General features: G+C 41.4%; 2 protein-coding genes and 1 long non-coding RNA gene across 4 annotated transcripts in view; 2 read left to right on the forward strand and 1 right to left on the reverse strand.

Moving 5' to 3' along the window:
- The window catches only part of TppII (Tripeptidyl-peptidase II), an 82,274-nt gene extending 82,081 nt beyond the window's left edge, over positions 1-193 (reverse strand). For both annotated transcript variants that reach the window (XM_070080155.1, XM_070080154.1), the window contains exon 1: positions 91-193. In XM_070080155.1, coding sequence (XP_069936256.1) covers positions 91-146 — 56 coding nt within the window. In that variant the 5' untranslated portion in view covers positions 147-193. The remainder of the gene's footprint in view (positions 1-90) is intronic.
- A 6,355-nt stretch (positions 194-6,548) lies between these two features.
- On the forward strand, positions 6,549-45,323 carry ric8a (ric8 guanine nucleotide exchange factor A). Its single transcript, XM_053794524.2, has 11 exons — positions 6,549-6,774; positions 11,777-11,913; positions 14,175-14,299; positions 16,756-16,954; positions 17,211-17,343; positions 18,744-18,922; positions 23,643-23,913; positions 31,525-31,768; positions 35,450-35,600; positions 41,559-41,678; positions 44,905-45,323. Exons 1-11 carry the CDS (start codon positions 6,694-6,696, stop codon positions 45,032-45,034), a joined length of 1,770 nt encoding a protein of 589 aa, XP_053650499.1. The 5' UTR covers positions 6,549-6,693; the 3' UTR covers positions 45,035-45,323.
- A 9,330-nt stretch (positions 45,324-54,653) lies between these two features.
- Positions 54,654-60,622, forward strand: LOC138851246 (uncharacterized). The gene is made up of 2 exons (XR_011391087.1): positions 54,654-57,177; positions 57,223-60,622. It is a non-coding gene; the product is annotated as an uncharacterized lncRNA (long non-coding RNA).
- Positions 60,623-63,071: the final 2,449 nt, after the last annotated feature.

The raw sequence follows: 63,071 nt of genomic DNA on the forward strand, positions 1-63,071 counted from the left end.
CCAGCAGCGACAAATACCCACTCCAAGGGCACTTGCCCTCCCCAGCTGACCTCACTAACGACGTGAGAGGTAGTTAAGTCAGGTAATTACCGTGGCAGGAGGCCAGAACAAGGAAACTCTCCCAGTGACTCGCTCCTCGACGCCATCTTTGTTGTTGTTCTAAATTTTCACTGCTTGACGGAAAAAATATTTTTTTTTTTTTGATCTTGAAGTCGCTGCTGGGTTTTTTTAATTCGTTATTTTGTTTTTATGGGTGGTGGAAAAATTAGTTAAGGGGTTTATTTGGGGTTTTTTTGGTTGATATTTTGGAAAAATGAGCGTTCGGATTTATGTGGCTTCGGAAATATTATTTTTTTTATTTTTTTTTATTATGAAGTCGCTTCTGGGGTTGTTTAAATCGTTATTTTTTTTTGATAGGGGTAAAATTAGTAGAGGGGGTTTAATTGTTTTTTTTAGCTTGATATTTTGGAAAAATGAGCGTTCGGATTTATGTGGCTTCGGAAATATTATTTTTTTTATTTTTTTTTTATTATGAAGTCGCTTCTGGGGTTGTTTAACTCGTTATTGTTTTTTTGATAGGGGTAAAATTAGTAGAGGGGGTTTAATTGGGTTTTTTTAGCTTGATATTTTGGAAAAATGTGCTTTCGGATTTATATGGCTTCCAAAATATGTTTTTTTTATTTTTTTTTATCGTGAACTCGCCTTTTTGGTTGTCAAAATCGTTATATGCTGTTTTTAAATGGTGGAAACATTAATATAATCGTGTTTAATTGGAATTTACAGTTTGATACTTTTGGAAAAATATGCGTTTTGATTAAATTTTTGTTCATTTTTTTAACATTAAACTCACTTCCGTCATAATCAAAATCATTATATGTTTTTCTGGATAGTGAAAAAATTAGTAGAAGGCAATTTAATGGGGATTTATACTTTGCTATTTTGGGTAAACATGCGTTCGGATGTAATTTATTAAAACGCTGTTTACAAAATGGTATTTGTTTATCTATAACCTTATAAATACTTATACACTCACCAGTAACCTTATATATATTTTTAACATATGCCAGAAGGCTTTTTTTTAATAATATACACTGTATTAATTTTTTTGATGTGCGTTCGAGTATAAAAAAAAATTATCTAAAATACTTCTATATATATTTATATTTTACATAAACTATAGAAAAAATACATATTTTCGTAATATAAAAAAAATTTCATTTTGATTGTTCACGTATTATTATACTTCCCTATATGTGATTGAAGTTTTATTTATTTATTTATTTATTAACAATTTTTTTTGTACGGGGTTACATTGCCAGCCTTGCTAAATACGAGAGCTAATTTATTTATTTATTTATTTATTTATTTATTAACAATTTGAGCACACATACAGAGGTACAAAAAAATACAGATAAGAGCAGCATGCCAAAGCCACTTATACTATGCATAGCATTACGGGCTGGCTTAAAATTAACTTAAGATTAACTAAGCAATGATGAAATCAGTGATAAAACATTAATGTAAACAGATAACTATAAAGCACAAGTGAGTATTATAAAGACAGGTCATATAATAATAATAATAATAATAATAATAATAATAATAATCTTTATTTACTACCAGTACATGTACAAGGTATACAGTCCTAGCTGACATCAATGACATACTACTATATAGAAAGCCGCTTGTTATGCTCTGCATTTCGGGCAAATTAGGTCAGTGTCCCAGGATGCGACCCACACCAGTCGACTAACACCCAGGTACCCATTTTACTGATGGGGAACATAGACAACAGGTGGAAAGAAACACGTCCCAATGGAAATAAGTCACTCTGTCTGACTTTTTTGGGTTATCCCAGGTTCTCTACACATATGCTGCTATGTATGATAATTCTATGTAACTGTATTGTGTATACCTGAATAAATTTACTTACTTACTTACTTACTTATTCTACTCTGGCTGGGAATCGAACCCAGGCCCTCACCGTGTGAAGCCAGAGCGTTAACCACCAGAGCCCCATATGGTTGCTTACATTGCTGTACATTCAGTCGTATGGAGTATTCTGTTAGGTAGTGTATTTAAAAAATAATAAAGTTAGATTGGGTTTTAGGTTTAACATTTATGTGATATAATTGTGAGAAACATTTAAGATATACAATTTATAAGGTTCAGTTATTCAGTATTTATTTGGTTTTGGGTGAGTAAGTGATCTTTGAGAAGAGACTTGAATTTATAAACAGGTAGTGTTTCTTTTATATTTACAGGTAATGAATTCCAGATTTTAGGGCCTTTTATGTGCATTGAGTTTTTGCATAGTGTGAGATGGACACGAGGAACATCAAAGAGTGATCTGTGCCTTGTGTTATGGTCATGTGTTCTGTTGAGGTTGGCAAGGAGATGTTTGAGGGGAGGGTTAATATCAGAGTTAAGTGTTCTATGTATGTAATAGGTGCAGTAATAAGTATGGATGTTTTGTATGGTGAGTAGGTTTAGTGTATTGAATATTGGTGGAGTGTGCTGCCTGTAGTGAGAATTTGTTATCATTCTAACTGCAGCCTTTTGTTGGGTAATTAGTGGTCTGAGATGGTTAATTGTTGTTGAGCCCCATGCACAAATTCCATAGGTGAGATACCTGGAGTTTACCTGGAGAGAGTTCCGGGGGTCAACGCCCCCGCGGCCCGGTCTGTGACCAGGCCTCCTGGTGGATCAGAGCCTGATCAACCAGGCTGTTGCTGCTGGCTGCACGCAAACCAACGTACGAGCCACAGCCCGGCTGGTCAGGAACCGACTTTAGGTGCTTGTCCAGTGCCAGCTTGAAGACTGCCAGGGGTCTGTTGGTAATCCCCCTTATGTATGCTGGGAGGCAGGTGAACAGTCTCGGGGCCCTGACACTTATTGTATGGTCTCTTAACGTGCTAGTGACACCCCTGCTTTTCATTGGGGGGATGTTGCATCGTCTGCCAAGTCTTTTGCTTTCGTAGTGAGTGATTTTCGTGTGCAAATTCGGTACTAGTCCCTCTAGGATTTTCCAGGTGTATATAATCATGTATCTCTCCCTCCTACGTTCCAGGGAATACAGGTTTAGGAACCTCAAGCGCTCCCAGTAATTGAGGTGTTTTATCTCCGTTATGCGCGCCGTGAAGGTTCTCTGTACATTTTCTAGGTCAGCAATTTCACCTGCCTTGAAAGGTGGTGTTAGTGTGCAGCAATATTCCAGCCTAGATAGAACAAGTGACCTGAAGAGTGTCATCATGGGCTTGGCCTCCCTAGTTTTGAAGGTTCTCATTATCCATCCTGTCATTTTTCTAGCAGATGCGATTGATACAATGTTATGGTCCTTGAAGGTGAGATCCTCCGACATGATCACTCCCAGGTCTTTGACGTTGGTGTTTCGCTCTATTTTGTGGCCAGAATTTGTTTTGTACTCTGATGAAGATTTAATTTCCTCGTGTTTACTATATCTGAGTAATTGAAATTTCTCATCGTTGAACTTCATATTGTTTTCTGCAGCCCACTGAAAGATTTGGTTGATGTCCGCCTGGAGCCTTGCAGTGTCTGCAATGGAAGACACTGTCATGCAGATTCGGGTGTCATCTGCAAAGGAAGACACGGTGCTGTGGCTGACATCCTTGTCTATGTCGGATATGAGGATGAGGAACAAGATGGGAGCGAGTACTGTGCCTTGTGGAACAGAGCTTTTCACCGTAGCTGCCTCGGACTTTACTCTGTTGACGACTACTCTCTGTGTTCTGTTGGTGAGGAAATTATAGATCCATCGACCGACTTTTCCTGTTATTCCTTTAGCACTGTGATGAACCAGACTGTTACTAGTACTTTGATGAACCAGACTGTTACTAGTACTTTGATGAACCAGACTGTTACTAGTACTTTGATGAACCAGACTGGTACCAGTACTTTGATGAACCAGACTGGTACCAGTACTTTGATGAACCAGACTGGTACCAGTACTTTGATGAACCAGACTGGTACCAGTACTTTGATGAACCAGACTGGTACCAGTACTTTGATGAACCAGACTGGTACCAGTACTTTGATGAACCAGACTGGTACCAGTACTGTGATGAACCAGACTGGTACCAGTACTTTGATGAACCAGACTGGTACCAGTACTTTGATGAACCAGACTGGTACCAGTACTTTGATGAACCAGACTGGTACTAGTACTGTGATGAACCAGACTGGTACTAGTACTGTGATGAACCAGACTGGTACCAGTACTGTGATGAACCAAACTGGTACCAGTACTGTGATGAACCAGACTGGTACCAGTACTGTGATGAACCAAACTGGTACCAGTACTGTGATGAACCAGACTAGTACCAGTACTGTGAAGAGAACCAGACTAGTACCAGTACTGTGAGAAGAACCAGTTTACAAGGAACTGAACCAGGAGATACATGATCACTACATACACGATAACCAGCAGGGCTTCAGGAATGGGAAACCCTGCGTCACAAACCCGCAGGAGTTCAGTAACAAGGTGGCAGAGGTGAGAGGGATTGGTAGACCGCATCTTGTTGGGCTGTAATATGGTTTTCGACACTGTTCCAGACAAGACACTGGCCCAAGAGCTAGAGGAGAAGGCTCCGTGTATGTCAGGCAGTGTACACTGTGTACGTCAGGCCCATATTAGAGTATGCAGCACCAGTTTGGAACCCACACCTGGTCAAGTATGTCATAAAATTAGAGATAGTGCAAAGGTTTGCAACAAGATTTGTCCCGGAGTTAAAGGGAATGTCATACAAGGAGAGGTTAAGGGAACTCAACCTGACGACACTGGAGGACAGGAGGGACCTGATAACGACATATAAAATACTAAGAGGAATCGACTAGGTGGACAGAGACAGGATGTTCCAGAGATGAGACACGGTAACAAGGGGACACAGCAATAAGGGAACAGAGCAACAAGGGAACACAGCAACAAGGGGACACAGCAACAAGGGGACACAGCAACAAGGGGACACAACAACAAGGGGACACAGCAACAAGGGGACACAACAACAAGGGGACACAACAACAAGGGGACACAGCAACAAGGGGACACAGCAACAAGGGGACACAGCAACAAGGGGACACAGCAACAAGGGAACACAGTAACAAGGGGACACAGCAACAAGGGGACACAGCAACAGGGGACACCAATAAGGGGACACAACAACAAGGGGACACAGCAACAAGGGGACACAGCAACAAAGGGACACAGCAACAAGGGGACACAGCAACAAGGAGACACAGCAACAGGGGACACCAATAAGGGGACACAACAACAAGGGGACACAGCAACAAGGGGTCACAACAACAAGGGGACACAGTAACAAGGGGACACAGCAACAAGGGGTCACAGTTGGAAGTTGAAGACTCAGATGAGTCACAGGGATGTTAGGAAGTGGAACAATCTGGAGAGTGATGTAGTGGAGGCAGGATCCATACATAGCTTTAAGAAAAGGTATGATAAAGCTACTCGACCCGGGAGAGAGTGGATCTAGTGTAAATTTGTGTAAATCATCACCGGGCATGTGTCCCGGTGGCCTGGTGGCTAAAGCTCCCGCTTCACACACGGAGGGCCCGGGTTCGATTCCCGGCGGGTGGAAACATTTCGACACGTTTCCTTACACCTGTTGTCCTGTTCACCTAGCAGCAAATAGGTACCTGGGTGTTAGTCGACTGGTGTGGGTCGCATCCTGGGGGACAAGATTAAGGACCACAATGGAAATAAGTTAGACAGTCCTCGATGACGCACTGACTTTCTTGGGTTATCCTGGGTGGCTAACCCTCCGGGGTTAAAAATCCGAACGAAATCTTATCTTAATTGGTGTAAATCAGTGTAAATTGGTGTATATCAGTGTAAATTGGTGTAAATTGGTGTATATCAGTGATAATTGGTGTAAATCAGTGTAAATTGGTGTATATCAGTGATAATTGGTGTAAATCAGTGTAAATTGGTGTAAATCAGTGTAAATTGGTGTAAATCAGTGTAAATTGGTGTAAATCAGTGTAAATTGGTGTAAATCAGTGTAAATTGGTGTAAATCAGTGTAAATTGGTGTAAATCAGTGTAAATTGGTGTAAATCAGTGTAAATCGTTGTAAATCGATCAGTCTTTATGGGTAGATAAAGAATTTCTTTACCTCAAAATAACTCTGAAATTATTTTTTATCCGGTAAATAACTGACAACAACTTTTTTAACTTGCGTTTTATTCCTTGACAACCAATAAAAAAAATATATACGGGCGGTGCAAAAAAAAAAATTGTTTTGATTGCGTTCGATCTTGAAATTTTGTGACGTCACTCGAAAAATTGATGCACGGGAATGTGGTCAGTCGTGAATGCTGTTGTTGACATAGAAAATAGTTCATAAATATACGTTTTTGAACGATTAATGTAGGAAATGTGATTTTAATTCAGAAAAAAATATGAATAACTGATGTTATTGGTAGTTTTGTGAGTTATTTAAGAGTTAATGGAGAAATTAATTGACGCGTGAATGCAGTTTGTTTACAAGCTGTCTGCTGGGAGTGTCAGGGGAAGCCCTAGTGCTGTCAGCCCACTTTTCTGCCATTTTTACCGCTGTCAGCGCTACTTGTGGCTATCAGCTGCCCACCAGGCGGCGAGAAGAGCAGAGGGTAGGCCGGGGTAGCGTGAGAGTAGCGCAGGAGTAGCGTGAGGGCAGCTATGGAGGAGTCAGTGTTGAAGTTACTGGAGTCTGGCACCAGCCACGACGTGGCTCGTCTCCTCAAGGATTTTGTTGACAAGGTAACCCACCACAAGCCAGGGTTTAAGCCAGGTGGGTGGGTTAACCCACCACAAGCCAGGGTTTAAGCCAGGTGGGTGGGTTAACCCACCACAAGCCAGGGTTTAAGCCAGGTGGGTGGGTTAACCCACCACAAGCCAGGGCTTAAGCCAGGTGGGTGGGTTAACCCACCACAAGCCAGGGCTTAAGCCAGGTGGGTGGGTTAACCCACCACAAGCCAGGGCTTAAGCCAGGTGGGTGGGTTAACCCACCACAAGCCAGGGTTTAAGCCAGGTGGGTGGGTTAACCCACCATAAGCCAGGGCTTAAGCCAGGTGGGTGGGTTAACCCACCACAAGCCAGGGCTTAAGCCAGGTGAGTGGGTTAACCCACCATAAGCCAGGGCTTAAGCCAGGTGGGTGGGTTAACCCACCACAAGCCAGGGCTTAAGCCAGGTGGGTGGATTAACCCACCACAAGCCAGGGCTTAAGCCAGGTGGGTGGGTTAACCCACCATAAGCCAGGGCTTAAGCCAGGTGGGTGGGTTAACCCACCACAAGCCAGGGCTTAAGCCAGGTGGGTGGGTTAACCCACCATAAGCCAGGGCTTAAGCCAGGTGGGTGGGTTAACCCACCATAAGCCAGGGCTTAAGCCAGGTGGGTGGGTTAACCCACCATAAGCCAGGGCTTAAGCCAGTGGGGTTATTAACTCAGGATAACCCATTGTTGTTTAGACCAGGTCAGGTGATGGTACAGGTAGAAGACAGGTCAGGTGATGGTACAGGTAGAAGACAGGTCAGGTGATGGTACAGGTAGAAGACAGGTCAGGTGATGGTACAGGTAGAAGACAGGTCAGGTGATGGTACAGGTAGAAGACAGGACAGGTGATGGTACAGGTAGAAGACAGGTCAGGTGATGGTACAGGTAGAAGACAGGACAGGTGATGGTACAGGTAGAAGACAGGTCAGGTGATGGTACAGGTAGAAGACAGGTCAGGTGATGGTACAGGTAGAAGACAGGTCAGGTGATGGTACAGGTAGAAGACAGGTCAGGTGATGGTACAGGTAGAAGACAGGTCAGGTGATGGTACAGGTAGAAGACAGGTCAGGTGATGGTACAGGTAGAAGACAGGTCAGGTGATGGTACAGGTAGAAGACAGGTCAGGTGATGGTACAGGTAGAAGACAGGTCAGGTGATGGTACAGGTAGAAGACAGGTCAGGTGATGGTACAGGTAGAAGACAGGTCAGGTGATGGTACAGGTAGAAGACAGGTCAGGTGATGGTACAGGTAGCAGACAGGTCAGGTGATGGTACAGGTAGAAGACAGGTCAGGTGATGGTACAGGTAGCAGACAGGTCAGGTGATGGTACAGGTAGAAGACAGGTCAGGTGATGGTACAGGTAGAAGACAGGTCAGGTGATGGTACAGGTAGAAGACAGGTCAGGTGATGGTACAGGTAGAAGACAGGTCAGGTGATGGTACAGGTAGAAGACAGGACAGGAGATGGTACAGGTAGAAGACAGGTCAGGTGATGGTACAGGTAGAAGACAGGTCAGGTGATGGTACAGGTAGAAGACAGGTCAGGTGATGGTACAGGTAGAAGACAGGTCAGGTGATGGTACAGGTAGAAGACAGGACAGGTGATGGTACAGGTAGAAGACAGGTCAGGTGATGGTACAGGTAGAAGACAGGTCAGGTGATGGTACAGGTAGAAGACAGGTCAGGTGATGGTACAGGTAGAAGACAGGTCAGGTGATGGTACAGGTAGAAGACAGGTCAGGTGATGGTACAGGTAGAAGACAGGTCAGGTGATGGTACAGGTAGAAGACAGGTCAGGTGATGGTACAGGTAGAAGACAGGTCAGGTGATGGTACAGGTAGAAGACAGGTCAGGTGATGGTACAGGTAGAAGACAGGTCAGGTGATGGTACAGGTAGAAGACAGGTCAGGTGATGGTACAGGTAGAAGACAGGTCAGGTGATGGTACAGGTAGAAGACAGGTCAGGTGATGGTACAGGTAGAAGACAGGTCAGGTGATGGTACAGGTAGAAGACAGGTCAGGTGATGGTACAGGTAGAAGACAGGTCAGGTGATGGTACAGGTAGAAGACAGGTCAGGTGATGGTACAGGTAGAAGACAGGTCAGGTGATGGTACAGGTAGAAGACAGGTCAGGTGATGGTACAGGTAGCAGACAGTCAGGTGATGGTACAGGTAGAAGACAGCTCAGGTGATGGTACAGGTAGAAGACAGGTCAGGTGATGGTACAGGTAGAAGACAGGACAGGTGATGGTACAGGTAGAAGACACAGGTGATGGTACAGATAGCAGACAGGTCAGGTGATGGTACAGGTAGAAGACAGGTCAGGTGATGGTACAGGTAGCAGACAGGTCAGGTGATGGTACAGGTAGAAGACAGGTCAGGTGATGGTACAGGTAGAAGACAGGTCAGGTGATGGTACAGGTAGAAGACAGGTCAGGTGATGGTACAGGTAGAAGACAGGTCAGGTGATGGTACAGGTAGAAGACAGGTCAGGTGATGGTACAGGTAGAAGACAGGTCAGGTGATGGTACAGGTAGAAGACAGGTCAGGTGATGGTACAGGTAGAAGACAGGTCAGGTGATGGTACAGGTAGAAGACAGGTCAGGTGATGGTACAGGTAGAAGACAGGTCAGGTGATGGTACAGGTAGAAGACAGGTCAGGTGATGGTACAGGTAGAAGACAGGTCAGGTGATGGTACAGGTAGCAGACAGGTCAGGTGATGGTACAGGTAGAAGACAGGTCAGGTGATGGTACAGGTAGAAGACAGGTCAGGTGATGGTACAGGTAGTCAGGTGATGGACAGGTAGAAGACAGGACAGGTGATGGTACAGGTAGAAGACAGGTCAGGTGATGGTACAGGTAGCAGACAGGTCAGGTGATGGTACAGGTAGAAGACAGGTCAGGTGATGGTACAGGTAGAAGACAGGTCAGGTGATGGTACAGGTAGAAGACAGGACAGGTGATGGTACAGGTAGAAGACAGGTCAGGTGATGGTACAGGTAGAAGACAGGTCAGGTGATGGTACAGGTAGAAGACAGGTCAGGTGATGGTACAGGTAGAAGACAGGTCAGGTGATGGTACAGGTAGAAGACAGGACAGGAGATGGTACAGGTAGAAGACAGGTCAGGTGATGGTACAGGTAGAAGACAGGTCAGGTGATGGTACAGGTAGAAGACAGGTCAGGTGATGGTACAGGTAGAAGACAGGTCAGGTGATGGTACAGGTAGAAGACAGGTCAGGTGATGGTACAGGTAGAAGACAGGACAGGTGATGGTACAGGTAGAAGACAGGTCAGGTGATGGTACAGGTAGAAGACAGGTCAGGTGATGGTACAGGTAGAAGACAGGTCAGGTGATGGTACAGGTAGAAGACAGGTCAGGTGATGGTACAGGTAGAAGACAGGTCAGGTGATGGTACAGGTAGAAGACAGGTCAGGTGATTGTACAGGTAGAAGACAGGTCAGGTGATGGTACAGGTAGAAGACAGGTCAGGTGATGGTACAGGTAGAAGACAGGTCAGGTGATGGTACAGGTAGCAGACAGGTCAGGTGATGGTACAGGTAGCAGACAGGTCAGGTGATGGTACAGGTAGAAGACAGGTTAGGTGATGGTACAGGTAGAAGACAGGTCAGGTGATGGTACAGGTAGCAGACAGGTCAGGTGATTGTACAGGTAGCAGGCAGGTCAGGTGATGGTACAGGTAGAAGACAGGTCAGGTGATGGTACAGGTAGAAGACAGGTCAGGTGATGGTACAGGTAGAAGACAGGTCAGGTGATGGTACAGGTAGAAGACAGGTCAGGTGATGGTACAGGTAGAAGACAGGACAGGTGATGGTACAGGTAGAAGAGAGGTCAGGTGATGGTACAGGTAGAAGACAGGTCAGGTGATGGTACAGGTACAAGACAGGTCAGGTGATGGTACAGGTAGAAGACAGGTCAGGTGATGGTACAGGTACAAGACAGGTCAGGTGATGGTACAGGTAGAAGACAGGTCAGGTGATGGTACAGGTACAAGACAGGTCAGGTGATGGTACAGGTAGAAGACAGGTCAGGTGATGGTACAGGTAGAAGACAGGTCAGGTGATGGTACAGGTAGAAGACAGGTCAGGTGATGGTACAGGTAGAAGACAGGTCAGGTGATGGTACAGGTAGAAGACAGGACAGGTGATGGTACAGGTAGAAGACAGGTCAGGTGATGGTGCAGGTAGAAGACAGGTCAGGTGATGGTACAGGTAGAAGACAGGTCAGGTGATGGTACAGGTAGAAGACAGGTCAGGTGATGGTACAGGTAGAAGACAGGTCAGGTGATGGTACAGGTAGAAGACAGGTCAGGTGATGGTACAGGTAGAAGACAGGTCAGGTGATGGTACAGGTAGAAGACAGGTCAGGTGATGGTACAGGTAGAAGACAGGTCAGGTGATGGTACAGGTAGAAGACAGGTCAGGTGATGGTACAGGTAGAAGACAGGACAGGTGATGGTACAGGTAGAAGACAGGTCAGGTGATGGTACAGGTAGAAGACAGGACAGGTGATGGTACAGGTAGAAGACAGGTCAGGTGATGGTACAGGTAGAAGACAGGTCAGGTGATGGTACAGGTAGAAGACAGGTCAGGTGATGGTACAGGTAGAAGACAGGTCAGGTGATGGTACAGGTAGAAGACAGGTCAGGTGATGGTACAGGTAGAAGACAGGTCAGGTGATGGTACAGGTAGAAGACAGGTCAGGTGATGGTACAGGTAGAAGACAGGTCAGGTGATGGTACAGGTAGAAGACAGGTCAGGTGATGGTACAGGTAGAAGACAGGTCAGGTGATGGTACAGGTAGAAGACAGGTCAGGTGATGGTACAGGTAGAAGACAGGTCAGGCACTTTTAACACAATAATCATATTTATTGTAATATGATCATATTTCTGTTTTTACAAAGTATTTTAACAATATAAGTCTTTATTTTGATTTCTTGATCATATTTTTGCATTTTTTTACAATTAGTATGAGAAACAGTTCACCCCGGTGGGTCTGGACGCTGACCTGTGTCACCGACTGTGGGACGTGATCCTGGGACGCCTGAGTGACCCAGCGGCCAGCACCACTCACCAGACTTGCCTCTCCGCCATAAGAATTTTAAGGTAGGTTAACAAAAACGATTTTTTGGGGGGTATACAGTGTACAGGCGCTTCTCGACTTACGATGGTTCGACTTACGATGGTTCGACTTACGATGGTTTGACTTACAATGGTTTGACTTATGATGGTTCGACTTACGATGGTTCGACTTACGATGGTTCGACTTACGATGGTTCGACTTACGATGGTTCGACTTACGATGGTTCGACTTACGATGGTTCGACTTACAATGGTTCGACTTACGATGGTTCGACTTTCGATGGTTCGACTTTCGATGGTTCGACTTTCGATGGTTCGACTTTCGATGGTTCGACTTTCGATGGTTCGACTTACGATGGTTCGACTTACGATGGTTCGACTTACGATGGTTCGACTTACGATGGTTCGACTTACGATGGTTCGACTTACGATGGTTCGACTTACGATGGGTCGACTTACGATGGTTCGACTTACGATGGTTCGACTTACGATGGTTCGACTTACGATGGTTCGACTTACGATGGTTCGACTTACGATGGTTCGACTTTCGATGGTTCGACTTACGATGGTTCGACTTACGATGGTTCGACTTTCGATGATTCGACTTACGATGGTTCGACTTACAATATTTTGACTTGACGTTGGTACAAAAGCACGAGACTTGAGATAATTAACCAGCATGAAGGTGGCAGGTCCCTAACTTGTATTCATTTATTTATTTTTATTACTCATATTTAGTTACACCTTTGACTATCTCGCATTAGTATTAATAGAAATTTTGATTAATAAAAAGATAACCACTCTGTCTTGTCTAGACTTAGTTCTTATGTATTAGGATTAGTTTGCCTGAAATGCCCTGACATGATAGTGACTTCGTGTACTTAAATCAAAATTGTAATTACACATTGTAACTGTAAAGAAATAAAATCCTTATTGTAATTTTTTATGTACTTAATGGCATTAGTTATTTATTTACTTATCAATTTAACATATCAGATTCATAAATAACAAAATAAGGCACAATACCATGACTGGAACGATACACAAATAACCCGCACATAAAAGAGAGAAGCTTACGACGACGTTTCGGTCCGACTTTGTAAATGGTCCAAGTTGGACCAAAATGTCGTCGTAAGCTTCTCTCTTTTATGTGCGGGTTATTTGCATATCAGATTCATATTCAACTTATGATATTTTTGACTTGCAACGAGTTCGTCGCAACATAGCCCCATTGTAAGCCGAGGACCACCCATACTTGGAAGAGTAAATTGCCGAAAGGGTCGTGGCAGAGCTAAAAAGGAATACAGTGGACTCCCGGCTTACAATAATATTTTATTCCAGAAGTATGTTCAGGTGCCAGTACTGAACGAATTTGTTCCCATAAGGAATATTGTGAATTAGATTAGTCCATTTCAGACCCCCAAACATACACAAATAACCCGCACATAAAAGACAGAAGCTTACGACGACGTTTCGGTCCGACTTGGACCATTGACAAAGTCACACTAACAGAGGAGGAGCAGGACGGCTATATATAGCCGTCCTGCTCCTCCTCTGTTAGTGTGACTTTGTCAATGGTCCAAGTCGGACCGAAACGTCGTCGTAAGCTTCTGTCTTTTATGTGCGGGTTATTTGTGTATCGTTCCAGTCACGGTATTGTGCCTTTTTGTTATTTACCCCAAACATACACGTACAAACGCACTTACATAAATACACTTACATAATTGGTCGCATTGGGAGGTGATCGTAAAGCGGGGATCCACTGTATAAAACTCCTCTTTGGTTTATATTTACCAAATAAGAGTATAAGATATTTAATTAATGGATATCTGGATACCTAGTGTGAAATACGTACAGTAGTCCCCCTGTATCCACGGGGGAATACTTTCCAGGACCTACTGTGGATACCAGAGACTGCGGATAGTAGCGAATCCTATATATAAGTAGTTTTGAATTTACATACACGCCTATGATGAAGCTTAATTGATAAATTATGCACAAAAAATGGGGAATTAGCACTTTTTCACTGATGGAAAGCACTTCACTGTAATTTTCAGGGGCCACGGCAAACCACGGTTAACTGAAACCGTGGAAACCAAATCCACGGATACTGTGGTCCTACTGTATTTCATTAAGTAAAATGTATTTATGGCCTTTTTAGGAAATTTACAGTAATGTTTCTGTTTTAAGAGAGCTTAATTTTCATTACATTTTGAAAAATTTTCATGTATATTTGTAAAACTTTTTTTTACAATGATGTTTTTACCTTCAAACTTTTTTTTCAGTCGTGATAAATCTTCGTTAAACCGGGTTATTGATAGCAACAGACTAGCGGTGATAGTTCGACTGGCCGGCTTGGTGCCAGAGGAGGAAGCCTTGGAGCGACTTAATCAACAGATTAATTACGATGGTACGGTTAAAGTTATATTAACTTCCTGTGAGAGTGTTCTGCTATATTAACTTCCTGTGAGAATGTTCTGCTATATTAACTTCCTGTGAGAGTGTTCAACTATATTATCTTCCTGTGAGAGTGTTCAACTATATTAACTTCCTGTGAGAGTGTTCAACTATATTAACTTCCTGTGAGAGTGTTCAACTATATTAACTTCCTGTGAGAGTGTTCAACTATATTAACTTCCTGTGAGAGTGTTCAACTATATTAACTTCCTGTGAGAGTGTTCAGCTATAACTTCCTATAAGAATGTTCAACTATAGATTAATTATGATGGTACTGTTTAAGTTAATTTCCTGCGAGTGTTCCACTGTATATTTTGCCATTACAGCAATTAATGTGTAATTATCTATTTGTAGTTAAAGGAGAATAACTATGTTAATAAGCCAGAGAACGGGTGGGGGTTGAACTCATGGAAAGGGAGTCCCTAAACTTGCCTGGTGAGGCACAACCTTTTTATAAATTCATGTTCTCCTTTCGTTTGTGTATCTGCTGGAGAAGACCCAGGCTGAAATATTCAGATCGGTTAATTTTCCGTTTTTGTCTCCATTTTATTTTTGTCAACACACCAGCCATCTTTTTACATTTAGTAATTTATACAGGAGAAGGGGTCACTAGTCCCTTGCTTCTGGCATTTTAGTCGCCTCTTATGACATGCATGACTTACGGAGGAAGGATTCTAACCCACTTCTCATGTGGGTTATTATTGAGTGTTTGCATTATGTTAAGCTCTATATTGCTTGTTCTTTTGTTTGGAAAATAACTTGTATGGCACAACAGGGGAACACTGCATCAACATTTATGATCCCAGATTATTCAACATTTTACCAGAAAATATCAGAAACACTGCTGGAACAAGTGTAGAAGCCTTCAGGAGGAACTGGACAAGTATCTTCACCAGGCACCAAATCAACCAGGCTGTGATGGATATGTGGGGCAGTGGGCCTCCAGCAGCAGCAGCCTGGTTGACCAGGCTAACACCAGACAAGCCTGGCCCATGGCCGGGCTCCGGGAGTAGTAAGCCTCGAAACTCATCAAAGGTATAGATTTTCTGTAAATATCATTACATATACCATCACTGCACATACAGCACCTCTTTTCACTGATGATTAAGACACATGTGCAGCAGTTAGGTATCTTTATTGTTGAAATATTTTGCCAACACAATAGGCTTCTTTCAGTCAGGTACAGAGGCAGCAAGTGTAGTAGTGAAATGAAGATGATGTAATCAGCCCATCAACCTTGGAGAAATAGTATTTAAGGTAGTCAGTCTCAGCCTGGAGAAGAGTTCTGCTTCATGGTCTGGGGGTCCCATGATTTCATTGGCTTTCAATTGAGCCATTGTTCCACCCACTGGTGAACATTGCCGGTGGGTGGAACATAATGAACAATGGCTCAATTTGAAGCCAATGAAAAATGTGGAACACCGAAGAGAGGTGCTGTATATGTGGGTCCCTTTTATATGTTTCTGTATATCCAGGGCCCTTCTGTGAAGTTTTTCTGTATATCCAGGGCCCTTCTGTGAAGTTTTTCTCTATATCCAGGGCCCTTCTGTGAAGTTTTTCTGTATATCCAGGGCCCTTCTGTGAAGTTTTTCTCTATATCCAGGGCCCTTCTGTGAAGTTTTTCTCTATATCCAGGGCCCTTCTGTGAAGTTTTTCTCTATATCCAGGGCCCTTCTGTGAAGTTTTTCTCTATATCCAGGGCCCTTCTGTGAAGTTTTTCTCTATATCCAGGGCCCTTCTGTGAAGTTTTTCTGTATATCCAGGGCCCTTCTGTGAAGTTTTTCTGTATATCCAGGGCCCTTCTGTGAAGTTTTTCTGTATATCCAGGGCCCTTCTGTGAAGTTTTTCTGTATATCCAGGGCCCTTCTGTGAAGTTTTTCTGTATATCCAGGGCCCTTCTAAATACATTTTTTAAAGTTTCTGAAGTGTTGCTTATATTTCTAGTTTTGATTGAGGTACAGAAGTGCCTGAGCAACTTTACATACGAGAGAATAGTTCGTAGATTTTCTGAATAAAGCTCATTACAGTAGTCTTCCCCTGGCACCTGCGGGAAATACATTCCAAGACTTAATGTGATTACCAGAAACCGCAGGTGGTATCGAACCCTATATATAAATAGCTTTTTGTTTACGTACCTTTGATAAAATTTAATTGATAAATTATGCACAATAGTGAAGAATTAGCAGTTTGTCATTGATGGGTAGCATTTCACAGCTTCTCTTAGGCTTTGAAGAGCTGCCACTATTACTATTTTTGTGCTTTGGTGCCATTATTAAGCAAAATTAAGGGCTATTTTCAAGCCACAGTAAACCTTGGATAGCTGAAACTGCGGCAACCAAATCTGTGGATATGGGAGTTCTACCGTATTAAGTTTTTCTAATTTTTGTTAAGTGTTATTTGTATTTCTAGTTGTGATTGAAGCACAGAAGTGCCTGAGCAACTTGGTGTACAATAGCAGTTCCATCCAGCGGATGTGTTGCAACAACAGCTGTGTTCCGGGCCTCATGTGCCGCCTCAAGACCTTCAGGGACCCGGAGCTGCCGCACATCGTCAAATACTTCGACATGAGACTGCTCTTCTTGCTGACAGCTTTCTGCGGTGACATCAGGTAAGGGAAATGGTGCATTTCCTTAGGTCGGAGGTCAGCAAACTTTTTTAGGTGTTACCCAAAAACAAATTTGTATACGGGAAAATTACCCACTTGACTGGAAAGTCTGCCTGAGATGCACTGCATGTTAGTGGCTTTCTTTGTGCTTAACAATATTTTAATACAAGTAAACTTTATTTTGTATACTGCAGAAGGAAATAAAGTTGTTTGTTTCATAGAAATAATGTTTGCATTAATGTAGACAGTGTCTCCACAGACCGCAGCTGAGATCGGAGTACCACGGCCTCACATACTTAATTGAGATTCTGGACTTGTCTCTGAAGACGGCTCAGGAGGAGAGTGAAATCCAGTCCATCAACGGCTATATTCCTTGTCCTGTCATTTTTAATGTAAGTCTATCCTTAGGATAATGTTCATAGAATTACCTACACTGCGTCAGGGGGGTCATTTAAACTGCCATATCTGCACCCCTCTAGCAAGACATTGATGGTGTGAATGATGGTGTAAGTGTTTCTTCTTTTTCAGGTCACTCTGCCTTGGTGGGAAATGGCCAGTGTGCTAATATAAAAATTAATAAATAAAAAAACAAAGTTCTCCATGGGGTAGTGGGATAGAATCTTTCCTGTATAAACCATGCGTGTCCTAAGAGACAACTCAGATGCTGGCAGCAAGGTGCTAGTAATGCCTTCTCATGTATAAATTATTGAATGTAAAAAAAAGAGAAACTTTTTTTTTTTTTTTAGGTGACCCTGTCTTGGTGGGATACAGCTGGTGTGTTTTGAAAAAACCAGGTAGTTGGACTTGAGTCCTGGAGGTGGTAGAGGCAGTGTTTGCACTCTGAAGGAGGGGCAGGGGGTCAGAGGGTGATCCTGTTGTGATGTCAGCGCACTTTGGAAAGATGGCATTTGAATGAACGATGGTGAATGTGTTTTCTTCTTTGAGTCACGCTGCCTTGGAGAGAGATGGCCATTGAATTAAAATAAAATTAATGCAAGAAAACCTGTGAATTTGTAAGGATGACGCCATTTTCATATTTTTTTTTAAAACATGCTGGCTGTTTCCCACTTAGGCAGGGTGACCTGAAAAAGAAACACTTTTACCATCATTCACACTATCACTGTCTTGCCAGAGGTGCACAGATACAACAGTTGATATGTTACTCTAAACAGCAAATATCCCATATCCCATAGTCATACTAATCAGCTATGGAATGTTGACTAGTTATTATGGATTTTTTTTAGGAGGGGTGTTAATGTTGCAGTTTTATAACTGTAGTGTAAGTGCACCTCTGACAAGACAGTGATGGAGTGAATGATGATGAAAGATTTTCTTTTTCGGGCCACCCTGCCTTGGTGGGAGACAGCCGATGTGTTAGTAAAAAAAAAAAATAATTGCAAGTGCAGTCCTAAGCTAGGCTTAAGCTAACCTGAAATACTATGGGTAACATCGTGTCATGTGGAGTAAAAATTATAAGATTAAGATTAAGATTTTATTTTGACAAATTACATGGTTGCACAGAGGAATATAATAGTTGGGTATACATGTATCATTATTATTATAGCTAGACTTGAGTCCTGGAGGTGGGAAGTACAATGCTTCCACTCTGGAAGATGGAGATACATGTATATTGCAGTTTTTGAACTAGTGTAGGCACATCTGTGGCAAGACAGTGATGGAATGAGTGATGAAGAACGTGTTTCTTCTTTTTTGGGGACACCCTGCCTCGGTGGGAAACGACTGACGTGTTAATAAAAAACAAAATATTATTACAGCGTCTTTCTATTTTCAGGATGAGCAGGCCGAACTGGTGAACGAAGTTTTAAAAGTCTTGTACAACCTGGTCCTTCATATTGACAAGAACAGCCCAGACGAAGAAGAGGACAGTCATTGTCTTCGCTTGATCACTATACTCCGCTCTCTCTTGCTGGCGCTCTGTCGATGCCCAGAGAAAACTGATTCCCTGCACAGGTCATTGTTTTTTAAGTTTTCTTTCTGTATACGGCGACCCCAGAACTTACAACCTATGTTGAAAATACAGCCTCTCCTCACTTAACAACGGAGTTCCATTCCTAAGACCACGCCGTTAAATGAATTTGTCGCTAAGTGAGGAGCATACTATAATGGTTGCATGTTTGTGTCAACCATCATTGATATTGTTTTAATGTCACCTTTGCACCATTTATATGATTTCTGGTATATTTTTAAATGTTTATACAGTAGTGTACTGTATATTATAATAAAATATATTATAATAGCTGATTTCCTCTAGGAAATCAGCTATAATATACATTATTTAGGCATGCATACTGGTCAGAGAGCCTGACGTAAGTCCAAGGCATTGGTAAACAAGTATGTTGCTGTGGAAATATAAACACATATGCAGTTTAATGTGATCCTTTATTGACAACGTTTCGCCCACACAGTGGGCTTTTTCAAGTCATAAACAGATCTGAGTATGTCGCTAAGTGAGGAGAGGCTGTAGCATACAGTACCAACGAGGTGCTCTTCGACGTACGATATTTCAACTTTACAATGGTAGAAAAACAATTACTTTGGGGATGAAACTTAAGATAAATATACCGAGCATGAAGGCAGCAAGTCCCTGTCTTATATACATTGTTTTACTTTTCAATACTGGTAGTATAGTGGACCCCCGGTTAACGAACTTTTTTCATTCCAGAAGTATGTTCAGGTGCCAGTACTGACCGAATTTTTTCCCATAAGGAATATTGTGAAGTAGATTAGTCCATTTCAGACCCCCAAACATACACGTACAAACGCACTTATATAAATACACTTACATAATTGGTCGCATTTGGAGGTGATCGTTAAGTGGGGGTCCACTGTATTTAGTTACAGTGATAATTTCTTCATTTACTTATTTAGTAACAGTGTCAATTTAAAGCAAGAACGAGGATTAGTCTGCCCGAAATGCCTAGGCGTACTAGAGGCTTTCCTTGTAATTAATATTTTAATATATGTAAAGCATCTCTGCAAAAACAGTGATTATGTGTGAGTGAGGTGAAAGTGTTGAAGGATGATGAAAGTATTTTCTTTTTTGGGATTTTCTTTCTTTTTGGTCACCCTGCCTCGGTGGGTCACCCTGCCTCGGTGGGTCACCCTGCCTCGGTGGGTCACCCTGCCTCGGTGGGTCACCCTGCCTCGGTGGGTCACCCTGCCTCGGTGGGTCACCCTGCCTCGGTGGGTCACCCTGCCGCGGTGGGTCACCCTGCCTCGGTGGGTCACCCTGCCTCGGTGGGTCACCCTGCCTCGGTGGGTCACCCTGCCTCGGTGGGTCACCCTGCCTCAGTGGGTCACCCTGCCTTGGTGGGTCACCCTGCCTCGGTGGGTCACCCTGCCTCGGTGGGTCACCCTGCCTCAGTGGGTCACCCTGCCTCGGTGGGTCACCCTGCCTCGGTGGGTCACCCTGCCTCAGTGGGTCACCCTGCCTCGGTGGGTCACCCTGCCTCGGTGGGTCACCCTGCCTCAGTGGGTCACCCTGCCTCGGTGGGTCACCCTGCCTCGGTGGGTCACCCTGCCTCAGTGGGTCACCCTGCCTCGGTGGGTCACCCTGCCTCGGTGGGTCACCCTGCCTCAGTGGGTCACCCTGCCTCGGTGGGTCACCCTGCCTCGGTGGGTCACCCTGCCTCAGTGGGTCACCCTGCCTCGGTGGGTCACCCTGCCTCAGTGGGTCACCCTGCCTCGGTGGGTCACCCTGCCTCGGTGGGTCACCCTGCCTTGGTGGGTCACCCTGCCTCGGTGGGTCACCCTGCCTCGGTGGGTCACCCTGCCTCGGTGGGTCACCTTGCCTCGGTGGGAGACGGCCGACTTGTCAAAAAAAAAAAAAAAATGAAAACCACACATTGTAAGCTTTGCAAAGGAATAAACATTTTTATTTTAATTTTCATTTGCCTATTTATTTAGCATATATTTATGTTCGACTTACGATAGTTTCAACTTACGATATTTTCAACTTATGATATTTTTGACTTACAATGGGTTTGTTGGAACATAACCCCATAGTAAGTCGAGGACCACTTGTATGTGTCTTACTCATCAACTTTCAACCTAAAGGACCTCTGAAGAACTGTTGTGAGTCATGCCATTGTGAGTCATGCCATTTTTACTATAGGCACAGTGTTATAACTGAGGAATCTTTCCTCAGAATCATTTGCATAACCTAACGGTTATGCAATTGATTTTAGGGGCTCTTACCAGGAAATAATGGTCGTAAATGCTGGGGAGTGTAAGTCATGGGGACATAAGTCAGCGGAATGTAAGTTTGTGTGTGGGGGTCATGTAATATGTTAAGACTGTGTATGGTACAGATCTTGACCTCAGACAAGACTGGAGAGTATTAAGACCTGGTCATAATACTGACTTTATTTCTTTTATTATTACACATTAGCCACTTCCCACCAAGGCAGGGTGGCCCGAAAAAGAAAAACATTCCTCATTCACTCCACTGTCTTGCCAGAGGCGCGCTTACTTAAAATACAGTGGACCCCCGCATAACGATGGCATCACATAGCGATTTTTCCGCATACCGATTACTTTTATCGCAAAATTTTTGCCGCGCATACCGATTAAAAACCCGCTTACCGATTTTCGTCCGAGACGCGTCCAATGTGCCCTCAGCCAGCCTCACATGTGCCGGCCGTCCCATTGTTTACCAGCCAGCCTCCGCGGTAACATCCAAGCATACACTCGGAATATTTCGTATTATTACAGTGTTTTCGGTGCTGTTTCTGGAAAATAAGTGACCATGGGCCCCAAGAAAGCTTCTAGTGCCAACCCTGTGGTAAAAAGGGTGAGAATTAGTATGGAAATTAAGAAAGATTTTGAAGGGTTTGGGGCTAACCCTGAGAAGCCTATGCCAGTTGTGGAATCCATTGTGCCTACTTCAAAGATTAAGGAAATGTGTGCACAGTGGGTTGAACTGCAAACCTTTATAGATGAAAATCACCCTGACACAGCTGTTGCAAGCCGTGCTGGTGACTATTTCAATGACAATGTTGTGGCCCATTTTAGACAAATCGTAAAGGAACGGGAGGTACAGAGCTCTATGGACAGATTTGTTGTGCGACAGAGGTCCAGTGACTCTCAAGCTGGTCCTAGTGGCATTAAAAGAAGAAGGGAAGTAACCCCGGAAAAGGACTTGCTACCTCAAGTCGTAATGGAAGGGGATTCCCCTTCTAAACAGTAAGAAGATAATGCTCTCCCCTCCTCCCATCCCATCAATCATCACCAGATCTTCAATAAAAGTAAGTGTCATGTAATTGTGCATGCCTTTTTCAGTTTGTGTGTATTAAAATTAACATTTCATGTGGTAAAAAAAAATTTTTTTCATACTTTTGGGCGTCTTGCACGGATTAATTTTATTTCCATTATTTCTTATGGGGAAAATTCATTCGCATAACGATTATTTCGCATAACGATGAGCCCTCTTGCACGGATTAAAATCGTTAACCGGGGGTCCACTGTATACAGTAATTCCATACACAGATAACCCGCACCTGGGAGAATGAAACCCGTGATAATGTTTCGGTCCGACTTTGCCCGTTAACTATTTAATGAACTGAAACGTGGTTGTAAGTTTCATTCTCCTGTGTGCGTTATTTGTGTATTATTCCAGTCACGGTATTGTACCTTTTTATTCTTTACAGTAATTTTGTATTAATGCATACTTAAAATTGTACTATTGTTTATTTAACTACCTCACTTTTGTACATATAAAAAGCTTCTACTCAATAACCTATGTCTAGTTCTAAAGTAATTTGTAAGCATTAAGATCAGTCTGCCTGAAATGCACCAAATGATTCTTTTGTGATTAACCCTTAAATTATCCAAACGTAGATCTGCGTTTGCACCGCTAGCACTCCGAACGTAGATCTACGTATTTTTTATATCTAAGAAATCATGTAAAAAGGTAGATCTACGTTCGGTGCGCTAGCGGTGCAAACGTAGATCTACGTTTAGACAGTTTAACCCGTAAACGGCCCAGGCAGATCTACGTTCACATGCGTAGTGCTCCAAAAGTAGATCTACATTTTTTTTTTACATATTTTCAAATATAACCAAAAAAAGTAGATCAAAGTTTTTTTTACACATTTTCAAATGTAAAAAAACAAAAAGAAGATCTACTTTTTTTACATTCAAATGTTGAAAAAACGTATATATACGTTTGGACCGTTTACGGGTTAAGGGTTAATAATATTATATTACATGTAAACTGCATTACTGTATGCTGCAGAAAATAAGTTGTACAGTAATTCCTCGATTTACAGAGACATTGAGAATATTTTATAGTGTGTATAATATCATTATTAAACACAGTACAGGTCCCCAACATGTTCGGAAGTTGAAAATTTCCTGTATTATGAATTTTTATAATGTAGATCTATGTTTGAACAGTTTAAAGGTTAAAGTGCAGGCATTGTACGTACTTCCCATTTCCAGGACTCAAGTCCGGGTAACCGGTTTCCCTGAATCCCTTCACAAAATATTACCCTGCTCGCACTCCAACAGCTCGTCAGGTCCCAAAAACCATTTGTCTCCATTCACTTGCTGATATACTGTATTTTGAATTTACTCAATTCAGGAGGTCCCCAATGTGTTTATAAGTCGAGGACTTACTGTATTGTATTGTATAAGTTGTATTATATTTCAATTGTTTTTTGCCTTGCAGCAACACTGTTAACTTGTTGCTGGTGATGCCACCGAACATGTATGAGGAGTTGTTACTGAGTATGCCACAGGCTAATGGTGGAGCCTCGTCCCCACCCATGCCAGCGGTAGTGACGACACAACCCACCGCCGGGGCCACGGCGCTGGTCGAGGCTGCGTGCTTCACCGACATTAATAGTCACGAACTGGACGAGCGTTCGTGTGAGTACGATGGGAAAGACATGACCGCCATAATAAAGCTTCTAGATTTTCTCGACTCGAGGCTAAACACGGTAAGTATTTTTCTTTTCCGCAAATAGCCAACTCTTGTGGATTTAGTGCTTAGTTATGATTATAACAATAATTTTTCCAGAATGACCTACAAGTAACAATAGACATGAATACGATGTGCAGTTGAATGGTTCAGAGAACCAATAAATTCACAAATTAGACCCATTTCCAACGCTTGGGTATCTTTATTGTGGCAGAAGAACGGTAAAGATCAGAAGGAGTTTGAGGCAATCAGTCCCTCAGCCTGGAGTCCATGGAAGCAGCCCATGAGTCTTGATAAGAATACAGCACATGGTAGGTAGGTATAATGTTTGTCAGGAAACAGGACAAGTGTTTCCTGAAACGAGTCTTAGTCATACAATGACCCACAGCTAGAGCTTTTGGTCATCTGACTGAGGCCTTCCACTGGCTTACCTCTCTACCTCTTTAAAAATCATGGTTATGATTATAACCATTATAAGCATTAGTAAATCTATTACAGCATATGCTTAGGGAAAGTGGAACAATTCTTCCTCCATACCATGCATGTCGTAAGAGGCAACTAAAATGCCGGGAGCAAGGGGCTAGTGACCCCTTCTCCTGTATACATTACTAATGTTAAAAAGAGAAACTTTTGTTTTTCTTTTTGGGCCATCCTGCCTCGGTGGGATATAGCCGGTGCGTTGAAGAAGCAGCTTAGTAAAGTGGCTTGTATACTGCAGACAGGTGAGGTGAAGCAGTGGTAGGTGGCATCACCTTGGATGAATCCACAGGTGGAAGTAGGTCGTGACTATAAGTGTCAAGATGTTGCTGAGTCTGACAGGAATGTAGATAAATGGACCAGAGCAGGGCCTCCATGAGAAATTTTGCAATGTGGGACAAGACTAATTTGGGACCCCTGGGGGCAGGCTGGGGCCCCCAGTCGAAGTTCACTTTATATGCTGGAAAATACAGTAAATCCCCTTTATGCTGTATTCTTATCAAGATTGATGGACTGTTTACATCAACTTCAGGCTGAGGGACTGATTACCTCAAACTCCTGATCTTCAACCATTCTTCTCTGTATAGGACTGATGAAGCCACTGTGTGGTGAAACATTTCCACAATAGAGATACCAAAATGTTGCATGTGTCTAATTTATCAATGAATGCAGTGTAATGGGACCTTCCATTGACGGTTTCGTGAGTCACGATGGCAGCTGTAAGGTGACTTGAGCTAGAGTACAACACAGCCCTGCTGGTTTGGGATTCATCTGTAAAAAACAGCACTTATGGTCACAGTGGTGGCCCATGCTAACCTCCTTATGGTGTATAGAGATATACAATCATACCTCGCCCTACTTCATTAATTAGTTCCAAGAACCATGACATAACCCAGTTTTTGATGTAAGCTGGACATAATGCCTTAAAAGTGCCTTAAAATGATGACAAACACTGTAAAACTAGCGTAAATAACTCACAGAAGAATACATATAACTATTGCTAAACCTTAAAAAACACTTAACCCGTAAATGGTCCAAACGTATATATACGTTTGGACCCCCAGTTAACGATATTTTTTCATTCCAGAAGTATGTTCAGGTGCCAGTACTGACCGAATTTGTTCCCATAAGGAATATTGTGAAGTAGATTAGTCCATTTCAGACCCCCAAACATACACGTACAAACGCACTTACATAAATACACTTACATAATTGGTCGCATTGGGAGGTGATCGTTATGCGGGGGTCCACTGTACGTTTTTCCAACATTTGAATGTATGTAAAAAAAGTAGATCTTCTTTTTGTTTTTTTTACATTTGAAAATGTGTAAAAGAACTTTGATCTACTTTATTTTTTTTGTTATATTCGAAAATATGTAAAAAAAAAATGTAGATCTACTTTTGTAGCGCTACACATGTGAACGTAGATCTGCTTAGGCCGTTTACGGGTTAAAACACATTTTAGTCATATTTTTTAAAGAATAATAAACGCAAAAATTATGACGTAGGTGACATTGCTGAATGACATAAAGTCTAACGTAATGATGATCGCTGTTCTGAAATTTATTCTAGAAAGGTGGTGTAAAGGCGAGTTTGACGTTGGCCGAAATGACGTAACACAGGGTATGACTGTACTTAGCTGGATGAATCTTATTAGAGGTGGTCAAGTTGTTGACACACTGGTCTGTACTCGCCTATTTGTGGTTACAAGGGTTGATTCATAGCTCCTGGCCCTGCTTCTTCACTGATCGCTATTAGGCCCTCTCCCTGCTCCATGAGCTTTATCATACCTCGTCTTAAAACTATGTATGGTTCCTGCCTCCACTACATCACTGTGACTGAAGAAATATGTACTTCCTAACATCCATCTGACTCACTGTGAGCTGCAGCCCTCACTTGCCGTGGGTTCATACCCCACCCGTTCCGTGGCTTGTTTTTTTTATTGATGTCCAGATCTGTTTGTGTCTTGATTAAGCCATCTGTGTGGGCAAAACATCAGTAATGGCTCATATTATGTTAAATTTGTGTTTCGTTTTTTGTCTCTTGATTGAGCCACCAATGGGAGCAAAACGGCGCATTTGTGTTTCTTTTCCCATTGTGTTCGCATTTTAAGAATGTCTCTCCAAATGACCTACAGTTTGGAAAACTCTTAGACAACATTAAGGACCATGATTAAGTCACGTCATGACTTAATAATGGTCTGGGACCAAACACAACATCTAAAAATGTCCTCGTTAAGTTGTAGGCTAATTGCAAAATGTTTCGGCCTGTTCCTTTATCATTGTCAATTACCATAAAAAAGTTTAATTGAGTTTTCACTTGTTTTTTTTCAATGAACTGGCTCTCTCCCACCAAGGCAAGCTGACTCAAAAAGTTTATAATGCGCAAACTTATGACCACGTTTCGGTCCGACTTGGCGGTGAAATGCAGTTGCACATTTCATTCTCCTCTGTGTGGGGTATTTGAGTATTCTTTCAGTCACGGTATTGTGCCTCTTATACAGTGGACCCCCGCATAACGATTACCTCCGAATGCGACCAATTATGTAAGTGTATTTATGTAAGTGCGTTTGTACGTGTATGTTTGGGGGTCTGAAATGGACTAATCTACTTCACAATATTCCTTATGGGAATAAATTCGGTCAGTACTGGCACCTGAACATACTTACGGAGTGAAAAAATATCGTTAACTGGGGGTCCACTGTATTCTCTTTGAGTTCGTAATAATAATTTTTATTTCAGCAAGATACAATGCTTATACAGAGATGGGTGACATTTAGGCGTGCATGTAGAAAGTATTTCAGACAAACTTAAGCCCAATTTAACCCTTAAACTGTCCAAATGTAGATCTACGTTTACACGCGTAGCGCTCCGACCTTGATTTTCTCCATTTGAAAGCATCCGAACAGAGATCAACGTTCGGAGCGCTACACGAGCGAACGTAGATCTATGTTCGGACAGCTTAAGGGTTAAATAAGGCAATAACTAATTGATTGCTTATTTATACAGTCTCTGAGAGGTTATAGAAAACAAATTTAGGATTTTTTTTTTTTTTTTTTTTTTTTTTTTTTTTTTTTTTTTTTTTTTTTTTTTTTTTTTTTAAAGAACAAACAGTCAGTTGATTACCAGCTTGAACATTCTTCACTAATATCTAATTATTCATTTCTTTGTGATGAACATTTCACTTTTTTATTGTCATGTGGAATACTGTAGGGCCCCATATATATGGCAAGTTAGGTTCCGGGCTATGTGCTATTTCCAGCTCAAATATTCTTCATTATGGCTTATTATTCAGTTGTTCTTGATGAACATTTCACCTGTTCACAAATAACCTGCACATAAAAGAGAGAAGCTTACGACGACGTTTCGGTCCGACTTGGACCATTTGGTCCAAGTCGGACTGAAACGTCGTCATAAGCTTCCCTCTTTTATGTGTGGGTTATTTGTGTATCGTTCCAGTCACGGTATTGTGTCTTTTTTTGTTATTTCACCTGTTCATCGCCACATGGAATGTTCTTACCCGAGATTCACACTTGTTCTTGTTCATTGCTGCTGTAGCCAGAAAATCAGCTCATGACTTGGGCAACATACAAGGTAGCAGACCAGTTTTGTTTCACATAGTGTAAATCCCGCTCTGAAATTGATTTTACGATTGGCATTTTTAGTTCACAGTTGCAGTATATGTATGAATACATGCTAGAGTGAGCTTAAGTTGTAGTGAATGATGCTGTATGACCCTTGTGGGTTTAGTGCTAGGTTCTGATTATAGTAACAATATAATGAGTGACTGGTATTGTATAAACAGAAGAGGAAATGGGGATTTGAACTGTAGGCCCATCAGGACTGTGGTTCAAGTCTCTATTGTTTATGCTGCAGTTTTGTGCTTGTGTCTATATTTTTTGGTCAGAGAAAGCTACCATTATTAGTTTTCACTTTCTGGTTCTATGCTGGACACAGTTTGGCACTCGTGTCCTGTATGTGACACCTCTACTTTTCAGCACTGCAAGGCTCGCCGTGCAGTGCCGAACAACCTTCCTCAAAATTGTAAATACATACTATATTATCATACACAAAGAATTAGACACATGTCCAACATCTGGGTATCTGTATATGTATACATTTTGTCATCCAGTGGTTTTTTCAGTGCAGTACAGTCATACGTCACTTAATGACAGGGATAAGTTCTGAGAAATGTGTTATTAGTGATTTTGTCATGTGAATATCATAGTGTATAAAGCCGCTGCCACCATAACACCCCATACTGTTTTAAAGTAAACTATTTTGTGTAAGTAGAAAGAGTAGATTCTAGAATAACGATAAAAAGTAGAGTATAGTAAATGCACGAACCATCAACATTGTTATTTATCATTATCAAGTATTATGTACTGTAGATAATTATAAGTGTTATACTTTTATGTGACTGGGACCACTGTCATATATGTGACTGGGACCACTGTCATATATGTGACTGGGACCACTGTCATATATGTGACTGGGACCACTGTCATATATGTGACTGGGACCACTGTCATATATGTGACTGGGACCACTGTCATATATGTGACTGGGACCACTGTCATATATGTGACTGGGACCACTGTCATATATGTGACTGGGACCACTGTCATATATGTGACTGGGACCACTGTCATATATGTGACTGGGACCACTGTCATATATGTGACTGGGACCACTGTCATATATGTGACTGGGACCACTGTCATATATGTGACTGGGACCACTGTCATATATGTGACTGGGACCACTGTCATATATGTGACACTGTCATATATGTGACTGGGAGCACTGTCATATATGTGACTGGGACCACTGTCATATATGTGACTGGGACCACTGTCATATATGTGACTGGGACCACTGTCATATATGTGACTGGGACCACTGTCATATATGTGACTGGGACCACTGTCATATATGTGACTGGGACCACCGTCATATATGTGACTGGGACCACTGTCATATGTGCTGTCCGCCGTTGACTGTAACGTCACTATGCAGCGCATAACTCTAATGTGAAGAATGTAGAATTATACACCGTAGTCGTGAAGAATGTGAAGCGACAGTCTTCCTGCCTGTGCTTCAGAGTCTTCAAGACCACGGTCCTCTTCACCAACACCAAGACTGAGGGACTGATTACCTCATCTTTTGTATATAGTTCTACAGTCTTCACATTATGTCCTTGTGCTGATAAATTTACTGGATGGGCAAAACATCTACACATTAAGATACCCAGATGTGGCATACTTGTCTAATTCTTCAATACTTATTATTACTATTAACCCTTTCAGGGTCCAGAGGCCAAATTTCAAAGTGCGCACCAGTGTCCAAGAATTTTCCAAAAAATAATTTTGTTATTTTTTCTTATGAAATGGTAGAGAATCTTTTCCTGAAGGTAATAAAGCAAAAAGTACGAAATTTGATGGAAAATTGACGAAATTATGCTCTCGCGAATTTTGACGTGTCAGCGATATTTACGCATTGGCAATTTTGCCGACTTTGACTCCCATTTTAGGCCAATTACATTATTCCAGTCGACCAAATTCTTAGCTATTTCACTAGTATTGCTTCTGTTCTATCAATTGAGCACAAGAATTCGCCACCTCAACTGTTTCAACTACAAAATAAAGTGATCAGAAATTGATAATTTGGTCAATTTAGTGCAAAGTTCAAAATATTCCTATTTAAAAATAGGGTCCAGAATAAATAATGCAGACATTCCTGGCACTAAACTAACATTTCCTCTGTTCATTAGTTATGTTTTGAGGCTTTACCAATGAATTCCATTTTGATTTTTTATTCACATAATGAATTTTTATTCAAACCAAAAAATAGAAGATTTACTGTTATGCAATATTGTAATAATTGTATAAATAATATCACCACATTTGTGAACATATATTAGACCCACCAGCCGGCGTGTATTAGATGTGTGAGGTCATTTGTTTACTCTTGAACATCGGCAAAAATTTAACATTTCTGCTACTTTGAGCTCAGTTTCCAGTCATTTTCAGTACGAAAACCAATCAAAATTATCTATATTTCTGTAATATGTCTTCCATTCCATCAAATGAGACCAAGAAATTGCAAATACAACTATAAAAAACATACAAAAAAATACTGCAAAGTCGCTGTTTTAATCGAAAATTACGATCTCAGTTTTTTTCTCTCATTATGCACTGTGTGCTGCAGGATTTGTTTTATGTGGAACACACGTACCACATAGATGTATTCTCTCATATCAAGGCCAAAATTTACCGTCATGAGCTCAGCTCATGACGTAGATCTACGGTTTGGACCCTCAACCTAAAGCCGTAGATCTACGGCACGGACCCTCAAGGGGTTAATATTATTCTTTTTATTATTATTATAGGAACTTTACATTACTTCAGTGAACAATTTCCATAGCATAAACAGAGTGATCCATAATGCTTTTCATAGGCTGTGCTATGCATTAGTTAATTTGGTTACAATTGCCGTTTTCAAAATGTGTATATTTTGACGCTATTTTTTTTTATCATGACCGCTTGCTACCTTGGCGTTGTCAGGGTCAACCCAGGCAGGTAAGGTGACCAGTCGCAGTCATCCAGTGTCTCGAGTCGCACTACAGCCAGGCCTCGATTATTACAAATTTGATTAGTACGAATTAAGAGTGAAATTAAATAATTACATGTATATTTTTTTCCCCCAAACTCTTCAACTCATATACAAAAATTAGATATAATTCGCATAATGCATCCATTTTATGGAAGTCAATGTTCGCACTAACCGAGACCTGGCTGCGTGTTACTGTCTCCGAAAATATGCAGAGAACTCAATTTTGTTTGCACATTCATTTGTCTTTTGCACAGTGCCCATGAGGCAAAAATATCTGTGATTAGTATATATGCTGTGAATAAATGGAAAGATCGATGAGGGGCGGGGGCACGGATTACTGCGTGTAAATTAATAATCTGATGGTTTGCTGGCTGGGGCTTGTGCTTCCCATCCATTTTTCCGTTTATTAGTTGACAGTTGTTTATATGCCTAGTGTTTGCTTACATGTCTTTCTAAACCATTAAAACTTAATCTGTGATTGATATATACTTTAATATAGCAGCATAACGTGTGGTAAATAATTGATTACTCGTTCTGTAGCCTGGGCAGTCATCCAACAAGTCTCTGATGCCCATCCTGACGCTGATGGTGGAGATGGTGCAGGCCAACCGTACCATACGCAAGTTTGTGCGTTTGCGGGTGTTGCCGCCACTGCGGGACGTGAGCAAGAGACCAGAGGAGGGGCGTACACTGCGTAACAAGCTCTGTACCCTCATGACCTCCCCACTTCACGATCTCAAGCACTTGTCTGCCAACTTCCTCTTCATTCTATGCAAAGAAAGTGGTAAGCTGGAAGAAAATTGTCTTTAGAGGAACTGAAGGTGTCCCCTTTAAATCCTTTCCCCAAAAAAACACCTGTGCTTATTAAGGGCTCTTAATCCAAGGGATTAGGTAAACCTCCCTTCCTGGAATTGGACTTAATTAGCTCCCAGTCTTCAGGCACTATGATTTTTACAAGTTTTGGGAGAGCATGTTAGGAGTGAGTGGAAGTAAGTGGTTTTTATGACTTGATGTGCTGTTGGAGTGTGAGCAAGGTAACATTTATGGAGGGATTCAGGGAAACCGGTGAACTGGACTTGAGTCCTGGAGGTGGGAAGTACAGTACCTTCACTCTGAAGGATGAGTGAGGATGTTACAATCCTGGAGGTGGGAAGTACAGTACCTGTACTCTGAAGGATGAGTGAGGATGTTACAATCCTGGAGGTGGGAAATACAGTACCTGCACTCTGAAGAATGAGTGAGGATGTTACAGTCCTGGAGGTGGGAAGTACAGTACCTGTACTCTGAAGGATGAGTGAGGATGTTACAGTCCTGGAGGTGGGAAGTACAATACCTGTACTCTGAAGGATGAGTGAGGATGTTACAGTCCTGGAGGTGGGAAGTACAATACCTGTACTCTGAAGAATGAGTGAGGATGTTACAGTCCTGGAGGTGGGAAGTACAATACCTGTACTCTGAAGGATGAGTGAGGATGTTGCAGTACTGGAGGTGGGAAGTACAGTGCCTGTACTCTGAAGGATGAGTGAGGATGTTACAGTACTGGAGGTGGGAAGTACAGTACCTGTACTCTGAAGGATGAGTGAGGATGTTACAGTACTGGAGGTGGAAAGTACAATACCTGTACTCTGAAGGATGAGTGAGGATGTTACAGTACTGGAGGTGGAAAGTACAATACCTGTACTCTGAAGGATGAGTGAGGATGTTACAGTCCTGAAGGTGGGAAGTACAATACCTGTACTCTGAAGGATGAGTGAGGATGTTACAGTCCTGGAGGTGGGAAGTACAGTACCTGTACTCTGAAGGATGAGTGAGGATGTTACAGTCCTGAAGGTGGGAAGTACATTACCTGCACTCTGAAGGATGAGTGAGGATGTTACAGTCCTGAAGGTGGGAAGTACAGTACCTGTACTCTGAAGGATGAGTGAGGATGTTACAGTCCTGAAGGTGGGAAGTACAGTACCTGCACTCTGAAGGATGAGTGAGGATGTTACAGTCCTGAAGGTGGGAAGTACAGTGCCTGTACTCTGAAGGATGAGTGAGGATGTTACAGTACTGGAGGTGGGAAGTACAGTACCTGTACTCTGAAGGATGAGTGAGAATGTTACAGTACTGGAGGTGGGAAGTACAGTGCCTGTACTCTGAAGGATGAGTGAGGATGTTACAGTACTGGAGGTGGGAAGTACAGTACCTGTACTCTGAAGGATGAGTGAGGATGTTACAGTCCTGAAGGTGGGAAGTACAGTACCTGTACTCTGAAGGATGAGTGAGGATGTTGCAGTACTGGAGGTGGGAAGTACATTACCTGCACTCTGAAGGATGAGTGAGGATGTTACAGTCCTGGAGGTGGGAAGTACAGTACCTGTACTCTGAAGGATGAGTGAGGATGTTACAGTACTGGAGGTGGGAAGTACAGTACCTGTACTCTGAAGGATGAGTGAGGATGTTACAGTCCTGGAGGTGGGAAGTACAGTACCTGTACTCTGAAGGATGAGTGAGGATGTTACAGTCCTGGAGGTGGGAAGTACAGTACCTGTACTCTGAAGGATGAGTGAGGATGTTACAGTCCTGGAGGTGGGAAGTACATTACCTGCACTCTGAAGGATGAGTGAGGATGTTACAGTCCTGGAGGTGGGAAGTACAGTACCTGTACTCTGAAGGATGAGTGAGGATGTTACAGTACTGGAGGTGGGAAGTACAGTACCTGTACTCTGAAGGATGAGTGAGGATGTTACAGTCCTGGAGGTGGGAAGTACAGTACCTGTACTCTGAAGGATGAGTGAGGATGTTACAGTACTGGAGGTGGGAAGTACAGTACCTGTACTCTGAAGGATGAGTGAGGATGTTACAGTCCTGGAGGTGGGAAGTACAGTACCTGCACTCTGAAGGATGAGTGAGGATGTTACAGTCCTGGAGGTGGGAAGTACAGTACCTGCACTCTGAAGGATGAGTGAGGATGTTACAGTACTGGAGGTGGGAAGTACATTACCTGCACTCTGAAGGATGAGTGAGGATGTTACAGTCCTGGAGGTGGGAAGTACAGTACCTGTACTCTGAAGGATGAGTGAGGATGTTACAGTACTGGAGGTGGGAAGTACATTACCTGCACTCTGAAGGATGAGTGAGGATGTTACAGTCCTGGAGGTGGGAAGTACATTACCTGCACTCTGAAGGATGAGTGAGGATGTTACAGTCCTGGAGGTGGGAAGTACAGTACCTGTACTCTGAAGGATGAGTGAGAATGTTACAGTACTGGAGGTGGGAAGTACAGTACCTGCACTCTGAAGGATGAGTGAGGATGTTACAGTCCTGGAGGTGGGAAGTACAGTACCTGTACTCTGAAGGATGAGTGAGGATGTTACAGTCCTGAAGGTGGGAAGTACATTACCTGCACTCTGAAGGATGAGTGAGGATGTTACAGTCCTGAAGGTGGGAAGTACATTACCTGCACTCTGAAGGATGAGTGAGGATGTTACAGTCCTGAAGGTGGGAAGTACAGTACCTGTACTCTGAAGGATGAGTGAGGATGTTGCAGTACTGGAGGTGGGAAGTACAGTACCTGTACTCTGAAGGATGAGTGAGGATGTTGCAGTACTGGAGGTGGGAAGTACAGTACCTGTACTCTGAAGGATGAGTGAGGATGTTGCAGGTCAGAGTGTCATCTGGGCACATTTCCGGCAAGACAACAATTGAATAAATAATGGGTTGTGGATTTTTACAGCCTTGGTATCGTAGGTTAGCCGTGAATTGTTCCAGCCATGGTATTGTGGGTCGTGAGTTGTTCCAGCCATGGTATTGTGGGTCGTGAGTTGTTCCAGCCATGGTATTGTGGGTCGTGAGTTGTTCCAGCCATGGTATTGTGGGTCGTGAGTTGTTCCAGCCATGGTATTGTGGGTCGTGAGTTGTTCCAGCCATGGTATTGTGGGTCGTGAGTTGTTCCAGCCATGGTATTGTGGGTCGTGAGTTGTTCCAGCCATGGTATTGTGGGTCGTGAGTTGTTCCAGCCATGGTATTGTGGGTCGTGAGTTGTTCCAGCCATGGTATTGTGGGTCGTGAGTTGTTCCAGCCATGGTATTGTGGGTCGTGAGTTGTTCCAGCCATGGTATTGTGGGTTGTGAGTTGTTCCAGCCATGGTATTGTGGGTCGTGAGTTGTTCCAGCCATGGTATTGTGGGTCGTGAGTTGTTCCAGCCATGGTATTGTGGGTCGTGAGTTGTTCCAGCCATGGTATTGTGGGTTGTGAGTTGTTCCAGCCATAGTGTTGTGGGTTGTGAGTTGTTCCAGCTTTGGTATTGTGGGTCGTGAGTTGTTCCAGCCATAGTGTTGTGGGTTGTGAGTTGTTCCAGCTTTGGTATTGTGGGTTATGAGTTGTTCCAGCCATAATATTGTAGGTTGTGAATCATTCCAGCTATGTTATAATGAGTTTATTATTATAACTTTTACTACTAACTTAGTTATATTTGTTACAGTTGACCGTCTGATAAAGTACACCGGCTATGGCAATGCTGCCGGACTCCTCGCTTCTCGTGGACTCATGCTCGGTGGCAGTAAAACGTCGGTGGACTACTCTTCGGACTCTGAGGATTCCGACACGGAAGAGTACGAAAGAGTGAGGGAAATGTAAGTAGAGTGTGGTAAACCCATAAAGATAAAGATTTATTTCTTTGTAAAGGTTACAATGTATAATTACAATTTTGGTTTTCTAAGTACGTACAAAGAAAGCCACTATCATGCCGGGGCATTTCGGGCAGACGTAAACCCATACCCGAGGATTCCGACACGAAGAGTACGAACCAGTGAACGATGATAAGTATGAATGATGTAGCGGATCAGATTGTAACCAACTTTGAAAATGATGAATGAAACCGGTACAAATTATACATTGAAATTCTTTACATTCAAGTTTCATTTCAAATTCAAAATCATATTTTGTGCAGTACAAAAAGGCACAAAAGAAGCCACTAGTATGCAGTGAACTTCAGTACAGTGGACCTCCGGTTTACGATATTATTTCATTCCAGAAGTATGTTCAGGTGCCAGTACTGACCGAATTTGTTCCCATAAGGAATATTGTGAAGTAGATTAGTCCATTTCAGACCCCCAAACATACACGTACAAACGCACTTACATAAATACACTTACATAATTGGTCGCATTTGGAGGTGATCGTAAAGCGGGGGTCCACTGTACAGATACTAATGCCAATAGACTACTTAAGAACAACTATAATTTCTTTTTATTAAACTTAATTAAGCCATATAGCATGAACTAATAGACTATTCAATGCTCTTATATTCATTGTTCATTGTAAATTCCCAAATTTACAGTTACACCCACCAAAGTGACTGTGTGTATAAAATTACTCATATCATTATTGTCGTCATAATCTTAACCCTTTGAGGGTCTGTCCCATAGTTCTGCGGCTTGAAACCAGGGTCCGCGCCGTAGTTCTGCGTCATGAGCTCAGCTTGCTCAGATAAGCTGTAAATTTGGGCCTAGATATGAGAGAATGGATGTGTGGTAAGTGTGCACCGTATAAAACAAATCCTGCAGCATGCAGTGCATAATGAGGTAAAAAAAACTGTCACTGTGTTTTTGGATTAAAACAGCGACTTTGCGGTGTACAGTGGACCCCCGGTTAACGATATTTTTTCATTCCAGAAGTATGTTCAGGTGCCATTACTGACCAAATTTGTTCCCATAAGGAATATTTTGAAGTAGATTAGTCCATTTCAGATCCCCAAACATACACGTACAAACGCACTTACATAAATACACTTACATAATTGGTCGCATTGGGAGGTGATCGTTAAGCGGGGGTCCACTGTATTTTCGTATTGATTTTACAGTTGTATTTGTGGTTTCTTGGTCTCATTTGATAGAAAGGAAGAAATATTACAGAAATAGGGATGATTTTGATTGGTTTTATTACTGAAAATAGCTATAAATTGAGCTCAAATTAGCGGAAATGTTCGATTTTTGCTGATGTTCAAGAGTAAACAAACGACATCACACATCCAATACACATCAACTGGTGGGTCTAATATATGTTCATGAATGCAGTGATTCGAGTCTCTAAACTCCAGCCTGTCGCGTTAGCCACTAGACCAGCCACTAGACCAGCTAGCTGGTCTAGTGGCTAATGCGATGGGCTGCAGTTTTGAGACTCTCTGACCGCGGGTTCAATCCCGGCCGGGGTATGATTTTAATGCAGTGATATTATTTATACAATTATTACAATATTGCATAACAGTAAATCTTCTATTTTTTGGTGTGAATAAAAATTTTTTGTGAATAAAAAATCAAAATGGAATTCATAAGTAAATCCTGGAAACATAACTAATAAACAGAGGAAATGTTATTTCAGTGCCAGGAATGTCTGCATTGTTTATTCTGAACCCTATTTTGAAATTGGAATATTTTGAACTTTGTGTGAAATTGGCCAAATTACCAATTTCTGATCACTCTATTGGGTAGTTGAAATAGTTGATTGGGCAGTTTCTTGTGCTCAGTCGATAAGATAGAAGTAATACCAGCAATAAAGCTAAGAATTTGGTCGACTGGAATAATGTAATTGGCCTAAAATAGGGGTAAAAGTGGGCAAAATCGCCAGTACATAAATATCGCAGACACAGTAAGATTTGCACTAGTGTCATTTTGTCAATTTTCCATCAAATTTTGTACTTTTTGTTTTATTACCTTCAGAAAAAGATTCTCTTCCATTTCATGAGAAAAAAAGAATTTTTTTTTTTTAACCCGTAAACGGTCCAAACGTATATATACGTTTTTTCAACATTTGAAAGTATGTAAATAAAGTAGATCTTCTTTTTGTATTTTTACATTTGAAAATGTGTATAAAAACTTTGATCTACTTTTTTTTTTATACAGTGGACCCCCGGTTAACGATATTATTTCACTCCAGAAGTATGTTCAGGTGCCAGTACTGACCGAATTTGTTCCCATAAGGAATATTGTGAAGTAGATTAGTCCATTTCAGACCCCCAAACATACACATACAAACGCACTTACATAAATACACTTACATAATTGGTCGCATTGGGAGGTGATCGTTATGCAGGGGTCCACTGTATTTGAAAATATGTAAAAAAAAACGTAGATCTACTTTTGTAGCACTACACATGTGAACGTAGATCTGCTTGGACCGTTTACGGGTTAAATTCTTGGACCCTACGGCTTGGACCCTCAAAGGGTTAAGTTAAACATCTTAAGTTTGCCTGAAATGCTCTGCATATTAACCCTTTGACTGTTTTCGACGTATAAATACGTCTTACGAGCCAATGTTTCTGACGTATATATACTCAATAATTCTAGCGGCTTCAAATCAAGCGGGAGAAAGCTGGTAGGCCCACGTGTGAGAGAATGGGTCTGTGTGGTCAGTGTGCACCACATAAAAAAAATCCTGCAGCACACATTGCGTAACGAGAAAAAAAAAACTCTGATCGTTTTTTTGGAATAAAACGCCGACTTTGAGGTGTATTTTTGTATAGTATTTATCGTTGTATTCGCGTTTTCATGGTCTTAGGTGATAAAATGGAAAACATATTACAGAAATAGAGATGATTTTCATTACTTTTACGATGAAAACGACCTTGAAACTGAGCTCAAAGTAGCGGAAATGTTCGATTTTTACCAATGTTCAAGAGTAAATAAATCACACCACACGTCCAATACACGTCAACTGGGGAGTCTAATATTCTTTCACTAGTGCACTGATATTATTTATACCATTTTTACAATAATGCAGTCGTCTGCATAACAGTAAATTTTGTATTTTTTTGTATGAATAAAAAATCAAAATAGAAAGCAATAATAATATAAGAGGGGCCTAGAGATGTGACTAATGAACAGAGCATATGTTATTTTAGTGCCACGAATGTCTACCTTGTTTATTCTGGACCCTATTTTGAAATTGGCATCTTTTTTATTTTGCGTGAAATTGGCCAAATTGCCAATTTCTGACCACCATATTGGGTAGTCCAAATTAGTAAATGGGAGGTTTCTTGTACTCAGCTGATAGATAAAATGGAGTTCTAAAGAAATAGCTATGAGTTTGGTCAACTGGAACAATGGAATTGGCTGAAAATTGGGCTCAAAGTCGGCGAAATCGCCGATACGCATATGTCGCCGAGACCGCTAACTTCGCGGGAGCATAATTCCACGAGTTTTCAACCAAATTTCGAACTTTTGGTGTCATTACCATCGGGAAAAGATTCTCTATCATTTCATAAGAAAAAATAATTTTTTTTTTTTTCAAAAATTGAGTGACATAGAATGACAGTTTCAGAGAGGGGCCTGAAACAGTCAAAGGGTTAAGGGACTTTCTGCATGTACACCTAAATGTTATTCACCTTTGTACAAACATTGTATCATGTTGAAATAAGTTTATCATTATAAATTGTGTACACACTACAGTGGAACCTTGGTATGTGACCTTAATTGTGTACACACTACAGTGGAACCTTGGTATGTGACCTTAATTGTGTACACACTACAGTGGAACCTTGGTATGTGACCTTAATTGTGTACACACTACAGTGGAACCTTGGTATGTGACCTTAATTGTGTACATACTACAGTGGAACCTTGGTATGTGACCTTAATTCATTCCAGAAGGCTGTTCGAGTGGTGCTCCATTTGAGTATCGAGTAAGTTCTTCCCAACCAATTTTCTGTTTGGTTGGCTATTATCACTAATTGTCGTAGGCCCCATGGTGACTTATTTATACAAATACTACAAAAAATACACCAAAAAAATGCGAAGAAACACGGAATAGTTTACAGTGAAGTTCTGGCAGGTTGTATTTGTTTGGTCAAGTGCTGAGCTTTGTTCGAGTAGGGAGCTGATCGTATACCAAGGTTCCACTGTACTATGGTGCACAGTATAGTGAGTGAATGATGATAAAGGTGTTTCCTCTCTTTCGGGTCACCTTGCCTTGGTGGGAAACGGCCAATGCAGTAATAAGAGTAATAACAAAAAAGGCACAATACCGTGACTGGAACGATACACAAACAACCGCACATAAAAGAGGGAAGCTTACAACGACGTTTCAGTCCGACTTGGACCATTTACAAAGTCACACTAACCAGAAGTTAGTGTGACTTTGTAAATGGTCCAAGTTGGACCAAAACGTCGTCGTAAGCTTCTCTCTTTTATGTGCGGGTTGTTTGTGTATAAGAGTAATAGAGTGCCTAAGTGTGTTTTTTCTGTTTTTTTAGTATGCTAATGCAACAGACACTTGGACAGTACCCGCTCCCCCCTCCTATTTGTTTTCAAAAACCATAAACGTGTTGCAAAATTCGGCAACATTTATCTCATCCCATATACAAAGCCCTTAGATGCACAGAGCATTTTGGTCAGATTAAAATCTGGATCTTAAAATTTCTTGACAGTGTATATACAGGTTGGCTATCACTGATCCGGCAGTCACTAATCTAGTTCCATCACTAACCTGGCACTAATTTCGCCTAGCATGGAGGTCTAGAGCAATGCAGTGTTATAAGTGAACAGGAAATAATGAACACTTACATGCTGCAGGATAAACTAATCAAAGAAAGGCCAAAAATGATGCTGGCTTAGTGATGGTCGACCTGTACGGTAAGTCCTCACCGAACATTGTCGAGGCTTGGTCACAGACCGAGCCACAGGGGCATTGACCTCCGAAACCCTCTCCAGGTATAGATTTTTTGAATCTGCGATTTTAAGTGAAACAACATATGTAACAAGACCATTATAAAACCTTTTTAAAACTTATAGTTTTTTCTAAACGTCACACTTTTTCCTCTGTTTTTTGTGGCCTCAGACAACGGGTGCACAGTGCACCTCTAGCACTCATTACAAAGGGTTAAATCAAGGAATAAATGTTTGCAAACTGAAAATTGTAAGCAGAAGCACCTACCACCACAGTTCAAAAATGAGCAGTAACAAATATGGTGGACTCGCCAAGCGCTTTCATATTACAGACTTGTAGAGGATGTGCAGACTCCACACACACACACACACAGTGGCCCTGGCCGGGAATCAAATTTTTTCTCATCGTTTAAACGAAATGAAGTTATTCGAGTTCCTGCTGTATATGTATTAGATTAATTGAATACACAAATAACCCGCACATAAAAGAGAGAAGCTTACGATGACGTTTCGGTCCGACTTGGACCATTGACAAAGTCAGTGTGACTTTGTCAATGGTCCAAGTCGGATCGAAACGTCGTCGTGAGCTTCTCTCTTTTATGTGCGGGTTATTTGTGTATCGTTCCAGTCACGGTAATGTGCCTTTTTTTTTGTTAATTGAATACAATAAGTCCTTGACTTAAGGAAATGTTGAGAACCATCTGCATTGTGTATATCATTACTATACACAATACAGAAGGTCCCAATGTGTCCATAAGTCAAGGACTTACTATGCTAAGTTTATAATTAAGTTTTCTTAATATAACATTATTAAATGTGATGATTATTTTAACAGGTAGGCATACATTCTTCAGTTATCACTTAGCTATTGATTTAGTTTTGAGTTTGTGTATTGTATTCCTGTTATTTAATTTTCATTGCGTCTTTCAGGGTAAATCCAGTGACTGGCAGGTACGAGCCTCCACGACCGTCACCTCTAGAGGGCATGACCGACGAGCAGAAGGAACACGAGGCGATGAAGCTTGTCAATGTTCTGGACAAACTCACAAGGTATCTCTTGGCAAACAAGAAACAGAAAACATCTTTTGGCAAACAAGGAACAAAAAATAAAATATCTCTTGCCAAACAAGGAACAAAAAGTCACAATACCGTAACTGGAAGAATTCACAAAGAAATCCGCACTGAGAGGAATCTCGTGATGTTTTTGTCTGTCTTGAACTATCATCAAGTAATGACTTAAACGATTTAGAATTTTGGAGAACCGACAAGTTGAACAACAAGACACTTGTGCAACTTGTGCCTCTTCAGTCCAATACAGCGAAGAATGGTGGGAGATGAGGAGTTGAGGTAATCAGTCCCTCAGTCTGGAATCCATGTCTGCAGTCCATCAAGAGCATCTCGACTCCAGGCTGAGGGACTCATTACCTCAAACGCCTCCTCAACTTCCACTGTTCTTCTCTGTACTGGACTGAAGAAGTCACTTGTTTTACTGCGACAGTAGAACAAAAAACGTGATTAACCACTTCACCGTCTGTGCCTTAGTACTACTGGTTTGAGGTCACTGTCTGTGCCATAGTACTACGCCATGAGCTCATCTCACTCAGATAAGATAAAGATGTTTATTTTGACAAATTACATGGTTGTACAGAGGACTATAGTAGTTGGTTGTACATGCCAAAAGCCCCTTTGTATTCAGAGCATTTAAAAAAAAATCCTGCAGCACAGTGCATAACGAGGAAAAAACTGCGACTGTTTTTTTGGTTTAAAACTGCGAATTTGCAGTGTTTTTTCACATGGTTTTTATGGTTGCATTTTTGTAATTTTGGTCTTATGTGATAGAACGGAAGATATATTACAGAAATGGAGATGATTTTGATTGCTTTCAGGACTGAAAATAGCTTGAAATTGAGCTCAAAGTAGCAGAAATGTTCGATTTTTCCTACATTCCAGAGTATACAAATTACGTCATTCGTCCACTGTAACGTAACGGCTTGATAAAGCTACTGGAGAGCGAAACGTTGCCACAATAAAATGACACATTAGTTGCACTTGTGGCCTTTTACTTTACAAGCATAATATAAGAGAGCTCTGGGAGCATAACTAATGAAAAGAGGAAATGTTTTTTTTTAGTGCCAGGAATATCTGTATTGTTTATTCTGGACCCTATTTTTAAATAGGCAATTTTTGAATTTTTGTTAAAATGGCCAAGTTACCAATTTCCGATCACTTTACATGGTAGTTGAAATAGTTAAATGGGCAGTTTCTTGTACTCAGTTGATAGAATAGAAGTATTACTAGTGTGAAATACTTATGAGTTAGGTTGACTGAGACTGGAATTGGCCAAAAATAGGGCGCAAAGTGGGCAAAATCGCTGATGTGTAAATATCGTTGAGACCACTAAATTTGTGAGAGTGTAATTCTGTAAGTTTTCCATCAAATTTCATACTTTTGGTTTCATTACCATTTGAAAAATATTCTCTATCATTTCATACGATTTTTTTAAAATCTTGGACACTGAGAGCAATTCTCTGATCAGGAGTCTGGACGATGAACAGGTTAATTGACTGTTGTGCAGTTTTCTCATTGCGTCGCAATTTCCTGTTTACGCTTCAACAATTTCTGTCCCCTTTATGTATTACTGCTTTCATTGGTGGTATGTTATACAGTGGACCCCCGCATAATGATCAGCTCCCAACTCGACCAATTATGTAAGTGTATTTTCGTAAGTGCTTTTGTAGGTGTATTTTTGGGGGTCTGAAACGGACTAATCTAATTCACAATATTTCTTATGGGAACAAATTCGGTCTATAACGGCACCCAAACAGACTTCTGGATTGAAATGATATTGTTATGCGGGGGTCCACTGCAATTGCCTATATTTGTGCATATAAATTACAGTGGTACCTCGAATTTCAGCCATAATTCGTTTCAGAAGGCTGTTCGGGTGCCGTTACCAAACGAATTTGTTCCCATAAGGAATAATGTAAATTAGATAAGTGTGTTTCAGACCCCCAAAAACACACTTAGAAAAGTACTTACAAAAACACATGTACTTAATTGTTCGAGTTAGGAGCTGTTTGAAATTCGAGGTACCACTGTATAATATAAATTAACCTGACGTGAACTGGGTATATTTTTGCATATAAGTGACAGTCTAATATGAAGTAACTTGCTCTAAATAATATTTATTGAAAAATTTGCTTTAACTCGTGTGTGAAAATTGACATTTGCTTTAGAAAAACAAAATTTAATACAATTAGAATGGCGAGAACTTGGTATAAAACATCCACGAATTGTGGTTCAAGACACGAGTTGAAGATTGAGACACGTTCAACAGTTCTGTATCTTTATTGATAAAACGTTTTGCCTTCACAGTACGCTTCTTCGGTCAAATTACGGTGGATCCTCGAATTTTGTCATCCCTTTTCTGTATGTAAAACTATAGTTATTCTCTATAAAATGTATTTTTTGTTAATATTTCCCATAAGAAATAATGTAAATCCAATTAATCCATTCCAGACACCCAAAAATATTAACTATAGTTTTACATACAGAAAAGGGATGATGAGATTCAGGGGTCCACTACATCTAACTCCTCCTCCTTTGTATTGGACTGATGAAGCCGCTGTGAGGCAGAAGCATCTCATTCATCAACGTGTTGGTTCTCTGAACCACTTATCTATACAGTGGACCCCCGGTTAACGAACTTTTTTCATTCCTGTAGTATGTTCAGGTGCCAGTACTGACCGAATTTTTTCCATAAGGAATATTGTGAAGTAGATTAGTCCATTTCAGACCCCCAAACATACACGTACAAACGCACTTACATAAATACACTTACATAATTGGTCACATTTGGAGGTGATCGTTAAGCGGGGGTCCACTGTATACATGACTGAAGGATAGGTCATGTCAGGTCAGATTAGGTTACATAGGATTTGTCAGGAAACAGGATACGGGGACATATGATGACCCACAGCTTGAGCTTTTGGTCACCTGAATGAGGCCTTCCACTGGCTTACCCCTCCACCCCTTTAAAAATTATGGTTATTATTATCACCATTTCTTATTTATATATTAAAGGAGAATTTGTAATTATGTCATAAGAGGCGACTAAAATGCCGGGAGCAAGAGGCTAGTAACCCCTTCTCTGTATAAATTATTAAATTTAAAAGGAAAACTTTCGTTTTTCTTTTAAGGTCGTCCCGCCTCGGTGGCGTACTGCCGGTGCATTAGAAAAAAAAAAATGTTCTTAATGACATTATTATAATTACAGAAACAACATCATCCAGCCTTGCCGCATCGGCGACGACGGGAAACCTCACCCCATCGAGAGCGTAATGGAACTGCAAGAAGGGATGGGCGTCAAGCAACCTCCCAACCACAACAGTGAAGGCTCCCACTAGCTGCATGGCCGTCACACATTAAACACTGGCATTTACCCTTTTATATCGATACAAATCGTGACTTAGTTTGTATTTTGCACTTTTTATCACCAACCTTTTGGTAATAAACATATCTTCGAGCTGATAGGTGAAAGATGTCGGGGCCCCTAACTGGCTCTGGGGTACATGGACACCCCAGTAATTGTAGGAATTTTAAGCGTATTTATGTCGTCGGTTTGAAACTTGTAGTGAATGGTGCGTAAATGGCCAACTGGGTATAGAAAACGTGTAGTAGATCAAGCCTTTTATTGTTAGGTAAAAGGATGCAGATGCAACTGATGTGACATTTTATTGTGGAGATAAATGGTACAAAATACCAACACGATGGAAAAAATAAATGAAGCATAATGCGATCCTTTATTGTAGTTTCGCCCACACAGTGGGCTTATCAATCACAAACAGCTCTGTGACTTCATAAAGTCCACTGTGTAGGCAAAACGTAGTCAGTAAAGAATTGTTTATTTTTCCAACATTTTATTGTGGCGACGTTTCGCTCTCCAGGAGCTTTGTCAAGCTGTTACACCTTAACAAAGCTCCTGGAGACCAAAACATTGCCTCACTAAAATGCTGCATTAATTGCACTTGTATTCTTTTACCTAATAATTTGTGGGGTAACTCTACCATTATTACTGACCTTGTTTTACATGAGGTTTTGCCTGAACTGCAGTGCCTCCACTTGTCATTCAAGAAAAGTGAGGATATTTCCACTCAGAGGGTACCTGAATGGTGATGTCTGATTGCCTCTAACAAGACAATGACTCAACAAATGACTGAACACGTGACTGAATTTGGCAGGAGATAATGTACAATTCGGGACACTTACTAGAGGAAATGGCTCGCCATGAGCGGCATCTTCAGTCTTGTCTGTACCACCATTTCTCACTTTGGTGGGAGATGGCCAGTGTATCAAAATACTTGAAACAGAATTTTTTGAAGGCTACCCTATGTACAGTACAGCAAGTCTTCGACTAACGAACATATTGATGATGCTTCCTGTATTATGAATATTATACATAATACAGAAGGTCCCCAATGTGTTCGTAAGTCAAGGACTTACGAACACATTGCTTCAAATCCTATTGAGGGCAAACCGTCATACAACAAAGGCTCGCTCTGCTAGATGCGTTTTCCATTCCTAGTTTTGAGAATTGTCTTCACTGTTGTATGACTGAGATCATAGCACTTAAAAAACTTTGTCTTAGGTGTTATTCTTCCCTTTTTGATGAAGAAGATTTATAAACGAGTGTCGTTGTGTGCTGCATTTCTCCTCGATGTTTTATATGCGAATTGATAAGCTGGAATAACGTACAGTACATTGTTACTATTATTTTTTTAAGAAACCTGCCATATCCCACCTAAGCAAGGTGACCAAAAGTGAAAAACAAAGTTTTTCTTTTTAAACATATTAATGTATACAGGAGAAAGGGTTACTAGCCCCTTGCTCCTAGCATTTTTGTTGCCTATTATGACACGTGTGGCTTACGGAGGTAGAATTCTGTTCCACTTCCACTTATTATTAGTTCAGGTGCACATCTCTCTTTCTGAAACCCTTGGGCCTGTATTGTTTCGAATTTCAGACTTTTTCGAATTTTGGAATGATTCTCAACGCCGCCACGTGGCGGTGTGACCCAGCACAGAGATGACTGATCCTCCACACTCCACAAAAAAATTTCGGTTTTCGGAATTTTTCGAATTTCAGAATTTAGGATAAAGGGATGTGGACCCGTATTATTATTATTATTATTGTTATTATTATTGTGTACAGTATACTCTCTTTTAAAGCTCCTCTGTATAGTGTGATCTTTTAATGGGATTGAAAATGTGCATCCAAGATTAAATTACACGACCTATGGAGGCCTTTCAGTGCACCGTTCAATTTTGGATGTACTTCTTCAGTTGTAGTTGCAAAAAATGCATTATATAGCAGTTTTTTAAAAGAGTAGCCTCGATCAGTGCAAATTCAGTTAGCTTGAGTTTGATTAGTGCGGGTTCAATTAGTGAGTTTCATTAGTGCAAGTTCAATTAGTGTGAGCTCGATTAGTGTGAGCTCGATTAGTGTGAGCTCGATTAGTGCAAGTTCGATTAATGAGATTTAGTACAAAATTTATTTATGCGAGTCTTTTCTCCCAGACTCGTCAAATTTTGTTAAAAAATTACATATATAATTGGAGTAGCGTGAATTTGAATAATGGGACCACTTTTCAGGATTCATTATTCCCACTAGTCAAAGTTACTTAATTTTTATTATTAATGTTAGTGTTAATGTTGCAGTTTTATAGCTGTAGTGTAAGCCCGCCTCTGGCAAGACAGTCATGGAGTGAAAGATGGTGAAAGTTTTTCTTTTTTGGGCCACCCTGCCTTGGTGGGCCACCCTGCCTTGGTGGGCCACCCTGCCTTGGTGGGCCACCCTGCCTTGGTGGGCCACCCTGCCTTGGTGGGCCACCCTGCCTTGGTGGGCCACCCTGCCTTGGTGGACCACCCTGCCTTGGTGGACCACCCTGCCTTGGTGGGCCACCCTGCCTTGGTGGACCACCCTGCCTTGGTGGGCCACCCTGCCTTGGTGGACCACCCTGCCTTGGTGGTCCACCCTGCCTTGGTGGACCACCCTGCCTTGGTGGGCCACCCTGCCTTGGTGGGCCACCCTGCCTTGGTGGGCCACCCTGCCTTGGTGGGCAGCAGCCGATGTGTTAGTAAAAAAAAGAAATCGAATAACATCCAGAAAGTGAATTCCTGCTAAATCAATTCCTGTGTTTTTATCTTTGTTATTAACACATCGACTGTTACCCACCAATGCAGGGTGACCCAGAAAAGAAGAAATACTTGATCATCATTCACTCCACCTCTGTCTTGCCAGAAGCATGCTTACACTACAGTTATAAAACTGCAACATCAGCACCTCTCCTGTGTTTTGTAGTGTAGAAATACCTTTTATAGCACAGTTACCGGGTGCCGAAAAATTTCCATGCTATGCAAAACCGCACCGTTTAAAAGATCGTGATAATGCATTAGCGTAATGAGCCCAATGTGAAATAACGCTAATGCGTGCATTGATACCCCACCTGTACCCAGAGCAGAGTTAAGATTTTGTAGGCCCTTGTTGGTACTATGAGACCCTCTGGGCTACAGGTACTGTGAGGCCCCTGGGCTACAGGTACTGTGAGGCCCCTGGGCTACAGGTACTGTGAGACCCCTGGGCTACAAGTACTGTGAGACCCCCAGTGATATTTTCAGTAGGAATGAAAAGTTAAAGGAATATCCAATGAAAACCAAACAGTTCATCATATACGTGCTGTAATAAAATGTTACATAAACCTGGGAGCAAGGGGCTAGTAGCCCCTTGCTACCAGGGGCTAGTAGCCCCTTCTCCTGTATACATTACTAAATTTAAAATAGCTTTCAATTTTCATTTTGGTCACGCTGCCTCGGTGGGATACAGCCTGTTTATTGAAAAAAAACTTAGAGCAGTAATTATGAACATTTTTCACATAATCTCTGGAGGCCTTCCAGCTGGCGGTGTCCCTCCAGCTGGTGGAGGACCTCCAGCTGGTGCTGTCCCTCCAGCTGGTGGAGGACCTCCAGCTGGTGGAGGACCTCCAGCTGGCAGAGAACCTCCAGCTGGTGGAGGACCTCCAGCTGGTGGAGGACCTCCAGCTGGTGGAGGACCTCCAGCTGGTGGAGGACCTCCAGCTGGAGGAGGACCTCCAGCTGGTGGTGTCCCTCCAGCTGGTGGTGTCCCTCCAGCTGGTGGTGTCCCTCCAGCTGGTACTGTCCCTCCAGCTGGTGGAGGCCCCTGGGCTGCAGCCCCTGAAGCCCACGCCTTAATCCCGCCCTGACCGTTCCCCACGCACACGTGAGTGCTCCTCACTGTGGTGAGTACGCACTTCACTACTGCACCAACATCAAAAAAAAACTTTAGTCAAAATCTTTAAATTTATAAACGGTTCTGTAGCAAAACCCTCGCTTTTCAGATCTGCGTTACACAGGCGCTCTTCGACTCATTATGGTTCGGCTTACGATATTTTGACATTACAATGGTGCAAAAGCAATTACTTTAAAAATAAAACTTGAGATAATTATCCAGCATAAAGGCTGCAAGTTCCTAACTTTTTTTTTTTTTTTTTTTTCAACAAGTCGGCCGTCTCCCACCTACCATCCGACTTACGACCTGCTCGACTTACGACCGTGTTTTTTATGCCAAATTTCTGGGAAATAAACAAGTATTTGTGTTGTACACAGTGTTTATCCTAAACCTTACAGTATAAAATACAATACTAACAACAGAAAAAGTAAAGTAAAACATGAAATACCAAAATAAAACAATAAAATAAAGTCATTACAAAAATGTTTTGTTGATATTCAGTAGTAAAGTTCGACTTACGACCATTTCGACTTACGACCAGTTTCTCGGAACTGAACTCGGTCGGATGGTAGGTGTATTTAGTTAGATAAAAATGAGATTTTGTTGGGTTTTTTAACTCTGGAGGGTTAGCCATGTGGAATAACCCAAGAGAGGCAGTGTGTCATTGAGGGACTGCATGTCTGATTTCCATTGGGGTCCTCAATCTTGTACCTATTTGCTAGTTAGTTACAGTAATTATTTGTTTACTTACTCAGTGACAATAATTATTTATTTAACATATATTCGTATTCGATTTACAATATTTTTGACTTAGGATATTTGCGACTTAGGATATTTTCAACTTAGAATATTTTCGACTTACGATATTTTCTACTTATGATATTTTCGACTCACAGTGGATTCATCGGAATGTAACACCATTGTAAGTTGAGAAACAACCATACCAGGTATTAAAATTATAATCCGCGCTATAGCAGAACCCGCACTATTCAGAACCGCGTTGTACAAGGTATTACTCCACATATACGAACTCGCACTTCATCTGTCAACCACGAGTGTGTGTGACACACTTAATTTTCTACTGACCTTAGGTACCATAGCACTTGGTATCGTCATCACAAAGTTAGGATAGTCTATTGTAGAGTGACGGCTGCTTTTTGTAATAATAATAATAGATTTTTCATAAGATAGATTTTACAAAATTTGACGATATTTAATAGTACAGTATAACAGTATAAACAGACTTAAAAAATTATGGTCAAAATCCGCTAGTAAAGTTGTACTTTTAACTTATTTATTGTTAGCATTTATTGCAGTGTATCTGTAAACTGTGTACAGTGCTTTATTAGGTCTACAGTAGAGTACAGTGGACCCCCGCTTAACGATCCCCTCCAAATGCGACTAATTATGTAAGTGTATTTATGTAAGTGCGTTTGTACGTGTATGTTTGGGGGTCTGAAATGGACTAATCTACTTCACAATATTCCTTATGGGAAAAAATTCGGTCAGTACTGTCACCTGAACATACTTCTGGAATGAAAAAAGTTCGTTAACCGGGGGTCCACTGTACTTCTGTGGAAACATTTCACCAGCCAGCGGCTTCTTCAGTCCAATACTGTAAAGAATGGTGTAAGACGAGTTTGAGGTAATCAGTCCCTCAGTCTGGAATCCATGTGTTCAGTCCAACGATCTTGATAAATATCATTGTTATTTTTGAACGTTATTCTGATTTAACACAATCTTGGACAGTAGACCCTATTAGTGCTTTATATTAAACCCTTAAACTGTCCAAACAGATCTACGTTCACATGTGTAGTGTTCCAAAAGTAGATCTATGTTTTTTTTACATATTTTCAAATATAACAAAAAGTAGATCGAAGTTTTTTTTACACATTTTCAAATGTAAAAAAACAAAAAAAAAGATCTACTTATTTTACATTTTTCAAATGTTGAAAAAACGTATATATACGTTTGGACCGTTTACGGGTTAAGTGTTAAGGGTTTACTGTGCTTGTCAAGCCCCTGGTTACACAGAGCACTTTAGGCATGCTAGAACATAGACCTAATTGAATGTAAAACTTGTAAGAGTTTAAACAAGTTTAAAAATTTACTGTGGCACCAAGAGCATGTTACCTAGAACATAAGAACATAAGAAAGGAGGAACACTGCAGGAGGCCTGCTGGCCCATACTAGGCAGGTCCTTTACAATTCATCCCACTAACAAAACATTTACCCAACCCAATTTTCAATGCTACCCAAGAAATAAGCTCTGATGTGAAAGTCCCACTCAAATCCAACCCTTCCCACTCATGTACTTATCCAACCTAGATTTGAAACTACCCAAAGTCCTAGCCTCAATAACCCAACTAGGTAGACTGTTCCACTCATCAACTACCCTATTTCCAAACCAATACTTTCCTATGTCCTTTCTAAATCTAAACTTATCTAATTTAAATCCATTACTGCGGGTTCTCTCTTGGAGAGACATCCTCAAGACCTTATTAATATCCCCTTTATTAATACCTATCTTCCACTTATACACTTCGATCAGGTCTCCCCTCATTCTTCGTCTAACAAGTGAATGTAACTTAAGAGTCTTCAATCTTTCTTCATAAGGAAGATTTCTGATGCTATGTATTAATTTAGTCATCCTACGCTGAATGTTTTCTAACGAATTTATGTCCATTTTGTAATACGGAGACCAGAACTGAGCTGCATAATCAAGGTGAGGCCTTACTAATGATGTATAAAGCTGCAGTATGACCTCTGGACTTCTGTTGCTTACACTTCTTGATATAAATCCCAGTAATCTATTTGCCTTATTACGTACGCTTAGGCATTGCTGTCTTGGTTTAAGGTTGCTGCTCACCATAACCCCCAAGTCCTTTTCGCAATCTGTATGGCTAAGTTCTACATCATTTAATTTATAAGTACTAGGGTTATGGGCACTCCCAAGCTTCAGAACCTTGCACTTATCTACATTGAACTGCATCTGCCACTTTTCTGACCAAGAATAGAGTTTGTTTAAGTCCTCCTGAAGTTCCCTAACATCTACGTTTGAATCAATTATCCTACCTATCTTTGTGTCATCGGCGAATTTGCTCATATCACTAGTAATTCCCTCATCAAGATCATTGATATATATTATAAACAACAACGGGCCCAAGACTGATCCCTGTGGAACGCCACTTGTTACAGATCCCCACTCGGATTTAACCCCATTTATGGACACTCTCTGCTTCCTGTCAGTGAGCCATGACTCGATCCACGAGAGCACTTTTCCCCCAATGCCATGGGCTGCCACTTTCTTTAACAGTCTATGGTGCGGAACTCTATCAAAAGCCTTACTAAAATCTAAGTAAATAATATCAAATTCTTTATTGTGGTCAACAGCCTCAAAAGCTTTACTGAAGAAAGTTAATAAATTAGTTAGACAAGACCGGCCTCTTGTGAATCCATGCTGAGTATCATTAATCAAGCTATGCTTATCGAGATGGCTTCTTATAATCTCAGCTATAATTGACTCTAGTAATTTGCCTACAATTGAGGTCAGGCTTATTGGGCGGTAATTTGACGGTAACGACTTGTCCCCTGTTTTAAAAATAGGAGTTACATTAGCCATCTTCCACATATCAGACACTACACCTGTTTGAAGAGATAAATTAAAAATATTAGTTAATGGTTCACAGAGTTCCATTTTGCATTCCTTAAGAACCCTTGAAAAAACCTCATCAGGACCCGGCGACTTATTTTGCTTCAGTCTGTCTATCTGCCTCACAACCATCTCACTAGTGACTGTGATGTTACATAATTTATCTTCTTCTAGCCCACTGTAAAAATTAATTACTGGAATATTGTTAGTGTCTTCCTGTGTAAAAACTGAGAGAAAATAATTATTTAAAATCAAGCACATTTCATTCTCATTGTCAGTAAGGTGCCCATAGTTATTTTTAAGGGGACCTATCTTATCTCTAACTTTTGTTCTATAGACCTGGAAAAAACTTTTTGGGTTAGTTTTAGAATCCCTAGCAACTTTAATTTCATAGTCCCTTTTAGCTTTTCTTATCCCCTTTTTAATGTCCCTCTTAATGTCAATATACTGATTCATAAGATGACCCTCACCTCTTTTGATACGCCTATAAATTCCTTTCTTATGCCCTAGTAGATATTTGAGCCTATTATTCATCCATTTTGGGTCATTTCTATTTGATCTAATTTCTTTATATGGGATAAACGCTCTTTGAGCAGCATGTATAGTGTTCAGAAAACTGTCATATTGATAGCTCTCTTCGTTACCCCAGTCAACAGATGATAAGTGTTCTTTAAGCCCATCGTAATCTGCTAAGCGAAAATCTGGGACTGTTACTGAGTTATCGCTACTATCGTACTTCCATTCAATGCTAAATGTAATTGATTTGTGGTCGCTAGCACCCAGTTCCTCTGAAATTTCTAAATTATTAACAAGGGATTCATTGTTTGCCATAACTAAGTCAAGCAGGTTATTTCCCCTTGTAGGTTCTGTCACAAACTGCTTCAAAAAACAATCCTGAAATACTTCTAAGAAGTCGTACGATTCTAAATTCCCAGTCAAGAAATTCCAATCAACATGACTAAAGTTAAAGTCTCCTAGAATTACTACATTATCGTGCCTTGTGGCCTTAACAATTTCCTCCCATAGTAGTTTCCCTTGGTCCCTATCTAAGTTAGGGGGACGGTATATCACTCCTAAAATCAGTTTTTCATGCCCCTCTGAAAATTCTATCCAAACAGACTCTGTATGTGTTACTTCAGACTTAATACCCGTTTTTATGCAACAGTTCAAGCGATCTCGGACGTACAATGCCACCCCACCCCCCCTCCCAATACTTCTATCTTCTTGGAACAATTTAAAACCCTGAATATGACATTCCGCAGGCATGTCCCGACTTTTTGAATTAAACCACGTCTCAGTTAAGGCAAATACATCAATGTTACCTACACTAGCAACTAATCTCAACTCGTCCATCTTATTCCTAGCACTACGGCAATTAGCATAATAAACATTGAAAGACTCTCCTTTCTCTTTACCCTTCCTGCTCATTTCTATTTTTCTACTAAACCTATTACCGTCTTTATCACCCAAGGTCCCTGGCTTTTCAATATCTATCTCGTTCTTATTATTACTAGTTCCCCTAGAACTCGTAATATTACTACACTGGGACTTCACTGTTTTCCTGCCAAAACCCATACCACTAACTATTCCTAGTTTAAAGTCCTAACTGCTCCCTCCACTGCAGTTGCCAGTGCTCCCACCCCACACCTAGATAAGTGAACCCCATCCCTAGCATACATGTCATTTCCGCCATAGAAGAGGTCCCAGTTGTCAATGAATGTTACCGCATTTTCCTTACAGTATTTGTCCAGCCAGCAATTGACACCAATTGCCCTGGACAACCATTCACTTCCAACTCCCCTCCTTGGCAAAATACCACATATGAGAGGGTTCCCACCCTTACTTCTAATTATTTCTATTGCTGACCTATACCTGCTAATCAGGTCCTCACTCCTACGTCTGCCAACATCGTTGCCTCCAGCACTGAGACAGATAATAGGATTGCTCCCATTACCTCTCATGATGTCATCCAGACGGCTAACAATATCCTCCATCCCAGCCCCAGGAAAGCAAACTCTCTGTCTCCTACTCCTGTCCTTCAAGCAGAACGCCCTATCCATATACCTAACTTGGCTATCCCCAACAACAACAATATTCTTACCTTCCTTAATGTCTTTCGTCGTGTCGTTCCCAGTAGTCAACTCACATTCGTCGGGTAGCACTGAGAATGTATTGGATGTTTCCACAACAGTTTCCACGGCAGTCTCTTTCTTCTTCATCGTTTCTACCTTTCCATTCGTCTTCTTGATCGTCAACTTCTTTCCCTGCTGTCCAGCCACTGACCAGTTTCCCTTCTTGACCTGAGGACTCAAAACAGGAGGACTACTACGAATCTTCTTGTTCTCCTCGGTCAATCGCCGAATTTCCAAATTCGCCAACCTCAATTCTTCCTTAAGCTGTTGGTAAAGTTGCTCGATGGAGGGCATCTTGCTTCAATTCTAGAGAGCGCGCAAACAGGTCTTCACAGAGCCAAGTACACGTCAACACTGCGCAAATGCCAACTCAATCAGGAGCTACTGCGCAGCACGTCCGCACGGCCCAATAGCGATGCGAACACTGACCCAATAGCGATGCGAACACTGATTTTTAAAAAAGATCAGTGTATAAAAATAAGTAATGGGTTGATTTTGATAAAATTCTCTTTTTTAAAAATCATGTCTGCGGCTTAGAATATGTAAGATGCAATATGTGGCTTAGGGAATTGAATTTGAGAAGTTGATTTGTTGGTCATCTCTGAAAGGGGTTTTGTATTGATGGTATACAGTATAGATGGTCCTCACTTTACGATGGTTAGACTTATTTATTTATTTTATGTCTTTGCAAACAGTACATTTATTGATAGGATAAATTCTTTTTCAATATGTCAGCTGTCTCCTACCGAGGCAAGGTGATTCATACATAATTACTGTCTTTGCAGAGGTGCTGAGATACAGCAGTTTAAATGTCCCTCCAAATTGCCAATATCCCAAACCTTGCCTTTAAAGTGTAGACACTGTACTTCCCATTTCCAGGACTCAAGTCTGGCTTGTCGGTGGTCCTGAATCCCTTCATAAATGTTACTTTGCTCACACTCCAACAGCACGTCAAGTTATAAAAACCATTTGCCTCCACTCCTGTCTAACATGCTCACACATGCTGGAAGTTCAAGCCCTCACACACTAAACCTCCTTTACCTCCTCCCTCCAACCTTTCCTATGCCGACCCCTACCCTGCCTTGCTTCAACTACAGATTTATACACTCTCCAAGTCATTCTATTTCATTCCATCCTCTCTAAATGTTTGAACCACCTCAACAACCCCTCCTCAGCCCTCTGGATAATACTTTTAGTAACCCCCACACCACCTTCTAATTTCCAAACTATACTGATTCAGTAATTCACACCACACACTGAGCTCAGACACAACATCTCCACTGCCTCCAGCCTTGTATTCATTTACAGTGGACCCCCGGCTTACAATATTATTTCATTCCAGAAGTATGTTCAGGTGCCATTACTGAACGAATTTGTTCCCATAAGGAATATTGTGAATTAGATTAGTCCATTTCAGACCCCCAAACATACACGTACAAACACACTTACATAAATACACTTACATAATTGGTCGCATTGGGAGCTGATCGTAAAGCGGGGGTCCACTGTATTTACTTTTCAGTACTTTTAGTTACAGTGATTATTTTCAAATTATGATAGGTTCATCGGAATGTAGCCCCATTGTAAGTTGAAGACCATCAGTACCAACGAGATGGTGAATTACACAGATAACCTGCACATGGTCTCCCAGTTTTTAATGACTCCCTCCGTTCTTCATTCAAGTTTCTCTCTCTCACGTGCGGGTTATTTGCGTATTGTTTCAGTCATGGTATTGCGCCTTTTTATTCTTTGTTAGGATGATAAATTAGACACATTCAACATCTGGGCTTCTGTATTTTGTTGTCATTTCGCCAGCCAGTCGCTGAATTTTTTATTTATTTTTTAACACCGTCTGTCTCCCACTGAGGCCAGGTGACCCATAAAAGAAGAAGCTGTTTTTTTGTTTTAAATTTAGTAATTTATACAGGAGAAGGTGTTACTAGCCCCTTGCTCCCGGCATTTTAGTTGCCTCTTATGACACGCGTGGCTTACGAAGGAAGGCTTCTAACCCATTTTCCCGTGGGTAAGTGGCTGCATTGTATAGATGAAATCACTGGTTGGGCAGTGTCTACAAAACAAATCAACCCAGATGTTGCATTTGTGTTTAATTGATGACATCACCAGTGAATGCAACTGCAACTCAGTACAAGGCAGTAAACTGCATATTGCATATATGCTTGCTACTGATTCTTGGGAGAGTTTGCAATTATAAATGCTTCGTAAAGTGCAGTTTAATGAATCTGTTGTTAGACTATTGTTGGCCTAAGTAACTCACCATCACTGCCATAGAGGGAGTATGAGAAGGTGGCCCATAAGTAACCCATAGGTTGGTATTCCATAGGTCAGTAACCCATAAGTCGACATTCCATATGTCGGTGCCCTTCAGGTTGGTGCCCCACAGGTTGGTGCCCCACAGGTTGGTGCCCCACAGGTTGGTGCCCCACAGGTTGGTGCCCCACAGGTTGGTGCCCCACAGGTCAGTGCCCCACAGGTCAGTGCCCCACAGGTCAGTGCCCCACAGGTTGGTGCCCCACAGGTCATTAATGGTTCTTTAGCTAGAACTACACTACATTTGCATCTTTTAGGCCTACACTTGCTGGTCTGATCCACATTATTCCCTTCAAAATAACACTGTCAATACTTTCCTATTTTTTTTTTTCTTGTGTATTCCCCTTTCTAGTTAACCCTGGTGGGTTTAGCACTTTGTTTTGATTATAATAGTAATAATAATACAGCCTCTCCTCACTCAATGATGGAGTCTCGTTCCTAAACCCACGTCGGTAAACAAATTTGTCGCTAAGCAAGGATCATACCATAATGGTAGTGGGTTTGTGTCAACCATCTTTGATATTATATTAATATCACCTTTGCACCATTTATAACATTTCTGGTAAATTTTAAATGTTACAGAGTAGTGTACTGTATATTGTAATAAACAGAACAGAGGAAATCAGCTCTAATATACATTATTTAGGTATGAATACTGGTCAGAGAGCCATCGTAAGTCTGAGTCGTCAGTAAGTGAGTACGTCGCTGAGTGAGAAGAGGCTGTATTTACTAGTGATGGGGCCGATACCAAAAATTTTGCAGATACCATCAAATTTAGCCATTACCCACTGATACCATCAAATCCAATACCTACTGATACCCCTCAAAGTTAGCCAGTACCTACCGATACCATCAAAGTTAGCTGATACCTACTGATACTCCTCAAAGTTAGCCAATGCATACTGATACCATCAAATTTAGCTGAAACCTACTGATACCATAAAAGTTAGCTGATACCTACCAATACTCTGGCCTATCTCTAGCACTCAGTATGGGGCATTAGGCCTATATCATTTCTCCAGCTGTGTGATAGGCCATATAGGCTTATCATTGGTAATAACATTCTCTATTCTGTTAAATTCTGCATAATTAAATTTTGGTGGTGGTCTTCGAATTTTAATCTTCGAATTTTAATTTTCAAATTTTAATCTTTGAATTTTAATCTTTGATTTTATTTTTAATAATAAATCTGCTCTTAACACTGAATAATCTACGATGTTTGGCCTGGCGTTTTAGGACATGCTATCGTGGTTTCGTGAGTCTTGATCTATGGCGTCTCGTTTCAAAAAAATTTCCATGTGTGCGTTTGATTATGATTGTGATGCTTTTGACGTTTGGAATGAAACTTGAGACCGTGTGATTGTGTTTTTATATTTAAGATGTTGTGGAGAGTATATATATATATTGCATGGATGTTGATATTGTGATTAGATGTGAATCAAATGAATTTCCTGTGTGAGGTGACTGGGCAAGTTTCATTACACCTGCTGCCACCTGTTCACCTAGCAGTAACTAGGTACTTGGGTGGTCAGTTCCTTGCACCTGCTGCCCTCTGTTCACCTAGCAGTAACTAGGTACTTGGGTGGTCAGTTCCTTGCACCTGCTGCCCTCTGTTCACCTAGCAGTAACTAGGTACTTGGGTGGTCAGTTCCTTACACCTGCTGCCACCTGTTCACCTAGCAGTAAATTGACACTTGGGCATCCTGGGGAAATACCCAAGGGCCACAGAAGAAATAAGCCCCATTTCTAGGCTGTCTTTGGGTTATTAACCAGGGTTAATAACCCAAAGACAGCCTTATTAACCGAGCATTATACCACAGACAGACTAATGTTTGCCCACACTATTGTTCACACTACAGTATAGGAACGCGAACTAGACTTACGCTAGTTTTTCACCGCTCTCATCCTAGTAATCACTTGTATCTGAACAAACCGTTTTGTTTTTTTGTTTTTGTTTTGTGATGTAAATGGTTTAAAAAACCAAATTAAAGAAATGAGATACTTGTGCAACATTTGAAATGCTCTCAAGTGTTGCAAAAGTATCTCATTCTCAAAAATTTTTTTTGGCCTGTTAGCATATAAAAAATATATATATATTTACCATTGATGCTTTATAGGTTATTTAAAGTCCAGTTGGCTCTCTTGTAAAGCTCCTCTATATAGTATGATTTAAAAAGAGCACTAGGAATATGCACTACAAAGGTTTTTGTGGGGACTATTCAATTTTGGACTTGCCTATATACAAATAACGCACACATAGGGGAAATAAACTCATGATGATGTTCCGGTCCGACTTGGACTAGTTGTTGGTCCAAGTCGGACCAAAACTTCGTTGTTTCTTTCTATGTGCGGGTTGTTTGTGTATTGTTCCAGTCACGGTATTGTGGCTTTTTATTCTCTATTGTTTTACAATCTTTACAGTTACATAGACGAGCTTCGTGAGAGGGCCGACTAACGTATACTTGATTATACTGTCAATAATAGTAGTTATAGCAGTGTTCACCTGGAGGATTTATTTTAGTTACCCATCTCTCTTGCTAAGGTATTACTATTATTGTGGAAAAAAGCTCTTATGTAGAGCTGAGGACATTTATTAGAGGAGAAACTTCTCCATGAGTGACTTCAGTCCTAATACAGTGATAACAGTATAGTGGCAGGAGTGATGTGCTGCTGCTGCGGTGGCGGCGGCAATAATCTATTACAGTATTTAGCACTTGGGATATACAGGCGCTCCTCGACATAAGATATTTCAACTTTACAATGGTACAAAAGCAGTTACTTTGGAGATGAAACTTAATGTAATTACTTAAGGTAATTTCTTAAGGTAATTACCCATTTATCGACTTTTCAACACTGTATTTAGTTACAGTAATTATTTGTTTATTGACTTATTGACAGTAGTTATTTATTTACTTAGCGTATCATATTCATATTTGACTTACGATATCGTAGACTTATGATATCTTTGACTTACGATATCTTTGACTTACGATATCTTTGACTTACGATATCTTTGACTTACGATATCGTAGACTTATGATATCTTTGACTTACGATATCTTTGACTTATGATATCTTTGACTTACAATTGGTTCGTCAGAACGTAAAACCATCATAGGTCGAGGACCGCCTGTGGTGTACCTTCCTGATTTTTAGTGAATAAGTATCCTGAGCTCTACATAAGTGTTCTTTTTCACATCATGGCTGTATCACCATACCATCTTTTCACGTTATTTTATCGGTTTAACGTTTGTGTAACGTGATTCCATCTCGTCTTCGCAAAGGCTACGTTCGTATGTTTTTTATATATATTTTTATATCAGTTGTTATTAAAAATAATTTCACTTCTGAATTCTAATGTACATATTTTCAAAGTTAATTATTTTACAAATTTTATTGATATATGCAAAGGATCTTTGTAAAAAATATTGTTGAATTTTTCAAATTCACTTTTATGTACGTAAACGTTATTGATGTCGAGAGTAATAGGCCTAAATTATGCCCTATGTTCTGTGTGGTTTATGGACCAATAATTGCAAGTTTAAATCCTATATTATTAATACACTATGTCAAACAATTACAGTCTTTCACTATCCTCACTTGTAAAACCCCTAGAGAGGTTTATGTTGAGAAATAGTACACAAAAAACCCGCTTGTGATGTTTTGGTTCTGGTTCTACTAGGACCATTCGACGAAACATTGTCGTAAACTTTTCTCTTCCACGTGCGGGTTGTTTGTGTATTCTAGTCATGGTATTGTACCTTTTTGTTCTTCATCTCGGGATATGCCAGTCCACCTTCTGGAGGGCAGCTTACAGTGTCCTTTGGGTGACAAGTGTGCCACTGGAGGCTGCCTGGAGGGAGGTGGTGGCTGAAGGAGCTATGCCTTGCGGCAGATTTCCCACCACCCTCTCTTTTGTCTGATGAGGTGGCTCGGTGGATGTGAGGTTACTATCCCGGATTGCTGGTTTACCTGCATGAAAGGTAGGGTAGGGCATGGGTTCCATGCCGTATCTGCGCTACTTGCCGTGCGGATGGGGATATACTTGGGAACTACCTCTCCTTGTTCCCCCCCACCATTTTTTTTTTTTTAAATAGAAAGAAAGAGAAATTTCATGGAGATCCACATCCATGAACTTCCTCCTCTCTGACCTCTTCTGTGACATCATCTACTGACCCTGGCTCACCATTGGATCATTCTTCAGACCTCTCTTCCAACCCAGTACCTTCCCCGGGTAACATTTCATCACCCACCTCTGGTACTGTGGTTCTAACCGACCCTTTTGACACATCCGACATCCGCACGTCTTTGACTCTGACTCCGGCTTCTCCTACGGTGTGTCGATTTTCAGATTGTACACTCAACTCAGGTCAACCCACCTCTGGTCCCCTGTCCAAACGACTTCAATCTGTACCAGACGACTCTACCTCAGGTTCCTCTCACACTTCTAAGAAATGGCCAGATAGGCAGTTCCTCCCCTAACACTCAGTGTCTGAGTCCTTTGTGGACCAAGATTTTATGCTCCAACATCTAACGACTATGTTGTTAGGTAAGACACATATGCAACAGTTAGGTATCTTTATTATGAAACGTTTCACCTACACAGTAGGCTTCTTCAGTCAAGTACAGAAAAGTTGATAGAAGCAGAAGATACTTGAAGACGATGTAATCAGTGTCTGAGTCCTTTGTGGACCAAGATTTTATGCTCCAACATCTACCGACTATCTTGCACAACATTTCCTTCCATGTCCTTAAGAGTAGCTCTTGCACTGTTATGGTACAAAATACAGAAGAAGCATGTAATCTTACACTGCCTGAGACTGACGACACAACAGTTACAATTTGCAAGCACATCTTACATAATTCTTGCTGTGGAACTATTATCCTTTCGAATACATTGTATAATGTGACTTCCTCCTAGTAATTCAGACGTTCTGGAGCAACTCGAGATGCAGAATCTCCCGATTGTGAAACTTGACACGTATTTCCTGCCCATAGGCGGAGGCGCTATTCTGTTTATGTAGTGGAACAGCATTTACAAGTGTGGGAGGTGATTGCTGCACTGTAACAATGTAGAAATTGCTGGTGCTTTGGCTACCCCAGCAAAATATTGCAGCACAGTGGGAGAATGCAATGTCTGTGGTGCAGCTCCCCTCAAGGAAGGTTCCTTGATGTTGGTGAGGGGCTCATGATTTAGGGAATTGGATCTGTGCTCCAGTTCCCCAAATTAAGCCTGAATGCCTTCCACATCCCCCCCCAGGCGCTGTATAATCCTCCGGGTTTAGCGCTTCCCCCTTGATTGTAATAATAATCTTGCCTTAACTGCAAATGCGGCATCCAGTCTATTCATGCCAATACCCAATTTTCTTCAAAGGAGATCCATTATCTTAAGCGCAGTTATCCATCTCCTCCTCCATGGCTGTCCTGTTTCAAGGTCGCTAGATGGCACCGGACCTCAGTGGTACCTACTTCCACAGTCACCTCTGTAACCCTTCCTTCCACAGGCACCTCTGTGTCCAACCCTTTGTTGTCTTGGGCTCTGAGGTTCCAACCTCATCATGTCTCTCCCTTCATCTTCCCACTCGTTTTTTACATCCACTTGTTCTCTCCTGTCTAAATCAGTGCCATGTATCTCCTCTTTTCCAAAGTCTACATCTTCAGCCCCCAAACTTCATGACATACCCAAAAATTATACTTTTTCTGTCTGTGAGTGTAGGCCTATACCCCTCATGTATCCATTACTGTTGTGGATGTACATCCACTTCCCGTGGTCTGGTAGCAAAAGCTCTCGCTTCACATGGTGAGGGTCCTGGTTCGATTCCCAGCGATGGGAATTAACCACTCACACGACTATACATGGTCACAATCACGGGTAATTAACCACTCACACGACTATACATGGTAACTATCAAGGATAATTAACCACTCACACGACTATACATGGTCACAATCACGGGTAATTAACCACTCACACGACTATACATGGTCACAATCACGGGTAATTAACCACTCACACGACTATACATG

This window comes from Cherax quadricarinatus, unplaced genomic scaffold, assembly GCF_038502225.1.
Source record: "Cherax quadricarinatus isolate ZL_2023a unplaced genomic scaffold, ASM3850222v1 Contig176, whole genome shotgun sequence".
Classification (NCBI taxonomy): Eukaryota; Metazoa; Arthropoda; class Malacostraca; order Decapoda; family Parastacidae; genus Cherax; species Cherax quadricarinatus.

Coding starts and splice junctions, on each gene's coding strand:
- ric8a (XM_053794524.2), top strand. CDS start 6,694: ATGGAGGAGTCAGTGTTGAAGTTACTGGAGTCTGGCACCAGCCACGAC. Junction 31,769..35,449: donor CATTCTATGCAAAGAAAGTG/GTAAGCTGGAAG, acceptor TATTTGTTACAG/TTGACCGTCTGATAAAGTAC. Junction 35,601..41,558: donor TACGAAAGAGTGAGGGAAAT/GTAAGTAGAGTG, acceptor TGCGTCTTTCAG/GGTAAATCCAGTGACTGGCA.